Below are 72089 nucleotides of genomic sequence, written 5' to 3'. Positions count from 1 at the left end.
TTTGGAAGGACAAATGGATACCAGATGAGAATGGTAATCCTATATGCCTCGATGATACATGGGATGTGTCCAATTAAAATATGGTCAGTGAGTTGATGAATCAAACTGGATGGAATCTAGATTTATTAACTCTTCTCTTTGAATGGGAAACTATCACTAAAATCCTTACCATCACGCCTAACACTGAGAGTGATGACACTCTAAGATGGCTTGATGACCCTCGGGGGAAATTCACAAGTAAATCTCTGTATGATCTGTTGGATAAGAAACATCTGCAACTTAAAGACAATCTATCTTGCAAAATTTGGAGTCTAAATGCTATCCCTAGAATCCAATTCTTCATTTGGAAAATGAAAAACGATCTTCTTCCTTTTAGAGGTTACCTTGCTAGATATATTAGCTACATTGATCCTGTTTGCACTTTGTGTAATAACTCATCTGAAACAGAGGAACATTCTCTTATGCATTGTAACTTTACTAGAGGTGTCTGGTCTCTTTGCTCGCTCAATATGGACAACTCCTGCAATGGCTTTACCAATATGACTGACTGGTTTCAAAGTTGGTTCAATAGTGGCAATCCCCAAACTCCATGGGGATGATGGGCTCGTCTCTGCGGCACCATATGCTGGTTTATTTGGAAAACCCGTTGTGATAGAGTGTTTTGAAATGTTAAACCGTGCCCTAGGTTCACAAGTAACCAAATAATTGAGCACCTGACTACTGCTATGAGAGTGCAACACATAGATAGAACTAATATCCCTGACAGAAGGACTGTAGCTATGGAAACTTCTCTACCTCTGATTGTTTCCTTTGTTTTCACCTCAGCTTTTGACAAAATAACAGGTCTAACAAGAATTGGTTTTTGCATTCTAGGTCCCTCTGGATAAACAATTGGAAGGAGAACTAGAAGTATCAGAGCACATAGAAGAGAAGAAGCTGAATGCATCGCAGCCCAAGACGCTCTAGAATGGGCAGAAAATCTACAATGCAAGAAGCTAAACCTTTTGGGTTGTAACCAGAACACAATGAAAGATCTTCAAGGAAGGACAAGAACTAGCTGGAAAACAAATGCTAGAATGGATAGTTTAATTTTAAGTTTGAAATCTTTTGAAACAATACTTTGTAAGTCCGTTAAATATGGCGAATTTCCTGATCTCCAAAAGCGAGCTAGAGCTGGAGGAAGATCTCAAAGTCCTTAAATATGGGAGGCTCCTTCCCTTGTTACTATTTGTCAGTAACTCAACTTTCTTATTTATAAAAAAAAAATTACTTGATTGGCAAACGAACATCATTCCTGTAAATACAGACAGTTTGTCCCAAGTTAATTCTCGTTGGTGTGAATACCCTAGATGGCAGGATCACTTAATTAGATAGTTTTTTTTTCTTTTGAAAATTACTTATATTGAAAAGAAAAAAAACGAGTTACACACAATTTTCCAAAATGTTGGTTTTCTTTATTTCATCTAACTGAATTGAGATATTGGTGTCTACCAACATATTGTTAACCCTATCTTGAAAACTAGAAATTACAACTGAATTTGAAAAACTTAAATCCGATAATAAAGCAGATCCTAAGAAGCGAGGCATAATCTAACTCAATTAGATAGTTAGATTCGTATTATGTATAAATTTTGTATCTAATGAATGGAGAGTCCATTTTGAAATCGTCCTCCCTGCACCAGACTATTCTAACCTTGCAAGCCGATTATAAGGTTACTTGGTAAAAGCCATAACATGATATCGGAACTAGGACACAATGATGTCTGAACCTTTTTTAGGCTCATGAAAGGAATTTACGCATTCAGCTTTGCTTCTTGTAAATCTAGAACTTGGAACGTTTGGCCCTGTCTTGCCGTTGGGATGGGGAGGAATAGTCAACCCTTAAACCATAACAGCTCGTTCAGTTCGAGATTTTCAAATCCCAGGATTTGGATTATGGGGTTATCCAATTCCTAGAATTGAATTCCAGTGAATCAATTCGTTAATCATAAAAACTATGTGCGGTTGGATTAATCGGATTATACTATAATCCAAACCTATAATATTACTCAAGTACCCGATACACTCCTACAATATGTATGAATAATGAATCCAAGTCATAAACACCTTGTACACTTCAGATTAGGACAAGAAACAAAGCAAAACTGAACCAAAAATAGATCCAGAGATGAATAGGAAGTTCTAGTAATCAAACCAACCTATTTATGAAGATGTCGTTGGAAAATCGAGTAATTCTCTCATTTTTCTTCTTTTTTTCTCTCAATCAATTTCGAGAAGACGAAAAACGATAGAAACTAAACTCTAGACCTGCGTTTTGATTTTGAGGGACAGTTTAGGATTTTGACTCATATATAAGAGACACGTTAGTAATTTTGATTCAGTTCCCGTGTATTCCCACGGAATTGGATTCCATTGCATTCGTGAAGCGCTGGAATTGAAAAATGAATTTGGACGGAATCGGATTGCTTAGGAATTCAATTCCAACTTTTTCAGTCTGTTCGGTTTGTTTATAATTGGTGCAATTCCCTCGGAATCCAATTCCGTGACTCCCAAAAACTCGAACCGAACACGCTGTAAGCTAAAAGAAACTCCAAATCTAATTCAATTCTGCAAACAAAGTTTGTAAATTTAGAAAAATGGAGCAAAACCGCAAAACTTTGACCAACCTTACGTTCATGCTTAGGACAGGTGGTACTAGAAACTGGAATAGCAGCTTATCTTCTCTATTTTAATCATGATACCTCCACTGCTATCCTTAATATGCATATTCCTCCCACTGGTGAAGGTTATTTGATTTGGAAACCTGACAGAAAGGGTAATTTCACTGTTAAGAGTGCTTACAATACTCTTTGTGCTAGTTATGTTAATAATGCTACTGCAGGAGACATCATTCCTAAAGAGGTTTGGAAACATCTATGGAAATTTAAAGTACCTCATAGAGTACAACTTTTTGTCTGGAAAGTTTAAAAAACATTGTTCCTGTTAGAGTTAAGCTTGCTAGTTATAGCCCTGATATTGAACCACATTGTAAGTTCTGTAATCACAACCTTGAAATTGTTAATCATTTGTTGGTTGTGTTTGAATGTGAGTATGCTAGATCCATCTGGAATGCATTAGATGTAGATATCATTTCTGATACTCAACCATAACTCCTTTCAATCTTGGGTAGCTTCTTGGTTCATTGCAGATGGAGAATTACACTATGGTAACTATAATGAGGATTATGTGATTAAATTAATGTGCATTATATGGTATATTTGGAAGGACAGGTGCAATCTAATCTTTCAGGATATTACTCCTAATAAAAGTAGTATTATATACATGATACAAAATTTAATTCAGCTTTGTAACCATGTTGTTACTCCCATTTCTGTACAGGATCAGTGTAGTTCTATCATCAAGGAATGAATCCCTCCTGAGGAAGGATTTCTTAAGATAAATATAGATGCCTCTTACATTTCTGGAACTAAAAAAGGCAGCATTGGACTAATTGTACGTGACCATGCAGGAAATGCAGCAGGAGTGAAAGGCATCCAACTGGAGGAGGAAGTGGAAGCAGATGTGGGAGCTGAACATTTTGAGTGCAAAGCTCTAGTCAAGGCAGTGTGGATTGGATGAGAAACATGGCTATGACAAAGTTATCTTTGAAATGGATTGTGCAAATGTGGTAAACTTTATTAACAACGGAGAATCACAAGTGCACTGGTTTAATAGACACTTCATTTCGCTATCAAGAACAAGTTTTCAAATAATTCTTTTCGATTTTGCAAGTTAGTTAATAGGCTAGGTAACAGTTAGTTAATAGGCTTGAAGGGAATTACTGATCTTGCCCAAAAGATGGTCCAAACAAAGAAAAACATAGTTTATCCGCAGGTTTACTTATTGTTGACATTGGCGTTGATTTTACCGGTTACTACTGCGTCTGTAGAAAGACTTTTTTCTGCTACAAAGATAATCAAGACTATGTTGCGTAATAGAATAGGTGATGAGTGGTTGAACGACTGCTTACTTGCGTATGTTGAAAAAATAATTATGGATAGCATTGTCGATGACATTATAATGAAACATTTTCAGATAATGAAGCCACGCAAGGGACGGTTGTAGATTGACACTTGTGTTATAAAGCGAAGTGGAGAAAACATGACACACTATAGATTAACATCAGGTTTACTTATATGAATGACTTTTTTGCTCCATAGTTTTGGGATGACTATGGGTTTTTTTTTGTCGTTAATGTAATTACGAAGTCTTTCTCATGTCATGACTCAGCTGTAATATACCCTCTTTTTGTTAATATATATTTATATAAAGGTTTTTTTTGGAAATGGGTTAGATTGTCGCTCACTGTCAGATGTTGAGTATAATTCATGTTTTCTTATATCATTCCTGCTATGGTGGTTGCGAAAACTTCATCATGTTCTGCGAAAATGGTAAGCTTTTATGTTTTTTTATATTGGTAAGCTTTACACTTCACTATATTGCATTATAATTTTACACTTCTTTTAATTACAATGATGTGTCAATATATTGGTATATGAGCTGAACTTTACTTTAGTTTGTTTTTTGTTCGCAGGAGGTGACGAGAGGCTGGATTTCAAAACACTCCAAGTGCTGACACTAACATTGGAGTAGTTTTTGTGTCCACGGGTAAATACTCTAAATGATCTACGCATGGTTCAAAAAAAAATTTCCGATGAATGTTGTCACTGCCTCTGACCAAATGATAAACTTTTTTAAATCTGGGATTTTCTTTACCCCTCACATACCTAACAGCCTTGGTAGAGATATTATCAATATTCTTCAAGTAAAAAAAATTAGGCTTGATAACAAATATTTAGGAGGTCCTCTGTTTACTCATAAGTCTAAAATTAAGTGTTTTGATAATCTTTCTGATAAAATTGGGGGTAGGATAAAGGGATGGAAAAGCGATTCCATAAGGCTGTCCTAGAGTCTTTACCTGTCTACACTATATCTACGTTCATCCTCCCTAAAGCCATCATCAAAAGAGTTACTAGTACCATCAGAGATTTCTGGTGGGGTAAGCTTGAGCCTAGGAAAGGGTCTTATATCAAGGACTTGGGTGGTCTTTGGAAAAGTAAAGAAAAAGGCGGTAATGGTCTAAAAAAATGGATTTAATGAATCTCTCCCTAATAGCTAAGAATGGCTGGACGCTTTTCCACCAACCAAATTCCATCTTCTCTAAAACCATGAAAGGGAGGTACTTCACTAAAACTAACCCCTTTCATGCCACTTATAATGAGGGTACTTCCTGCGCTTGGAAGGGTGTCTATAAAGGCATTCAGATCATCAAAAACTTTAGTATCTGGCAAATAGGTAGTGGGAAAAATGTTCATATTTGGAAGGACAAATGGATACCAGATGAGAATGGTAATCCTATATGCCTCGATGATACATGGGATGTGTCCAATTAAAATATGGTCAGTGAGTTGATGAATCAAACTGGATGGAATCTAGATTTATTAACTCTTCTCTTTGAATGGGAAACTATCACTAAAATCCTTACCATCACGCCTAACACTGAGAGTGATGACACTCTAAGATGGCTTGATGACCCTCGGGGGAAATTCACAAGTAAATCTCTGTATGATCTGTTGGATAAGAAACATCTGCAACTTAAAGACAATCTATCTTGCAAAATTTGGAGTCTAAATGCTATCCCTAGAATCCAATTCTTCATTTGGAAAATGAAAAACGATCTTCTTCCTTTTAGAGGTTACCTTGCTAGATATATTAGCTACATTGATCCTGTTTGCACTTTGTGTAATAACTCATCTGAAACAGGAGAACATTCTCTTATGCATTGTAACTTTACTAGAGGTGTCTGGTCTCTTTGCTCGCTCAATATGGACAACTCCTGCAATGGCTTTACCAATATGACTGACTGGTTTCAAAGTTGGTTCAATAGTGGCAATCCCCAAACTCCATGGGGATGATGGGCTCGTCTCTGCGGCACCATATGCTGGTTTATTTGGAAAACCCGTTGTGATAGAGTGTTTTGAAATGTTAAACCGTGCCCTAGGTTCACAAGTAACCAAATAATTGAGCACCTGACTACTGCTATGAGAGTGCAACACATAGATAGAACTAATATCCCTGACAGAAGGACTGTAGCTATGGAAACTTCTCTACCTCTGATTGTTTCCTTTGTTTTCACCTCAGCTTTTGACAAAATAACAGGTCTAACAAGAATTGGTTTTTGCATTCTAGGTCCCTCTGGATAAACAATTGGAAGGAGAACTAGAAGTATCAGAGCACATAGAAGAGAAGAAGCTGAATGCATCGCAGCCCAAGACGCTCTAGAATGGGCAGAAAATCTACAATGCAAGAAGCTAAACCTTTTGGGTTGTAACCAGAACACAATGAAAGATCTTCAAGGAAGGACAAGAAGAACTAGCTGGAAAACAAATGCTAGAATGGATAGTTTAATTTTAAGTTTGAAATCTTTTGAAACAAACTTTGTAAGTCCGTTAAATATGGCGAATTTCCTGATCTCCAAAAGCGAGCTAGAGCTGGAGGAAGATCTCAAAGTCCTTAAATATGGGAGGCTCCTTCCCTTGTTACTATTTGTCAGTAACTCAACTTTCTTATTTATAAAAAAAAAATTACTTGATTGGCAAACGAACATCATTCCTGTAAATACAGACAGTTTGTCCCAAGTTAATTCTCGTTGGTGTGAATACCCTAGATGGCAGGATCACTTAATTAGATAGTTTTTTTTTTTTTTGAAAATTACTTTATTGAAAAGAAAAAAAACGAGTTACACACAATTTTCCAAAATGTTGGTTTTCTTTATTTCATCTAACTGAATTGAGATATTGGTGTCTACCAACATATTGTTAACCCTATCTTGAAAACTAGAAATTACAACTGAATTTGAAAAACTTAAATCCGATAATAAAGCAGATCCTAAGAAGCGAGGCATAATCTAACTCAATTAGATAGTTAGATTCGTATTATGTATAAATTTTGTATCTAATGAATGGAGAGTCCATTTTGAAATCGTCCTCCCTGCACCAGACTATTCTAACCTTGCAAGCCGATTATAAGGTTACTTGGTAAAAGCCATAACATGATATCGGAACTAGGACACAATGATGTCTGAACCTTTTTTAGGCTCATGAAAGGAATTTACGCATTCAGCTTTGCTTCTTGTAAATCTAGAACTTGGAACGTTTGGCCCTGTCTTGCCGTTGGGATGGGGAGGAATAGTCAACCCTTAAACCATAACAGCTCGTTCAGTTCGAGATTTTCAAATCCCAGGATTTGGATTATGGGGTTATCCAATTCCTAGAATTGAATTCCAGTGAATCAATTCGTTAATCATAAAAACTATGTGCGGTTGGATTAATCGGATTATACTATATCCAAACCTATAATATTACTCAAGTACCCGTATACACTCCTACAATATGTATGAATAATGAATCCAAGTCATAAACACCTTGTACACTTCAGATTAGGACAAGAAACAAAGCAAAACTGAACCAAAAATAGATCCAGAGATGAATAGGAAGTTCTAGTAATCAAACCAACCTATTTATGAAGATGTCGTTGGAAAATCGAGTAATCTCTCTCATTTTTCTTCTTTTTTCTCTCAATCAATTTCGAGAAGACGAAAAACGATAAAGAAACTAAAACTCTAGACCTGCGTTTTGATTTTGAGGGACAGTTTAGGATTTTGACTCATATATAAGAGACACGTTAGTAATTTTGATTCAGTTCCCGTGTATTCCCACGGAATTGGATTCCATTGCATTCGTGAAGCGCTGGAATTGAAATAATGAATTTGGACGGAATCGGATTGCTTAGGAATTCAATTCCAACTTTTTCAGTCTGTTCGGTTTGTTTATAATTGGTGCAATTCCCTCGGAATCCAATTCCGTGACTCCCAAAAACTCGAACCGAACACGCTGTAAGCTAAAAGAAACTCCAAATCTAATTCAATTCTGCAAACAAAGTTTGTAAATTTAGAAAAATGGAGCAAAACCGCAAAACTTTGACACAACCTTACGTTCATGCTTAGGACAGGTGGTACTAGAAACTGGAATGAGCAGCTTATCTTCTCTATTTTTAATCATGATACCTCCACTGCTATCCTTAATATGCATATTCCTCCCACTGGTGAAGGTTATTTGATTTGGAAACCTGACAGAAAGGGTAATTTCACTGTTAAGAGTGCTTACAATACTCTTTGTGCTAGTTATGTTAATAATGCTACTGCAGGAGACATCATTCCTAAAGAGGTTTGGAAACATCTATGGAAATTTAAAGTACCTCATAGAGTACAACTTTTTGTCTGGAAAGTTTAAAAAACATTGTTCCTGTTAGAGTTAAGCTTGCTAGTTATAGCCCTGATATTGAACCACATTGTAAGTTCTGTAATCACAACCTTGAAATTGTTAATCATTTGTTGGTTGAATGTGAGTATGCTAGATCCATCTGGAATGCATTAGATGTAGATATCATTTCTGATACTCAACACCATAACTCCTTTCAATCTTGGGTAGCTTCTTGGTTCATTGCAGATGGAGAATTACACTATGGTAACTATAATGAGGATTATGTGATTAAATTAATGTGCATTATATGGTATATTTGGAAGGACAGGTGCAATCTAATCTTTCAGGATATTACTCCTAATAAAAGTAGTATTATATACATGATACAAAATTTAATTCAGCTTTGTAACCATGTTGTTACTCCCATTTCTGTACAGGATCAGTGTAGTTCTATCATCAAGGAATGAATCCCTCCTGAGGAAGGATTTCTTAAGATAAATATAGATGCCTCTTACATTTCTGGAACTAAAAAAGGCAGCATTGGACTAATTGTACGTGACCATGCAGGAAATGCAGCAGGAGTGAAAGGCATCCAACTGGAGGAGGAAGTGGAAGCAGATGTGGGAGCTGAACATTTTGAGTGCAAAGCTCTAGTCAAGGCAGTGGATTGGATGGAGAAACATGGCTATGACAAAGTTATCTTTGAAATGGATTGTGCAAATGTGGTAAACTTTATTAACAACGGAGAATCACAAGTGCACTGGTTTAATAGACACTTCATTTCGCTATCAAGAACAAGTTTTCAAATAATTCTTTTCGATTTTGCAAGTTAGTTAATAGGCTAGGTAACAGTTAGTTAATAGGCTTGAAGGGAATTACTGATCTTGCCCAAAAGATGGTCCAAACAAAGAAAAACATAGTTTATCCGCAGGTTTACTTATTGTTGACATTGGCGTTGATTTACCGGTACTACTGCGTCTGTAGAAAGACTTTTTTCTGCTACAAAGATAATCAAGACTATGTTGCGTAATAGAATAGGTGATGAGTGGTTGAACGACTGCTTACTTGCGTATGTTGAAAAAATAATTATGGATAGCATTGTCGATGACATTATAATGAAACATTTTCAGATAATGAAGCCACGCAAGGGACGGTTGTAGATTGACACTTGTGTGTATAAAGCGAAGTGGAGAAAACATGACACACTATAGATTAACATCAGGTTTACTTATATGAATGACTTTTTGCTCCATAGTTTTGGGATGACTATGGGTTTTTTTTTGTCGTTAATGTAATTACGAAGTCTTTCTCATGACTCAGCTGTAATATACCCTCTTTTTGTTAATATATATTTATATAAAGGTTTTTTTTGGAAATGGGTTAGATTGTCGCTCACTGTCAGATGTTGAGTATAATTCATGTTTTCTTATATCATTCCTGCTATGGTGGTTGCGAAAACTTCATCATGTTCTGCGAAAATGGTAAGCTTTTATGTTTTTTTATATTGGTAAGCTTTACACTTCACTATATTGCATTATAATTTTACACTTCTTTTAATTACAATGATGTGTCAATATATTGGTATATGAGCTGAACTTTACTTTAGTTTGTTTTTTGTTCGCAGGAGGTGACGAGAGGCTGGATTTCAAAACACTCCAAGTGCTGACACTAACATTGGAGTAGTTTTTGTGTCCACGGGTAAATACTCTAAATGATCTACGCATGGTTCAAAAAAAAATTTCCGATGAATGTTGTCACTGCCTCTGACCAAATGATAAACTTTTTTAAATCTGGGATTTTCTTTACCCCTCACATACCTAACAGCCTTGGTAGAGATATTATCAATATTCTTCAAGTAAAAAAAATTAGGCTTGATAACAAATATTTAGGAGGTCCTCTGTTTACTCATAAGTCTAAAATTAAGTGTTTTGATAATCTTTCTGATAAAATTGGGGGTAGGATAAAGGGATGGAAAAGCGATTCCATAAGGCTGTCCTAGAGTCTTTACCTGTCTACACTATATCTACGTTCATCCTCCCTAAAGCCATCATCAAAAGAGTTACTAGTACCATCAGAGATTTCTGGTGGGGTAAGCTTGAGCCTAGGAAAGGGTCTTATATCAAGGACTTGGGTGGTCTTTGGAAAAGTAAAGAAAAAGGCGGTAATGGTCTAAAAAAAATGGATTTAATGAATCTCTCCCTAATAGCTAAGAATGGCTGGACGCTTTTCCACCAACCAAATTCCATCTTCTCTAAAACCATGAAAGGGAGGTACTTCACTAAAACTAACCCCTTTCATGCCACTTATAATGAGGGTACTTCCTGCGCTTGGAAGGGTGTCTATAAAGGCATTCAGATCATCAAAAACTTTAGTATCTGGCAAATAGGTAGTGGGAAAAATGTTCATATTTGGAAGGACAAATGGATACCAGATGAGAATGGTAATCCTATATGCCTCGATGATACATGGGATGTGTCCAATTAAAATATGGTCAGTGAGTTGATGAATCAAACTGGATGGAATCTAGATTTATTAACTCTTCTCTTTGAATGGGAAACTATCACTAAAATCCTTACCATCACGCCTAACACTGAGAGTGATGACACTCTAAGATGGCTTGATGACCCTCGGGGGAAATTCACAAGTAAATCTCTGTATGATCTGTTGGATAAGAAACATCTGCAACTTAAAGACAATCTATCTTGCAAAATTTGGAGTCTAAATGCTATCCCTAGAATCCAATTCTTCATTTGGAAAATGAAAAACGATCTTCTTCCTTTTAGAGGTTACCTTGCTAGATATATTAGCTACATTGATCCTGTTTGCACTTTGTGTAATAACTCATCTGAAACAGGAGAACATTCTCTTATGCATTGTAACTTTACTAGAGGTGTCTGGTCTCTTTGCTCGCTCAATATGGACAACTCCTGCAATGGCTTTACCAATATGACTGACTGGTTTCAAAGTTGGTTCAATAGTGGCAATCCCCAAACTCCATGGGGATGATGGGCTCGTCTCTGCGGCACCATATGCTGGTTTATTTGGAAAACCCGTTGTGATAGAGTGTTTTGAAATGTTAAACCGTGCCCTAGGTTCACAAGTAACCAAATAATTGAGCACCTGACTACTGCTATGAGAGTGCAACACATAGATAGAACTAATATCCCTGACAGAAGGACTGTAGCTATGGAAACTTCTCTACCTCTGATTGTTTCCTTTGTTTTCACCTCAGCTTTTGACAAAATAACAGGTCTAACAAGAATTGGTTTTTGCATTCTAGGTCCCTCTGGATAAACAATTGGAAGGAGAACTAGAAGTATCAGAGCACATAGAAGAGAAGAAGCTGAATGCATCGCAGCCCAAGACGCTCTAGAATGGGCAGAAAATCTACAATGCAAGAAGCTAAACCTTTTGGGTTGTAACCAGAACACAATGAAAGATCTTCAAGGAAGGACAAGAAGAACTAGCTGGAAAACAAATGCTAGAATGGATAGTTTAATTTTAAGTTTGAAATCTTTTGAAACAATACTTTGTAAGTCCGTTAAATATGGCGAATTTCCTGATCTCCAAAAGCGAGCTAGAGCTGGAGGAAGATCTCAAAGTCCTTAAATATGGGAGGCTCCTTCCCTTGTTACTATTTGTCAGTAACTCAACTTTCTTATTTATAAAAAAAAAATTACTTGATTGGCAAACGAACATCATTCCTGTAAATACAGACAGTTTGTCCCAAGTTAATTCTCGTTGGTGTGAATACCCTAGATGGCAGGATCACTTAATTAGATAGTTTTTTTTTCTTTTGAAAATTACTTATATTGAAAAGAAAAAAAACGAGTTACACACAATTTTCCAAAATGTTGGTTTTCTTTATTTCATCTAACTGAATTGAGATATTGGTGTCTACCAACATATTGTTAACCCTATCTTGAAAACTAGAAATTACAACTGAATTTGAAAAACTTAAATCCGATAATAAAGCAGATCCTAAGAAGCGAGGCATAATCTAACTCAATTAGATAGTTAGATTCGTATTATGTATAAATTTTGTATCTAATGAATGGAGAGTCCATTTTGAAATCGTCCTCCCTGCACCAGACTATTCTAACCTTGCAAGCCGATTATAAGGTTACTTGGTAAAAGCCATAACATGATATCGGAACTAGGACACAATGATGTCTGAACCTTTTTTAGGCTCATGAAAGGAATTTACGCATTCAGCTTTGCTTCTTGTAAATCTAGAACTTGGAACGTTTGGCCCTGTCTTGCCGTTGGGATGGGGAGGAATAGTCAACCCTTAAACCATAACAGCTCGTTCAGTTCGAGATTTTCAAATCCCAGGATTTGGATTATGGGGTTATCCAATTCCTAGAATTGAATTCCAGTGAATCAATTCGTTAATCATAAAAACTATGTGCGGTTGGATTAATCGGATTATACTATAATCCAAACCTATAATATTACTCAAGTACCCATATACACTCCTACAATATGTATGAATAATGAATCCAAGTCATAAACACCTTGTACACTTCAGATTAGGACAAGAAACAAAGCAAAACTGAACCAAAAATAGATCCAGAGATGAATAGGAAGTTCTAGTAATCAAACCAACCTATTTATGAAGATGTCGTTGGAAAATCGAGTAATCTCTCTCATTTTTCTTCTTTTTTTCTCTCAATCAATTTCGAGAAGACGAAAAACGATAAAGAAACTAAAACTCTAGACCTGCGTTTTGATTTTGAGGGACAGTTTAGGATTTTGACTCATATATAAGAGACACGTTAGTAATTTTGATTCAGTTCCCGTGTATTCCCACGGAATTGGATTCCATTGCATTCGTGAAGCGCTGGAATTGAAATAATGAATTTGGACGGAATCGGATTGCTTAGGAATTCAATTCCAACTTTTTCAGTCTGTTCGGTTTGTTTATAATTGGTGCAATTCCCTCGGAATCCAATTCCGTGACTCCCAAAAACTCGAACCGAACACGCTGTAAGCTAAAAGAAACTCCAAATCTAATTCAATTCTGCAAACAAAGTTTGTAAATTTAGAAAAATGGAGCAAAACCGCAAAACTTTGACACAACCTTACGTTCATGCTTAGGACAGGTGGTACTAGAAACTGGAATGAGCAGCTTATCTTCTCTATTTTTAATCATGATACCTCCACTGCTATCCTTAATATGCATATTCCTCCCACTGGTGAAGGTTATTTGATTTGGAAACCTGACAGAAAGGGTAATTTCACTGTTAAGAGTGCTTACAATACTCTTTGTGCTAGTTATGTTAATAATGCTACTGCAGGAGACATCATTCCTAAAGAGGTTTGGAAACATCTATGGAAATTTAAAGTACCTCATAGAGTACAACTTTTTGTCTGGAAAGTTTAAAAAACATTGTTCCTGTTAGAGTTAAGCTTGCTAGTTATAGCCCTGATATTGAACCACATTGTAAGTTCTGTAATCACAACCTTGAAATTGTTAATCATTTGTTGGTTGAATGTGAGTATGCTAGATCCATCTGGAATGCATTAGATGTAGATATCATTTCTGATACTCAACACCATAACTCCTTTCAATCTTGGGTAGCTTCTTGGTTCATTGCAGATGGAGAATTACACTATGGTAACTATAATGAGGATTATGTGATTAAATTAATGTGCATTATATGGTATATTTGGAAGGACAGGTGCAATCTAATCTTTCAGGATATTACTCCTAATAAAAGTAGTATTATATACATGATACAAAATTTAATTCAGCTTTGTAACCATGTTGTTACTCCCATTTCTGTACAGGATCAGTGTAGTTCTATCATCAAGGAATGAATCCCTCCTGAGGAAGGATTTCTTAAGATAAATATAGATGCCTCTTACATTTCTGGAACTAAAAAAGGCAGCATTGGACTAATTGTACGTGACCATGCAGGAAATGCAGCAGGAGTGAAAGGCATCCAACTGGAGGAGGAAGTGGAAGCAGATGTGGGAGCTGAACATTTTGAGTGCAAAGCTCTAGTCAAGGCAGTGGATTGGATGGAGAAACATGGCTATGACAAAGTTATCTTTGAAATGGATTGTGCAAATGTGGTAAACTTTATTAACAACGGAGAATCACAAGTGCACTGGTTTAATAGACACTTCATTTCGCTATCAAGAACAAGTTTTCAAATAATTCTTTTCGATTTTGCAAGTTAGTTAATAGGCTAGGTAACAGTTAGTTAATAGGCTTGAAGGGAATTACTGATCTTGCCCAAAAGATGGTCCAAACAAAGAAAAACATAGTTTATCCGCAGGTTTACTTATTGTTGACATTGGCGTTGATTTTACCGGTTACTACTGCGTCTGTAGAAAGACTTTTTTCTGCTACAAAGATAATCAAGACTATGTTGCGTAATAGAATAGGTGATGAGTGGTTGAACGACTGCTTACTTGCGTATGTTGAAAAAATAATTATGGATAGCATTGTCGATGACATTATAATGAAACATTTTCAGATAATGAAGCCACGCAAGGGACGGTTGTAGATTGACACTTGTGTGTATAAAGCGAAGTGGAGAAAACATGACACACTATAGATTAACATCAGGTTTACTTATATGAATGACTTTTTTGCTCCATAGTTTTGGGATGACTATGGGTTTTTTTTTTGTCGTTAATGTAATTACGAAGTCTTTCTCATGACTCAGCTGTAATATACCCTCTTTTTGTTAATATATATTTATATAAAGGTTTTTTTTGGAAATGGGTTAGATTGTCGCTCACTGTCAGATGTTGAGTATAATTCATGTTTTCTTATATCATTCCTGCTATGGTGGTTGCGAAAACTTCATCATGTTCTGCGAAAATGGTAAGCTTTTATGTTTTTTTATATTGGTAAGCTTTACACTTCACTATATTGCATTATAATTTTACACTTCTTTTAATTACAATGATGTGTCAATATATTGGTATATGAGCTGAACTTTACTTTAGTTTGTTTTTTGTTCGCAGGAGGTGACGAGAGGCTGGATTTCAAAACACTCCAAGTGCTGACACTAACATTGGAGTAGTTTTTGTGTCCACGGGTAAATACTCTAAATGATCTACGCATGGTTCAAAAAAAAATTTCCGATGAATGTTGTCACTGCCTCTGACCAAATGATAAACTTTTTTAAATCTGGGATTTTCTTTACCCCTCACATACCTAACAGCCTTGGTAGAGATATTATCAATATTCTTCAAGTAAAAAAAATTAGGCTTGATAACAAATATTTAGGAGGTCCTCTGTTTACTCATAAGTCTAAAATTAAGTGTTTTGATAATCTTTCTGATAAAATTGGGGGTAGGATAAAGGGATGGAAAAGCGATTCCATAAGGCTGTCCTAGAGTCTTTACCTGTCTACACTATATCTACGTTCATCCTCCCTAAAGCCATCATCAAAAGAGTTACTAGTACCATCAGAGATTTCTGGTGGGGTAAGCTTGAGCCTAGGAAAGGGTCTTATATCAAGGACTTGGGTGGTCTTTGGAAAAGTAAAGAAAAAGGCGGTAATGGTCTAAAAAAAATGGATTTAATGAATCTCTCCCTAATAGCTAAGAATGGCTGGACGCTTTTCCACCAACCAAATTCCATCTTCTCTAAAACCATGAAAGGGAGGTACTTCACTAAAACTAACCCCTTTCATGCCACTTATAATGAGGGTACTTCCTGCGCTTGGAAGGGTGTCTATAAAGGCATTCAGATCATCAAAAACTTTAGTATCTGGCAAATAGGTAGTGGGAAAAATGTTCATATTTGGAAGGACAAATGGATACCAGATGAGAATGGTAATCCTATATGCCTCTATGATACATGGGATGTGTCCAATTAAAATATGGTCAGTGAGTTGATGAATCAAACTGGATGGAATCTAGATTTATTAACTCTTCTCTTTGAATGGGAAACTATCACTAAAATCCTTACCATCACGCCTAACACTGAGAGTGATGACACTCTAAGATGGCTTGATGACCCTCGGGGGAAATTCACAAGTAAATCTCTGTATGATCTGTTGGATAAGAAACATCTGCAACTTAAAGACAATCTATCTTGCAAAATTTGGAGTCTAAATGCTATCCCTAGAATCCAATTCTTCATTTGGAAAATGAAAAACGATCTTCTTCCTTTTAGAGGTTACCTTGCTAGATATATTAGCTACATTGATCCTGTTTGCACTTTGTGTAATAACTCATCTGAAACAGGAGAACATTCTCTTATGCATTGTAACTTTACTAGAGGTGTCTGGTCTCTTTGCTCGCTCAATATGGACAACTCCTGCAATGGCTTTACCAATATGACTGACTGGTTTCAAAGTTGGTTCAATAGTGGCAATCCCCAAACTCCATGGGGATGATGGGCTCGTCTCTGCGGCACCATATGCTGGTTTATTTGGAAAACCCGTTGTGATAGAGTGTTTTGAAATGTTAAACCGTGCCCTAGGTTCACAAGTAACCAAATAATTGAGCACCTGACTACTGCTATGAGAGTGCAACACATAGATAGAACTAATATCCCTGACAGAAGGACTGTAGCTATGGAAACTTCTCTACCTCTGATTGTTTCCTTTGTTTTCACCTCAGCTTTTGACAAAATAACAGGTCTAACAAGAATTGGTTTTTGCATTCTAGGTCCCTCTGGATAAACAATTGGAAGGAGAACTAGAAGTATCAGAGCACATAGAAGAGAAGAAGCTGAATGCATCGCAGCCCAAGACGCTCTAGAATGGGCAGAAAATCTACAATGCAAGAAGCTAAACCTTTTGGGTTGTAACCAGAACACAATGAAAGATCTTCAAGGAAGGACAAGAAGAACTAGCTGGAAAACAAATGCTAGAATGGATAGTTTAATTTTAAGTTTGAAATCTTTTGAAACAATACTTTGTAAGTCCGTTAAATATGGCGAATTTCCTGATCTCCAAAAGCGAGCTAGAGCTGGAGGAAGATCTCAAAGTCCTTAAATATGGGAGGCTCCTTCCCTTGTTACTATTTGTCAGTAACTCAACTTTCTTATTTATAAAAAAAAAATTACTTGATTGGCAAACGAACATCATTCCTGTAAATACAGACAGTTTGTCCCAAGTTAATTCTCGTTGGTGTGAATACCCTAGATGGCAGGATCACTTAATTAGATAGTTTTTTTTTCTTTTGAAAATTACTTATATTGAAAAGAAAAAAAACGAGTTACACACAATTTTCCAAAATGTTGGTTTTCTTTATTTCATCTAACTGAATTGAGATATTGGTGTCTACCAACATATTGTTAACCCTATCTTGAAAACTAGAAATTACAACTGAATTTGAAAAACTTAAATCCGATAATAAAGCAGATCCTAAGAAGCGAGGCATAATCTAACTCAATTAGATAGTTAGATTCGTATTATGTATAAATTTTGTATCTAATGAATGGAGAGTCCATTTTGAAATCGTCCTCCCTGCACCAGACTATTCTAACCTTGCAAGCCGATTATAAGGTTACTTGGTAAAAGCCATAACATGATATCGGAACTAGGACACAATGATGTCTGAACCTTTTTTAGGCTCATGAAAGGAATTTACGCATTCAGCTTTGCTTCTTGTAAATCTAGAACTTGGAACGTTTGGCCCTGTCTTGCCGTTGGGATGGGGAGGAATAGTCAACCCTTAAACCATAACAGCTCGTTCAGTTCGAGATTTTCAAATCCCAGGATTTGGATTATGGGGTTATCCAATTCCTAGAATTGAATTCCAGTGAATCAATTCGTTAATCATAAAAACTATGTGCGGTTGGATTAATCGGATTATACTATAATCCAAACCTATAATATTACTCAAGTACCCGTATACACTCCTACAATATGTATGAATAATGAATCCAAGTCATAAACACCTTGTACACTTCAGATTAGGACAAGAAACAAAGCAAAACTGAACCAAAAATAGATCCAGAGATGAATAGGAAGTTCTAGTAATCAAACCAACCTATTTATGAAGATGTCGTTGGAAAATCGAGTAATCTCTCTCATTTTTCTTCTTTTTTTCTCTCAATCAATTTCGAGAAGACGAAAAACGATAAAGAAACTAAAACTCTAGACCTGCGTTTTGATTTTGAGGGACAGTTTAGGATTTTGACTCATATATAAGAGACACGTTAGTAATTTTGATTCAGTTCCCGTGTATTCCCACGGAATTGGATTCCATTGCATTCGTGAAGCGCTGGAATTGAAATAATGAATTTGGACGGAATCGGATTGCTTAGGAATTCAATTCCAACTTTTTCAGTCTGTTCGGTTTGTTTATAATTGGTGCAATTCCCTCGGAATCCAATTCCGTGACTCCCAAAAACTCGAACCGAACACGCTGTAAGCTAAAAGAAACTCCAAATCTAATTCAATTCTGCAAACAAAGTTTGTAAATTTAGAAAAATGGAGCAAAACCGCAAAACTTTGACACAACCTTACGTTCATGCTTAGGACAGGTGGTACTAGAAACTGGAATGAGCAGCTTATCTTCTCTATTTTTAATCATGATACCTCCACTGCTATCCTTAATATGCATATTCCTCCCACTGGTGAAGGTTATTTGATTTGGAAACCTGACAGAAAGGGTAATTTCACTGTTAAGAGTGCTTACAATACTCTTTGTGCTAGTTATGTTAATAATGCTACTGCAGGAGACATCATTCCTAAAGAGGTTTGGAAACATCTATGGAAATTTAAAGTACCTCATAGAGTACAACTTTTTGTCTGGAAAGTTTAAAAAACATTGTTCCTGTTAGAGTTAAGCTTGCTAGTTATAGCCCTGATATTGAACCACATTGTAAGTTCTGTAATCACAACCTTGAAATTGTTAATCATTTGTTGGTTGAATGTGAGTATGCTAGATCCATCTGGAATGCATTAGATGTAGATATCATTTCTGATACTCAACACCATAACTCCTTTCAATCTTGGGTAGCTTCTTGGTTCATTGCAGATGGAGAATTACACTATGGTAACTATAATGAGGATTATGTGATTAAATTAATGTGCATTATATGGTATATTTGGAAGGACAGGTGCAATCTAATCTTTCAGGATATTACTCCTAATAAAAGTAGTATTATATACATGATACAAAATTTAATTCAGCTTTGTAACCATGTTGTTACTCCCATTTCTGTACAGGATCAGTGTAGTTCTATCATCAAGGAATGAATCCCTCCTGAGGAAGGATTTCTTAAGATAAATATAGATGCCTCTTACATTTCTGGAACTAAAAAAGGCAGCATTGGACTAATTGTACGTGACCATGCAGGAAATGCAGCAGGAGTGAAAGGCATCCAACTGGAGGAGGAAGTGGAAGCAGATGTGGGAGCTGAACATTTTGAGTGCAAAGCTCTAGTCAAGGCAGTGGATTGGATGGAGAAACATGGCTATGACAAAGTTATCTTTGAAATGGATTGTGCAAATGTGGTAAACTTTATTAACAACGGAGAATCACAAGTGCACTGGTTTAATAGACACTTCATTTCGCTATCAAGAACAAGTTTTCAAATAATTCTTTTCGATTTTGCAAGTTAGTTAATAGGCTAGGTAACAGTTTAGCTCATGAGCTAGCAAGAAAAGCTAGACTTGAAACTCAAAAAATTTCTTATATTTCAAACTTTTTTCCCGATATCTCTAAACTCATCGAGGATGATTATGTTTTCTACAATAGCTAATCAATAAAAAGCCACTCTTTAGTATTTTTTCTTTAAAAAAAAACAAAAAAAAAACGTACATTTATGCTTCATGCATCTAAAACCGCCCCATGTGCATGAAAGCCTTTACCAAGATTCATTCTTTTTAAATAAGCTAAATGGTGATTTTATCTCGCAATGATTTACTATTTAAGCTGTTGGTTACTTGAAAGAACCAAAAGATTTCCAGATTAGGGGTGCACATACCCTACCCATACCCGCCAACCCTACCCTATCCTCCAGTAAACGGGTAGGGTGGCGGGTATAGGTCATATCCTACCCACCCTACCTAGGAATGCACATACCCTATCCATACCCGCCAACCCTATCCTACCCGCCAGTTTTTTAACCGTATCCTACCCTATCCATTATTTGGCGGGTAGGGTTGCGGGTAAACATTTTCTTAACCGCCAGTAAACGGATAGGGTGGCGGGTATAGGTCATATCCTACCCACCCTACCCGTTGTGCAGCCCTATTCCAGATCCATCAGCACAAAATTCCAGGCCAGGAATAATTTGGGCGTGTGGCTCGAGCGCACGTAAAACCCGACGTGCCATGTCCTTTAAGACTTTTTGCTCAGTCTCAATCTAAATTTCTAATGTATATAAAATTATACTAGAAAGGAAAAAAGATAATGGATAATTAGCAACAATCAAGGAAGAGGAAGTCATATTCTCATATACATCAGAATGAACTTGTTAATTGGGTGAGAAACTAACACAATAGATGATGTTAGTTACCTACTTTTTGTCCTAGATTAAACTCAATACTTTAGTGACATTTTTTAGGTAATTTTAATTAGCTCCAGTGTTTATCCAAAAATGTGACTTCATCCATGATCATGTGAATTTGTATAAATTAATCCCCACATAAACACCATTAACGCCAGTAGAGTGATTAGTGATTTAATTGTCGCACTAAACTATGGTCTAATTGGGTAGTCAAATAATGTGACCTTTGGAACCATGTAATAGTTCTACTTCTAATCCATTAACCCAAAAGTGTACCGGTATGTCAGTTTTACCCAAAAAGAAACATAAAGTGTTAATCTTAATTAGTTTTTATTTATTTTCGTGGGGTGAAAAAGGCACAAAATGTTAAATCCTAGTAGCTAATGGAACCTCTTACGGCTGCTTCCGTCCACCCACCAGCATTCGTGCAATGCCTTTTTTCCACTCGCACACTGCAGGTCGCTCTCTGCGGAGAATGTGACGTCGCGGATGCAGATTGGGCCGCTTGGTGCGGTATTATGCGTTATTATTGACGAGCCTTTAGCTCATGCAATTAACGCTTATGCTAATTTTTTGAAATATTTGAAAGTTGAAAGGGCGAGGCCAAAAGATTTTGCCAGTTGTTTAAATGTAAGGAAATTGCGTACGATTCATATCTAAGACTACGATTCAGTCATTTGTATGGAATTGCTTACCCTGGTGTTTTTGGAATACGGCCGAACAACTTTAAAATTTTAAAGGCAAATTTGCGATGCTGTAGTGCTGGCCCTTATACTCAGTGTTAAAGCCCTTCAAATTTTGAGGAGTGTACTTTCACAACTTGGTGGTTAGGTGGGAGATGAATAAACCACCTCATGCGCACCTGTTTGAACTACCTCATGCCGTCATGCGCACCTGATTTTAGGCTTCTTGCAAGTTGCAAATCTTGGGAGCTTTTTATGTCGAACTCGAACTAAATTAGTGGAATCAAATGAACTTATATCTGATTTGAAATGATCTTGATGAGTCGTCACATGATATACGAGAAATCCTACCATAAAAACTAAGCAAATTAAAAGAATTGATAAAGACAAGTGGCTTCTATTCTCAATCTAATTACGAGTCTTCAAGAAACAAGATCATCTCTAATAATACACAATACTAGTATATCAAACTGAATTAGTGTACAAAATTTCCACGAAAATACCATTAGTTTACCTCCCATAGACAAACATTATCAAGTAGTTTACATATGTAGACATTAGACAGGACTAGATTTATTAATGTATACACACGTACATCATCATTTGAGATGAAAAGACTGATACGAAATTAGATAATCCCAAATTTCTAATAAAACATCATCATTTGTGATGAAAGGACCAATTCGAAACCAGATAATCCTATAAATTTTCTAACAGATATTAGTTCATATTTTATATATAGTCTTATGCATGCATGTATGAAACCAATTTAGTTCCAAAGGGTTGTCCTATGTAGAAGAAGAGGAATGATATCATTTTGTCTGCATGGCTAGGTTTTTTGGTGTTTTTTTTAAGTAGTGATGATGATGTTCGATGAAAATGCTAATCCAAAGAATCATTCACCTCTCCAAAAATATACAAAAATATGACTAAAATGATGATTTTCCTGATTTCTTAGACCAATTACTGTACGTGTCTTTTAATTAGTGACAAAACAAATCATAGTTCTAGGTAAAGGAGAGGCAAACGTAAAGAGAAGGGCCATTTAGCAAGAAACAAAAAGCAAGGAAAGGGGTCACCCAAACTACAAGAGGTGTCGGTTGTCACTTGAGTTCTCTCTAATTTGATATTACATGGTTCTTTTCTTTTTTGGTGTTGCATGAACCTAACTCATCTCAGCAGCTGAATCTTTCAAAACACTGACAATAGCTATTGTAATTCAAATTTTTGTACTCATTGATAATGTACATGCATATGCAAATAAGAATTGAACGCCCAAAAATGCATAGAGGAAGAGAATATCTAAATGTACGTACGCATTTTTAAACAGCCCGATTCTTTTGTAACTGATGTGAAATCTAACGATTTAAAAATGCATTCATTGTGTTTTTGTACACTCAGAATAACATGATAACATGACTATGGATGTAAGTCATTATCATAAAAAATTAGGTAAGAGACCAAATGATGTAAACCGAACCCCCTTCTCTAATACACCCCTCCTTATCTAATCCATATTCCAGAGGATGATAGGAATAGGATCAATCCCAATCCAAGTCCCATATATAGAATGATAATAGCCTGATAGCATATGTACAGTTATGGATATAAACCAAAAACACTTCGCATAACGACCGTCCCCTGTTGTGGAAACCTAGCTAAAAGTAACAAAATACAAGTACACAACACATGTCATTGACTCATTGACAGCAATCAAATTTATGTATTTCTGGGAAAACTAGTAGTACCCCATCAACTGGTTTAAACTTTAAACTCCATTAATTAATTCTCTCTTTTTTTCATCCGTGACTAAGTTTGTCTCTTTACACGTCCTTCCACCATGATATCACTACAAAAATGCATCACAAGTACCTTACCATTTCTCGTCTATATATGGCTTCATTGCATCAGTTTTTCTTCTTAACTTCACCATCTTCAAAAAATTAAGAAAAATATCTTCAGTCTCAAATATCTTCCTCAAAAACAAGAACGTCTTTCTGTTTTGATACAATATGTCGAAAATACATCCGAACTACGAAAACCCATTGAAGGAGATCATTTATTCTGATGATAAACAAGCTGATAGTCCAATAAATTTGACGGTGTGGAAGAAATCGAGCATGTCGTTTCAAGGTATGGATGGGTTTACGGTATTTAATCAACAAGGAAAATTAGTGTATCGAGTCGATAATTACTCAAGGAAAAACCGGTGTTTGATCGGTGGACTTGTTCTTATGGATGGTATTGGAAGAGCCCTCATGACTCTTAGACCTCGGGTATGTGTTATAAATTACGTTGATCAATCTATAATCTGATTAGTTATTGCGATCTTTTCTTGAATTATCATAGTTATTAACATTTCTCTTCTCAACTTGGATGAATCAGTTGTTAAGCATGCAATATCAATGGAATGGGTACGAAGGAGGAGAAGATACATGTAAAAATGCTCCCAACACGCCAATATTTTCAATGAGAAGAAGATCCATTCGCCGGAAAAGCAATGAAGAAGCTGAAATCTTCTTTAGTAATACCGACTCTGTCAAGTCTATATTGCCGGATTTGCGAATCGAAGGTTCATTTAGAAAGCGAAAGTGCAGTATCGTCACCCACGACGGCAAGAAAGTAGCGGAAATGTCAAGGAAGAAAGTAAATAACACGACAGTTGTTTTAAATGATGATGTTTTCAGTCTTGTTGTTGAACCCGGTTTTAATTGTGATATAGTTATGGCTTTTGTGGTTATCATGGATCGTATATGCCAAAAACCATTCATGCCCGTCTTATGCAGCAGCAGTTCTTGAAAGAAACCTTAGAGTCCACAGTTGATTATCGTCGGAGAAAAATACAGGAGGGAAGGATAATCAGTGGGTGGGTTTCACGTTCACAATTTTCTTTTCCGGTTTTGTATAGTCTAGTGGGAGGGAATAGGACAATAATGATGAGTATACGTTATTGGATCCTCAGAGAGAATGTAAATATTTAAAAATATATATACACACTTTTGATCAATGGATGTCTCTTTATCCGGATGAGATTCAAGTTCGCTTTACTAATTAAGATTTCTCATTGGTAAGAGTTCGGCTAGAGCCAACACATATTGACTGGCGTTGAAACCGACCAGTGAATAGTAATAAGGAGAGTTTGATTTTACACGAAATTAGTTAAAAAGACCAAAACCAATAATTCATGGGTGAAACAGACTGATAAGTTTTGATATTATTTATATGGATAGGAATCAAAAAGATACTATTCAAATATCCTGTTTGGTTATTTCACCCAGATTTTTATTTATTAATTAACTGGAATGGACCAATATATCCTTGTCTTCTTTAATTTTGGGTGAATAACCTTCTCCCACCACCACTACCAACTTAACAAAACCAGAGTTTGACTTGTAGAAACGTTGGATTGAAATTATGATTTTAATTTTGTGAAATAACTTGTGGATCAAATTATGACTTCATTAATATTTGGAAATGATGAATCTGGGTATGTTAAGAAATCAACTATGTCGTTTTTGTTTTGATCTGATGGGTTTGCAAGCTATTTGATTTCAAAATTGTTTAGAAGAGAATGCTGTTAAAACTTGGAGATGAATTTTAATGTTAGGCTATCAGTGTTGGTTAATTTTATTGTGTATGGGGTGTTATATACATTGAAGACAACTGATTTAGTCAATGAGTTTTTACTTGCACAGAAATTGTTTGGTCGAAGGTCTGAAAGGCATATACATTGGAATCTGGTCATCGTTTATGCTATTTGATCATTTCTGGAACATATGACTGGTTTTTTCTTACTTTTTCATGTTATTTAATGGATGATGAAGAACTGTCGCTGCCATGAAGATAGAGATGAATTGGAAGAGAGGAAATGGACCAAGCGCTTATTGATTCAATGTAAGATGTGGTTGTTGATGTGAGCTAATGGGTATTGTGGTTGACCTCACCAATGCCTGAACATGAATGAAATTGATTATGACTGAATAAGTTGGTGATTGTGATTGTTTGTGTTAGATATGAATTAAAATAATTGCAGGGAAGGTGTTCTGTTGAGCATAAAAATCTGCAGAGAAGTTGTCTCACCATCGCTAGAGTAGCACCCTTCTAGTGATTGAGAAAATTCCTGAATTAATAGGGAAAATGTAGTTGAGTGCACCATATGTTGTGGCTAATTATGTATGTGGTGTTTGAACAACTAAAAAGGTTTAGACCTTGGGATTGCGAGGTATTTTGACAGCAAAATAAGTTGGGTATGTGAGGTTTTGGTCGAGTTCAAGAAGAAAAACAATATGGACAGTTGCAGCTTCTCGACTGCACCATAACCATGGTTGAATGGTTGAGTATGAAGTGTATTTGGCATTCGCATGGGAATTTTTTTGAAGTTTATTAGTACATTAATTTGTATGTCAATATTGCAACTAGTATTTATTTTGACACATTCAAAAGAGTGTATCTTAATGAGTTTTATTAGTTGCTTAAATATAGATGCCTTTCAATTTTTCTGGTAAAAGCTTGAATGAATTCAGGGTATAAGAAAGATTAGACTTGGATGAAACCAGTTTCATCCTGCATGTTTTGAAAAAACAGATTTTTTGGCCAGGGTGAAACTGATTTCATCTTGTATATTCTCAAGAAAAAAAAACATATTCATCATGCAAAAACTCACAAAAACATGTTTTTGCCAGGATGAAACCAGTTTCATCATGTACATTCTGCAAAAAAAAGAAAAAAAATCTGCTAGGATGTACCTAGTTTCATCCTGCATATTCTAAAACAAGAATACAAAAATTACTGACGACTCAAAGTACATGCCGTAAAAAAATTTCATATTTAATTGACTTGCAATTAAGATATATGGATTCATATACCTATGCAAAGAAAGTTTTACAAACAAAAAAGTTAAGCTTAAACTACATCAATAGGCTTTTGTAACGACCTATTTGCTAATTAACCTAATGCCATCACAATTTTAGTTATCATTCAATTTCCAGCAACTGAATATGTTATAAACTTCATGTAGTTTATTTTTTCTCCAACTTTTTTCATCCATTTTTCCAACCACGTTCACATCATGCATACTCCTTGTGCTTGATTCACTATCAACGTTCACGTCATTCCTATTATTGGCTCTTAATTCAGCACTCCTCTTGTTATTGCGTCCTGCAAAAATTATATAGAAACTAGTTACATCCTTTTTTTAAATCTATATGAAAACAAGTTACAACCTATATTGAAGCTAGATGAAAACCAATTTCCGCATGTCAGCTTTGGAGACACTATATGAATCACACTACCCGATTACGTAATGCAAAAACAAACAAGCACATAAGATAGGTTTATGCCCCTGCATCCACATACACTATAATATCTCGTCACATTCTAAGGCCATAAAAACTCAGTAACATTCCAAGTACAAGCAAGTTGCTACTTGCTAGTCTTAGTGATATATGAATGACCTAATTGTAGAGATGTTATATGGATCACATTTAGCTAACTAGGTAATGCTATATGGATTACATTTAGCTGTAGAGTGTATACATATATATATATATATACATATCATCCAAAGAAACTCACTCAGGCATTCTTCTAAACATGCTATGAAAAAGTTTTACCATCAACATATTTTTGGCCAGGGTGAAACTAGTTTCGTCCTGCATATTCTAAAAAATACAGATTTTTTGGCCAGGGTGAAACTGGTTTCATCCTTCATCTTATGACAAAAAATAGATTTCTGGCCAGGGTGAAACTGATTTCATTCTTCATATTATGACAAAAAAAACATATCCAACACGCACATTCTGATGAAAATAATTTTGGACATGATGAAACCAGTTTCATCTTCTACCTATTTTGACATCCTTACAAACATAGCATGGCTTCGATAATGGAGAATTTCTTAGCCCATACAATACATATAACCAGATGCAAACAAGTTTCATTCAACATATGTAACTATTAAGTTCATTACTTGTTCATCCCGATGCAATGAAGATGAAACCGGTTTAAGTAGCATGACCAACATTAATTAAATTCATTACAATCAATTAATTTCAACCTAAGTAAAGTTAAATTAAAATCACCAGATACTGCAACATATCATTCACACCAATTTGTGCTAAAATAAAGAAAATCAATCCATTCATTTCTGAAATTGAATTAAAAAACAAAATTAGGGTTTCCAAACCTGCGTGTTTTAGTATAATCATGAGTGATTTTCTGAAATTGGCTGATTCAAACCCTAATTAGGCATCTGCTAATGTTGATATCGATGATGGTGGAGACGATATAGAAGGATAATGATGGTGCAAACGGTGTGGAAACATAATGGCGGTAGTTACTGTGTTGATGATGGAGAAAGGTGACGATGAAGAACAAGAGATGGTGGTGATTTTTTTGGATCTGTTTTTATTTGATGATTTTGAAGATGACGGAAGAAACTAGAAGATATGTCAGTATAATGGAAAGAGTATTTGAGTCACTTTCGATCTTAATTTGTTGTTGTCCATCTCACCCAACCCATATTGTTACACGTCCATCTGAACCAGATATTAAATCTTTTTAACCAAATGATCCATTTTCTGTTGATTTTACTGTTTTCAAAAAGTAAGAATATAAAAATGACCATCTTTTGGCTTTGTAAGTTTGTAACGTTTCCGATGAGCCTACTTCCAAAATATGATGCAGTAATTCTACGGTACACCACTTGAGGAAAACTGTGAACTGCCTGTTGAAATTAATTTGAACGGTTTGTGAAATCGGTTTGCGCTATTGCTGCTTGAAAATGGAGCAAGGGACTGAGGGTTCTCTATACGTCAAGATTGATAATAGGGGTATTGATTTTGCTTGGGGGTGTACCTGAACACTAATAAGACAAAATAATATTTGCCCTGGGGTTGGTACACCCCTTAGCAGCCTTGCTATATGTGATGGCCAAGTTTTAAAATATAGATAAATGGGTTCACTCATTATCTTGGTTATTGTGTCGGTAAAGATGGGGAATGACTTATGTTAAAAGCCGTAGCTGGCAAGTTATGATTCATCCATTGATGGACAACGTGTTAATCAGCCTCACGTTATAGCCACCAGGCAGACATGTGGAGCCATTTGGCAGGCCATCTCTTCAGTGCCTTGATTACCTTCATACATGGCTATTAAGCAAACATGTGGACTCACTTGGCTGGCCACCACTGCATATCAAAAACAGTGGGTCTACGGTAAATCCAACAAGAGTGTATGTGGACAACAAGAAGAAGCCATGGAACATTTATTATTTGAATGTAGCAATGCAAGAGCAGTCTGGAGACTGGAGAGGACTTAATATTGGTATTAATTCTTTGAAGGTAAATTGCAGAAGTATTTTCGATTGGATTCTTAACTGGTTCAGTAACTATAACAATAATACCGATGAAAAATGGCTCTACAGTGTAATGATACATAGGTTCATGGGTCATGTGAAAAGATAGATGCGACGTAGTTTTTCAGGGAGTCACTCTAAACCACCTTTCTATTGTGTAAATAAATTACCAGTCGGTATCCCGTTTGCATGAAACATATAGTACCAACTTATACATGAGTGTTAACAGATTCTCTAGATGGATACTTCCATTAGAAGGTATACATAAATTGAATGTAGATGCATCATTTCATTCCGATACTAACCAATTGGGCACTGATATTGTCCTACGTGATTCATACAGGTGACTGTCAAGGGATCAGAGGAATATACACTAACGGAGTACTGAGTGCAGAAGAAGGAGAATGTTGTGTTGTGGGTGAAGCTTTGCGGTGGGAAAAAATCAAGCAACTCACAAAAACTCAAGTGAAAGCGGTTGCTAATAATGTCATTCAGTCCATAACTTGTGATACTCTACTCATTTAGTGGGAGAATAGAAACATTATTAAGGAAATCAAACAATTAACTTTGAACTTTATGTATTGTAGTTTTTCTTTTATTAGTAGATAGGATAATCAAGTTGCAGACCATATCTCTAAAACAGTTAGAGAGTCTACTAATGCGGTAGAAGTTGATAACAATTTTTCAGCTGCTATTTGTGGTCTTTTAGCAAAAGACACAAACTTTTTATCCTCTTGAAATCAATAAAACTCTTGCTTTATCAAAAGAAAAATATTATTTCGGTTTTTGAAAAAAGAGAAAATTATCATCACTTTTACATTTTAATCTAAAAATAAGCCAATTGAAAACATCTTTTTTTAGGAAACAGAGGGAGATTATGAAACTATAAACACATCGCTTAATAAATAGATTTTTCTTTCTTTTCTTTGAAAATAAATGACTACTATGCACACAAAAAAAAACACGATATTATAAAGCACTGAAAAAGAAAAGAAAAAAAATACAACTAAAAGGACAACAAAAAACCTAAAACGAAGGAAACAACTCATTTATGAAAATGAAAATACCTGTCAAAAGGTTATTTTAATAAAGTAACGTAATCAGGTCTAGCCCGCTACATGTCTTTGAAGCAAATTTGAATCCCTTTACACAAAAATGTTGGAAAAAAAGTTTCTCTCCTTGAAACCATGTTTGAACTGTAAAACTTGAAGTTTATTCACAATGCATCTCTGTCTAGCCTGCACGGACCATGGAAAATCTCCGGATTTTAAAATCTTGGTAACTGCAACTGAATCTGACTGAATCATAAGATAACAAACCAATTTGAACAACACATTCAATAGATTTTAAGGTAACCAATATCTCAGTAACAAAGTTAGTTGCATGCCCCAGACCACCAGAATCCGCATGAACAAAATTTCTTCGAAAATCCCTGCACAAGAAGCCATATCCTGTCATTCATGGATTACCTTCACAACAAAGGAAATAAACAAGAGAAGCAATCAACTTTAAGAAACATTCCACAATATTTTTAGCCTTCATTTTGCTTTATTGTATTCTAAAATGAATAATGATTTCAATTTTTTTATCATATCCATAATTCCACATGCATCTTAATGTTCTTATTCTTCTTTTCTAAACTTTTTTTTGTTTGATGGTTTGAAACAGTGGTCTTGGGATACATTCCTTAACTCCTTATAAGGAGTTATTCCAGGCAATTACAGGGTTCGAACCCCTACCTCCCCAGTGGGAGGGAGCATGCCAACCATCAGACCACTTGATGGTTGACTTTCCTTCCGAAACTAACTGCGCAACTCTTCTCTTTATTCTGTCAAAAGAAGTTAAATATTATCAAACAAAACTTTATCCCTGAAAAACCAAATTTTCACTAGTAAAATAAAAGCAACTACTCTCCAAACTTGTTTGATAATAGATCTTTGAAGTTACATATTTCGCAGTAATAAAAATATTTGGAAATGTGGCTTATCAAAATACTGATAATTCCGGAGAATATGACTAAAGTCGCAAAACCAAATAATATGATAAGTTTATTGATTTTCGCCATAGAAATAGCACTTAGAAGCCATATTTATACCATTTTTTTAGGTTGTCAATATTTGTGGCACAAACACTTCTGGAAATTTTCCAAGCATAACTAGATATAGATGGATGAATTCATTTTTTTCTAAAACTGTTTAAATCAATTAACAAGAGGATCTTTTATTCTAACTTTATTCAAAGCATCTATCGTAGTAATGTTACCAGAAATATTCTCATTCCAGATTCTTTTATCTTTTCCTCCAAATATAGTAGGAAAATCAACAACATTTATCGATAGCTTTGTGGAGTTGGGAATAACCCAAGTATCATTAGGAATCAGCTCCTTGACCTTCAACCCTGAATACTGATTAGGGAAGTAGTATAGCATCCTAAAGATCAATAAGGGTGGAATGCAACAAATTTATTAAACCCACACATAAATAGACCCACCATCACCAACAATACACCTAAAATCTTTTCTCAAATCTTCTAAAACCCAACATTAGCCCAGGCTGATAGTAAATTCTTATAATTGATAATCCATAGGAATGTTAATAGGTCCGGGTCCCAGGTACCACTAGACCCGGAACTGGATCCTATTTATAAAAGTCGGATCCAGTTCTTAAATTTGTGGACTCATAACCAAACTCGTTAAAAATTTTGGGTACCCGTTGGATATTAAGAAAACTATAAAAAAGGAATAATTTAAAGTACTTAATATTTTATCTTTTTGGCTTAAATATTAATTATTGTTTTCTAAAAATTATTATTATTTTTTTATTAATGTATTAAATAAAGATTAAATGTAAGAAATAAATGAAAAAAAATCAAAGCCAAAACTAGCGAAAGTTTTCTAATTTTTCTAAAAAGATGAATAAAAGTATGAATAATCGGGTACCCGACGGGTTACCCGTTTGGACCTCTAAGATACGGGTCAAAATTGTTGATGGATTTAACTTTAGACCCAGGAATCGGACCCAAATCTACCAGGAGGACCAACACCGTTCCTGCTAATTATAGCCTAGATATTACCTTGCATTACTAACTGAGAAAATCTTCTGCTAAGGACATCTTCAGCAATGACAAATAAAACAAGTGATAACTAGGGGATCGCAATAATTAAAGATGAGATAACGACGGTACCAAGTACACCATAACTTTTCGATATCAACTTATTCGAGTCACACCTTGTGTGATTTAATATAGACAAGAACTGTCAAGATGGTTATAACCACAAGATGTACACTTACTATATGGCGTAAGTTCGAAATCAAACCAAACTATGGAATCAAACCAAGTGTTTGATTAACGCACAAGAGTAGTTACTTTAATTTTAGAGACAAAGCTATATAACGCGGAAGTAAAGTAAATAACACGACACAAGATTTTTTTTTAGTGAGGAAACTGCAAATGCAAATGCAAAAAAAACAAACCTAGACCAAATCCAGTTTTGAATACTCTAAGAATTAAGCCGCTACACAAATACTACCTACAACTTCGTATAGTTGAGACCAAGTAAACTAACTCCAAGTTACTCAGTTTCTTCAATATATCTGCGTCGACTGCCAATCTGGTCTATGCACGTGAATCCTACAACAGAGTCCACCATCTTAAGTCGCTACACCTGATGTGAAGACTTTTATCACTCAACTCCTTTGGATCGTATTCCGGAACAGTAAAGGACTAATCTGTTTCAATAACTGCTCTGTAAATCTCCCGGACCAACAATTCAGAGATGTTTGTTGAGTCAAACTCCTTTTTATCAGTTAGATTAACTAAGATCAAGATTGCCTAAATAATCAATCTTATTTTACAAAACTATCTAAGTAGATCTCAAAGGAAAATAACCAAAGATAGATTGTCGATCTATACAACAAGTTATAAAAGGTCTATACGAGATAAACGAACTTGTCATATCCCAACCAATCAAGTGTGCATGCGGAAACAACTTGATTTCACTAATGATCGATCATGTACAAAACGAAGTCTCTTAACAATGGATGATCAAAGCCATATCTTCAGATCCAGATTCGATTAAGAAGATAATAAATCGTTTATCCTTTAACTAGTAAGAGTGACCTTTATAAAATGAGAATGATCACATAATAAACAAACTAGATCTATCAAGGTTCAACATACCTTTATTCAATCAAATCAATAATCGACAACGAGATCTACTAGAAGATTCTTGATCCCAAATAAAACTTTAAATGACGCGTACGTAAGAGATTTCACCTATTTATGATACCCTTCTCTTCAGTGAGTATTATGAGAATACTGATAGCGGGATTCTTCACACAAAAATGAAGTTCCATGTGTTTCAGGATAAGTTTGCAAGAATGAAAAACTTCACTATTTATAATGACCAAGGTAGTTTTGAAAACAAGGAATTACCAAACCCGAAAGTACAAAAGATATGCAATAAATGCTTATTTTCGTTTTTGTAAATATTCCAAATGTAATACAACTAATATACCGAAATCTCTCTTGGATGACAACTACATATTAGCTAGCATAAATAATATATTTAACTAACATAGCAACCAAAGATGTGCTTATCCACTGGGATATGAATGACACGTAAACTCTTGAACATTATGTAATAATTGTTTAGCACATGTTCAAATACTATGTCAACATCATGTGAACTTTCTATATTAACCAAACCATACTTCCGACAGCTATCAAAACCCTAAGTTAATAGCCAAAATATAAATACATCTTATTTGGTTAATCATTAAGGATCGGTCCATCTAGAGATCCTTTTACGTTAAAAACATAATTTAGGATCTGTCTTAGTATCCTTGGTAAGGGATCCATCCTACTAGATATCCTTTGGACCGGTCATACTGGAAATCCTTGTTTAAGGGATATTTTCTACTAAACATCCTATTGAATCACTTTTCAACTATGAAACAATTTCCGCAAGTATACTTCCTTAAACTATATTTAAACATAACTCAAAGGTATTGATTCAACCGAAAGTTCAACACACTAACTAGTAACAAATAACCAATAGTGTTATGTTGAATTTACGAAGTTCAAAAGATAAATTTTATACTTCGTAATCCAATATACCAAAGTTGTGTAAAATATCTAGTGATAATTCCTTGACACTTTGATCATAATGGAATGATCAAGTTATTAATACTAGAGATACATGAATATACTTCATATGTTATGTTTTCAATCTAAACAATCTGAAAGAAGAAACATAGACAGAAATGGAAAAAATCAAGTCTATATTACTAACCTCGAACAGAAGGATGATGGGTTCGTTGATGCTGATACATCTTCAGGTTCTTCAGATTAAGTCTCAACATTTCTATAGTTCCTAGTCTAACCTAACGAAGTTGACTCTAGTAATCAATCAACCTCAAGTTTTGGAGGTAAAATATGACAACCAAACTTGACATACCAACGCTTGGCGGGTTGAACCAAGCAATGCTCTAACAAAGACCTCTGTCTATCTCTAACTACCCTACTGGTCCTCCATTCAATAATTGTAGCAGATTTAAAGATCACTAACATACAGTCACATAAAGCTGCTGAGAAACCATATCTTGTTATAAAATCTAGAATGAGTTTTCATATAATTGTATCAAATTCGTAGTAATATCTAGTAGTAAACCTACATTACCACCCCTTCATTTTATAGTCATCCATTCACTAACTCATACTCAAGAAATATATTTTCATGAATACATCTATCTTTAACAAATACTCATCGTTGAGGAAAAATCGACTTATTCATCAAGGTACTAAATATAGAAGTAAGAATTTTAGTAATTACATTGAAATTGAAATTGCTAAGTTCAATTGGTCTGAACTGAGAGGCTCTTTTTGCTTCTTGGACTTTTACAGAAGCATCAAAAAATATAAATTAAGTTGTTACTCCAACATAGTTGTATCCCATTATATGGAAAGTGGCTCTTCAGAAAATCCCTGTATAAATATCTGGTCCAAGTGCACTATTGGTAATAAGCCCAAAGACATCATCTTCAGAAGGAATATCATTTTTCTCAAAAGAAATGATAAAAGGAATAACACTCAACAATCCCTTATCAAAATGCACTTCATGGGATTTAAATTCAATACTGAAATGATGAACAAGTAAGTTTCCTATATCTTTTTGATTGGTGATAATGGATCCATCATTATTTTCTAGCTCATCAATGGAGTTTTGAGCCCTTCTAATTTTTAAGTTAGCATAAAAAAAAACAGTATTTGCAGTATCCTTATTCAACCTAGGAATTCTTACATTTTTTTGACTGAGAAAAGTAAAACAATTTTGATCCATAACCATGTGCATACCTCTACAAGTCGCTAAATCATATAAAACACTAATCTTACTGGATCTGTATAAGATTTAAGCATGGTCTCCATAACCTTATCTTAAGCTTCTTTACGCTTGAATTTAGCATCACCAAAAACCTCGTAATTCCACTCTTTAAGAATCAATTTTAATCTCTTCAGCTTGTGCATAAAAATGAAAACAAAGTTACCATAAACATTCAACTCAGAGTCCCAAGAATCACTGAAAACTTTCATACAACCTTCATAACTTAGATTTCACTAGCCCAATCAAGAATACACATAATTCTCCTCCTACTAACTTGACAATTACACCAAAAGAATTCAACTTCACTTTTAAGATGCTTAAAGAAGATTACAAATATCAATTGATTCCTTAAATTCCCTCACATATATTCTAAGATGACATCTTCCACATTTCTTCTCATCACCAGAAAAAAATAAATTAAAGTTACCTACAACTATCCAAGGTTTGTTGAGAGAGTGAATGAATTCAAATTATTCCAAAGATCCTTTTTATTAATGGTGAGTACATCATCATGCACAAGAGTAATGAATTTAAATTCTTCCAAAGATCCCTTCTCACCAAACTTTTGGTTCAGTAATACAAACTAAAATGGGGTTATTTTATTTAACTGAAGATTTATGTGTATCTTTTGCTTGGAATCTTCGCAATCCTCGGACAATACAAAACTTAACTTTAGTTTTAAATTTCTCATTCATACTCGTATTGCTATTTTTTTTACTTTACTTTCGAGATTGAGGAACGGATTCGGGAAAACCTCTCTTACTATCCGTCGTAAGGTTAGCACAGTTTCGGTCTTTTACATGCAGTCTAACCTCGTCAAATGAATAAATTTCTTCAGTCCCAACTTGGGCAAATGGGATAAATGAATAACCTTGCCAAATGCTTTAATGAATACGTTTTCTTGACTCCATAAAGGTCCTATGAGAATACAAGTGAATAATTACTAAATCTTCAGACAGAAAATGAATATAAATAAACCAAAATACTTTTATCCAATCAACAATGTTCGTATAAGAAGTCATTTGTTTTCAAAAAGTGCATTTAAAGTTTATAATTTTCCTTCCACCTAAAGAACAATATGTCCTATACTTAATTAATTTTTTATAATGCACTCACAACATATTAAATATTTTGCGCATGTTTTAGCAAGTTATTTTTTATAGTGATTACATCTCGAAATACCTCTTTTGACGATACATTTGGTATGTCACTGTTATCACCTGGTACATGATAATTCTAATCATTTACTACTGACTCGATAACTTTTTTGTCCGTGGGTGATTATATAATTGCGTCATTCTCATTAGTATTGTTCAAAAGATATTCGGCATCTATCACATTTTTATAATTTAAGTTAGAAACACGAAATAATTCTTGAGTATTTTTACTAATTGTCTGATTCAGAAGCATCAAACTCATATTTATAGAAAACCAAAAAATACTCTCTAAATAAATATTCGGTAAATGAATATATTATACATTTATCGATAAATAAATAACATCGCTAAATAAATATTTTTTTCCCGGTTCCAAGGATATTCATTTATCGAGGTTAGACTATGTTTGTTTTCACGGGCCTTTCACTCATGATTTATTAATGGATTTTCATTTTTCTTTTTGTTAATTGTGTTAAAGGAGATCGAGTTTTTCAAATAATTGGATGATGTTCGACATGGTAACTTTAGTTAGTACGATATTTCTAGTGGAAAAGCTCGTGAATTTCTTGGCTTCAAAGGACCTAGCTCACATGATATCATGTCAGATATCAACGGTTTAAACAGTTCATCAAATAAAGAACTGATTTATGAGATTATCGGATCGATACACAACGATGTGCGGTGGTCTACGATAACAAGAAAATACTTGTAGATGAAATTCAAAGGAAAGAAGCTAAATAAGGTGTTTCATTTGGTGGTGATGTATTTAAGTTGACAATACAACCTGCAGTTTGTCAGACAATCGTGATGGCTCTTGTTATATTAAAGGAACAAATGTTTGGATTGAGAAGATCAATCAGTTTATAGTAATCAATGAAGCATTGGATGATGAACGGTTTGATAAACTAGAAGAAACCTGGAACGGTGGAACCCCAAAAAGAGTCCAAGTTATACTATTGTGCGCTGGCGGGATGTATACCGAGATCTTTACAGAATTGTGTCGTGTCCCAACCCCACTGGAAGCTAAACACGCTGCACGCAAGATCAGCTGCAATTATGAAGTTATTGCTCCTAAATCGCCAACTTGAAAAGGCTCAAAATGCGAAAGCGATCGCTTATGGACATGGATAGGGATAATAATATGCATTAAGCAGCTTGAATGCTAATTCACTAGGCATAACTGACAACACAAGCTAAACAAAATCTCTGAGTCATCGAGCACCAAAACATTTGATATATACTTATTAAAATATAATATGCATACAATAAAAATTAAACAAGTTAATAACCTTGGGACTGCTGAATTTTATTATTTTAGCGAACTATTAATTTATCGATGAATTAATGAGTTTTTAACGTATAGAAACATACCCGACTTAAGTTCTATAGATAAGTGTGTAGATTACTTTCCTATGATAACAAATATATGGAGATTTTAATTTCAATTCAAACTACTTTATGGCATAATATCTGATATAATATACTGCATATTATGTGTGTAAATATATATACTTTGATGTTATAATTAAATCAATAAGAAAAACAACACAACAAAAGCACTCTTGAACTTTTTAAGAGACTACAACATATTTGAGATGAAGCCATTATTATATAAATGTGAATAAGAAATAAACATTTTTGGATTCCTATTTTAACAAGGCATCATTATTTAGTGTTATCACACTGCTTATTAACTTATATATTAGTTGGGCCCTAATGGAAGTTTAAATTTTTTATCATCTTAAAATTTAGCGGGTTTATTAATTTTTCACACTGGACCAAATTGGGACTGGAAAAAAATATTGTTTTAACAAAGTTATAATTTATCACGGATTAATTTAATGAAGTTCTACTATATATCATCGTCTTGGCACTAAAAGGTAGATAGTGCCAACAACCAATGTATGTACCTTGTAAGTATTGTCTATGCTGAAGTAATAAGAGTTCACCGAATTTAAATTCTCTAATACTCCATCCGTCCCTAAATAAATGACCTATTTATTTTTAAATTTTATCTCATTATCAGATGACCTTATCATTAAACAAGCGGATATTTACAAAACTATCATTTTAATTGGTTATAGCTAGCATAAAAATATGTATAATTTGATATTCATGATTATATTCGTTACATAGGCGTTTTAAAATGCTTTTCAATGATATAAAGTTTACGAATATCGGTGGTATAACTTGAGAGATAAATCATTTCTAAATTTTACTAATTATTATCCACAAGGATATAATTATATAAAAATCTTAAAAATGCTCTTATTTCCTCTACGCCTTAAGAACCGTGTAAACTTGGACTAGGTCATCTATTTAGAGACGGAGGGAGTATATTTTAATCTTGTGCCATTAGATTATATATAAACATTTTATTTTATGTTTACACGATTAATGTTGGTGCATCATGCCTTTCTTTTTCTTTTTTATAAATGGTAACGAATTTGGTGTTGATGAGTTTCAAACCCGTAACAAAGTTTGTATCTGGTTCTCATATGATCAATATGGGAAAAGCATTTCTTAAAGGAAAGGAGTTTGGTCATACCTTCGAGCTTTAAATCTAAACCGATTTTTCACTAGGGTCCTGTATCATGTCTAGCTTGCTCATAAGTTGGTTGTAGTCTTTGTTGAAGCCTAGCTCATCTTAGGTGTACATTTTTTCTCTATCAATATAGTTGAAAACTTGATATTTGAAACCAACATTTTTTTTCTTTCTCAATGTTACAGAAAATATCAGAAATTACATGAAATAGCAATCATTATTTTACTAGTGCAAAACAAAACAAGTTGGCAAGTTTCATAACACTAGCCTGAAATTTGTTTTATTGTCAGTAACTAGTATTTGGCCGAAATAAATCAGGCACACTCTCAAATTCCTTTTTTAAATGGAATGTGATTTCTCCTTTACAAGTTGGAACAAGTTGAGCAAAATTTTTGATTATATGAAACAAGAAGAAGAAGTTGAGAGGAAAATATCATAATATCTTGCTCCTACTTAGAAGTATTATCATCTTCTTCATTTTCGCTCTTTACAAGGGCATGGTATTTGCTTCTAGAAGTAAGATTACTCAGAATAATGAAAATTACTCGAAATAACAAAAAAATTCTCCAGGAAGAGTCTCATGGACAATGTTCTCATAACCAATTTCACAAGTAATTATTTGCATTCATTTGAGAATCATTCATATTTGAGCCAGAAGTCACAGTTGTGGGTTCATTTATTTCTTTAATATTATTTCTGTTTTTTCTCTTGGTATGCTTCACAGCAGGATTAACAATATCATTTCCATACTGAATCGTGATCTACACTTAAGAACAACGTGGACAATTCATCTGGCAATGACTAAAAAAAAATTGAACCTTTCGCAATTTCTACAAATGGATAAAACCCTCCAAATTTAGTTTTCACCCAAATTTCTCAAGAATTGGCTTAGCATAATCCACTTCAACTGGAGCAGTAGCATAATAACTAACAGCCTTGTTAAAAGTTGTTTCATCAACTCTAATAGGCTTACCCATTGCTTTTTGTAAAGCAAGAACAATTTCTTCCTTCTAATACTCAATACAAAGCCTTGGGAATTTTACCCAGGCAATATCAGAGGTAACCTTCAAATTTTCTAATATAAAATTGAGTTCCCAATCCCCGATTCTTACAAGCTGGTTCCCACCACCAATTTTTTTCTCTGCAAACACGATTCTTATCTATTTCATTGTTCAATTTGATGATAAAGAACCCTTTTTCCAGAGGAATCAAATGAAATCACAAGTAAGATTACAATTTGATCTCAAAGAAATGACCCTTCATTAAGTTCCAATTTTCCAGTTAAACTAAAATTCCATTCTTTTAAACTAATTTCATTACATTATCAGACAATTCAATAGAAGGATCGTCACCTTTTAATCCAACTTCCATGAAAGAAAAAAAAACTATATTTTTTTTATGGTTTCCATGATTCGAAGAAACATCATGGATTCCACAATCTTCTAATATGATGTAAATCAAGAAAGTAAAACCAAGATTCGATCAACACCAATCATGAAAGCAGAAATTGGAACAAAGAAAACATGGAATGCAAAACAAAGTAACCTGAATTGATGAAAAGAACTCAAAAATCTTGACTAAATTCAATGACGCCAAAAAATCATCTGAGTTAATCCACTAGAATGATCTTTGACTACATAAGCACTTTTATCTCGTTTTAATTTTTTTTATCTGTAATATTGTTGTCATGTTATTTGATAATTTTTTTTTATTTATTCGTGTTGTTTTCTATTTTTAATTTACTTTTGTTTAGTTTTAATACTTGTCAGTACTCCCTCTGTTTCAAAAAAAAAATTGGGTTTCCTTATTTGAGTATGTCAAAAAAATAGGCCGGTTTTCATAAATAGAAAGTCAAATATTGTTACTTTACTATTTTGCTCACATTAGGGACCACACTCTCTTTTACAAATTTGGGGACATTTCTCTCTCTTGTTTTTTTTCTTTTTAGAATTTGGAAACACTCCTGCATTGTCTTTTTGTTAAACAAGTTTGGGCCCTCAACCTTAATACGGTTCAACTTGATTTTAATTAATGATCGGTCACATTGCTTGATATCTGTAAAGATTGTATGGACTCGCCAATTAATCCAATCTCTTGAGAACTAATTTTGACAAAGATAAGATTTATTTGGAAGTAAAGATGCAAAATAAGTTTTCAAGTAAAGCAAAAATTTCCTTTACAACTATCTCTTGAAATACAGAGACATGCCCAGTTCTGGTTCAATAATGGCAGTAAAACTAAGAAGAACACCATATCTAAGAAGACAAATGTTGAAGAAATATGAAAATTTCCTGTTAAGAATAACCGTAAAATAAATGTGTATGCAGCTTGGATAACACATGATAAGCAATCTGGCTATGCACCAATCTTAAGAGATGATGTAAGTGAATTTAGAAATGGAAGAGCAGGACTATCCTCAGCAACAGGACCAGAATAAGCTGAGGTAATAGGAGTTCTGCAAGCAGCAACATGGGCAAAAGAGAAGAACTTATCTAATTGCAAGAACCTTTTTGACTATCTGCAAGGAAAAAACTCTACTATTTCTTGGTAGACTCAAGCAACTTTGAATGAGGCAAATATGATTGCTAAATCCTGCCTTAACTTCGTCGATTTTTATTTGTTCCTAGAACTGCTAATAGGACAGCCGACATTTTAGCCAAGAAGGCAAAATCTTTTGATTGTACGGTTAATTGGGATGGTATCCCACCACATGTATTGTTTTTCAAATTTCAGTAGATAAATCTAATGCTAGGGAAGACCTCTCACATCCCACATTAGATGCCTCTACTTCTATTGTACCGCAGGATTCTAACACCTTAAGTTAGTCTTTGAAATGAATCAACACTTTACAAGAAAAAAAAGAATATAAGGGACCACTTTTTTCTCAAGGATAAATTAGGAAATACACGAAAAGAAAGAGTTCAAATGATTATTTTTCTTAATTCTTGTGCAAAACCAAATAAGCCTATATTTTTTGAAACAAAGGTAGTTAAGGGTGGACTTGGGTTGGGTAACACGAACGGTGTGCGGGCATGGGCAATATATTCAAAACTTTGGGCATGTTTGTGCGCAAATTTTATAAATCCAAATTAAATTTGGGCAAGCATGAGCATGAATATCTCTAACCCGAACAAGTATAATATAATTATGTAAAACTATTTTTGTAATTGGTGTTGTTATCTATCTTGAGTAATTTTAGCTATTATCTTCAAATCTAATCATGAAAATATAAGTTTTATCTACCACATTAATAATTCAATACGGAAATTTTTATAATATCGTAAGTAACTTAAGTTATTTGGAGGTTAAGGAGTAATTAAAATATTATTATTAATAAAATCTTTTATTATCACATTAAATTAAAATAAATTTTAAGGTTAAATTGGAACAATTCCGGTCTTTGTGTATGTCTATTTAAATTGAGAGATTTCCTGTTTAGTCCACTAAACCCGATCCGGATTAGTGGCTAGTCCAGCGGGAAACAACATTTACTCCCTAGTCCAAAAAAGATTTGAAAAGAGTAAAATTACTCTACTAACCCTAACATATAATATACTATGTATGTTAGTAACATATGTAATATGTAGTAACATATATACTAGTATTAATACTTGTTTACTAGTATACTAGTATACATATGTAATATGTAGTAATATATGTAACTAGTATACATATGTAATATGTAGTAACATATGTAACATTATTAGTAATATTACATATGTAGTAACTAGTAACATATGTAATATGTAGTAACTAATAACTAATAGTATACTAGTAACTACTAGTATACTAGTATTAATATGTAGTATGTAGTAACATTACTAGTATACTAGTAACTACTAACATTACTAGTAATATGTAGTAACTAGTAACATATGTAATATGTAATAACTAATAACTAGTAGTATACTAGTATACTAGTAACTACTAGTATACTAGTATTAATATGTAGTATGTAGTAAAATATGTAGTAACATATATAGAACAAATGTAGTATGTAGTAACATATGTTACTAGTATCAATATGTTATATACTGATACTACATATTAATATGTAGTATGTTATACATTGGCACTACATATTAATATGTAGTAACATTATTAATATGTGGTATGTTATATATTGATATTACATATTAATATTGATACTACATATTAATATGTAGTATGTTATATATTGACACTACATATTAATATGTAGTGTCATATTAGTATGTAGTATGTTATATATTGATATTACATTAATATGTTACTAGTATACTGGTTTACTAGTATAATATTAATTACTATTAGTACTACTAGTATAGTATTAGTTACTACTAGTAAACTAGTCTACTAGTACACATGTTACTACTAGTATAGTAGAGTAGTTACTTAATACTAGTTTACTAGTATACTAGTATACATATGTAATATGTAGTAACATATGTAACTAGTAATATGTAGTAACATATGTAATATGTAGTGTCATAATAATATGTAGTGTCATATTAGTATGTAGTATGTTATATATTGATATTACATATTAATATGTTACTAGTATAATACTAGTTACTATTTGTACTACTAGTATACTAGTATAGTACTAGTTACTACTAGTAAACTAGTCTACTAGTACACATGTTACTACTAGTATAGTAGAGTAGTTACTTAATTTACGAGTAACATATTCTTTTTACTATTAATATAGTACATATTGATATGTAGTATGACCATATTGATACTATTAGTATGTAGTAACATATTACTAGTAATATTAAATGTGTTGATACTAATTAGATCTGTAAGGGTGTTTTAGGCATTTAGAAAATACATTTTATAATCTCCACAAAGTTTTTTGGACTAGCGAGTAAATAATCTAGTCCAAAAACATGTTTTTGGACTAACGAGTAAATGTTTTTCGTGGGTGAACTAGCCATTAACTGGGTCATGAAAAATTGGACTAAATAGTAATTTCTACATTTAAATTTGGGTAAACTCGAAAAACCCAAGGAATAAAACCTGAGCAAATTTAGGCAGCACCTCCATGAGTTTAACAAATTCGATGGACAATCTGGCAAACGATTTCTTTACCGGATCTAGCTCGGCCAAGCCTTCTAGTCCTACTAACCAGCTCAATCCCAATCCTGAGGAGGATTACGTTTTTTCATGTTTCCGCACTGCACTTGTATATTAATCTTGTTTACTTTTTTTTGATAAACTAATCTTGTTTACTTCAATAACCAAAAATAAAATAAAATCAGTCTTGTTTACAAATTTCCACTACGTAAAGTTATTACGTACTGGTATGACCTGATATAACTGCAGGTCGAAATAACATCTCCAGATTCCAATACCCCAATCTACTAAAGAAACAGATAAAAGAGTTTCTAGTTATGCAAATTTTCTAGGTTTTCATTTTGTTTCTAAAATCGAAACAAAAATACATACATCTAAATCTAACCACATTCTATTTCACCAGCATCAATGCCGAAATCCAACGATTCTTGTTGCAACAGTATCAACAAATCTCCAATATCGTAACCACCATTTTTCTTTCTTTATAAGCAGAACAAAAAACAGACCCCAAAAGCCAATTATATACCCCAACGCAACATCACCACAAAACAACACATTCTCTTTTGCAAAGTTGTATGGGGGTGGAAGAGGCTGTGCTTCACGAAAGTCCATCGTTCGCCCATTGAAACCGGTTGGCATTTTTGAATTCAAAGATGCAAGAAGGTATATGTCCTGTTAGCATATTATTAGACAAATCCAATTCCTTAAGATGAGTTAAACTACAAATGAGAGGAGGAATTACTCCTTTCAAGTTGCATGATCGCAAGTTTAGCGTCTCTAGTTCAAATTTTGATGGAACTAAGTGTCGGTCTATAACAACAGTTAGCCTATTTGAGCTCAGGTCTAGGAATGTTAAGTTTAGTTTGTTAACCAAAGAGATCAGTGAAACCTTGCCCTTTATAGAGTTACTTCTAACATCAAACAAATTAAGGTTCTCAAGATCAGTAATGCAACTTGGAATACTTCCTGTAAATTTGTTATGGTTTAAACTTATTTTTTGAAGAGAAGAAATCTTGCAAATTGATTTTGGGATAGAACCTTGAATATAACAATATGGGGCATTAAGATTAACCAATCTTGGGGCATTTGACACAAAATTCCGAAATGATCCGGTGACTTTGGTTTGTGATATAGAAAATGTTTGTAGTTTAGGCCATGAATGTTTAAACATTTTAGTTAGATCAACATGAAGATCATAGTTCCAACTCATATAGAGCTCCTTAAGTTGAGAAAGCTGAGGAAATGAACCTCTTAAATCACAACCAGATAACTCAAGAATAGATAGTGAAGTTAGATTAGTCAGATATTGAGGGACTGCAGAATTCAGGCCGTGATTTCGACTCATTTTGAGTGAGGATAGACGAGAAAAATTGTGAAACTTATGGATGGGGAAAACTGAGCCTGATATATTGCAAGAAGTGAGATCAAGATCCCTAAGATCGGCGAGATGTGATATATCTTCAGCGAAATTATTTTCTGAAGATGTAGCCACGGAAAGATCAACATGACTCAAACTTAATACCTTTAAATTTACCAACTGCCTCACCCATTTCATAGATGGCAATTCTAAGCAGACGTATGGGTCTGACTCGCATGATAAATCAAGGTACTGCAAAGAAGATAGATTGGTGAACTGTGTTGTAATTGAGCCTGAAATCCTTGAGTTGGAGAGATCAAGATGAATGAGTTTTGTTAAATTAGTTAACTGAAGAGTAAGTTCATCAGACTCCTGAAAATCGTTCCAGGCAAGGTCAAGATACTCGAGATGGGTAATGTTGAAAATGGAAGGAGAGATTTTACCTCGTAGACCAGTATATGGCGGCGAAGTTTTGGTGAACTCAGTTTTATACATTTCACTGGCTATGTTTCGAAGGTCGATTGAAATGACATGGAAAGATTCACTGGAACACACCTTGCCAATTACAGCAGTTGTAATGTTGTCTGCCTTCTTGCCATGACGATCCGCAGGGTCTGTCATCAAGGATTTAAAGTTTAATAGAGCTCTTCTTTCCTCTTCATGACAGCCATGAGAGGCAAGTGGGAATTCAGTGACGCCTATAACTAATCTGAACAGTAAATGAAAATTAGCTAGATGAAGAAGATATGATTTTATTCGAGTATTCTTCTTGAATGAATTCATGTCTAGGTTTTGCTTGAACAACGGATTTGCAGAATGCCTTGGTATTTATAGACTTATGTTAATAATCACACTGAACTACAATACTTCGAAATCCAACTTGTTTAATAATGTCAAATGAATGCTCATTGCCAAACTAGATGAAATATAACGAATTATTGACTTGACTCGGTCAGGAAACATCTTTTACTCGTTTTCTTTGCTATGCAGGTCCAACGTTCAAAGTGGACTTTTTCTTACCAAAGTTGCTCCTACAGTCGGTCACCAGGAATTACAGGCTCAGTATGCATGCAACTTAGTTTCAATTTTACCTTTGAAAAGAAAACCCCAGTGATTTTGTTGGTGTCTCTAGTTAGCCGTTCTTTCTGTCTTATAAAAGGTGGTTTTGGAGATGACAAAATAACGTCAGCTGGGAACACCATAGGAGAAAGGAGCTTTGTAATGTCAAAAGATCAATAAAAGACCTCAAAACAGAATGATACTGAATAGTGGATATAAACCTGAAAAAGCACAAAGTCAAAATCCTGATAAACTAATACAAAATAAAGCCATTTATATTGAGCAGTTTGAGGTTGTAAATGATGAGTTCATTACCAGTTCAAAACAATGTTGCACTGGAACTTACTTCCAAAATGAGTCGTACTTTTAGACTTTAATCACATCCAGAAAATTGTTGCCAAATTAATATAAGAATTATGTTGCACCACATGTTATAGTTAATGTCCCTAGGAGAAAAGTTTTCGATATTCAGCAGCCTCTTGAGCCATTTCCTCATAGCTCCTATCTTTCCTTTCCTTATCCAAGTCAAGCTTCTGTTTCAATTCCTTCTCTTTCTCGTCTAACTGCAAAAACTCAGGAAAAAAAATTCATAAGCCAACAAAATCCATGTACTCTCTTGTCTAACAAGACGGGAAAATAACTGAACCAGAAAATAAACTTTTTTACTTACAGCGTCATAAATCTCATCATTCTTCTCAAAGTCACCCGCCGCTCTTGGGAGAATATGAATGTGTACATGAGGTACTGTCTGTCCTGCATGAGGTCCATCCTGAAGGCAAAGAGAAAATTACAGTTTTTTCATTGGCGTTTGCTAGTGATGCGGAAAGAGCCCCAACAGTAAGCCACTGTGATGGGAACTCCCCCATGAAAAAAATCAATTTAAAATCGTGTGAGCCGATTGCTCAGATATCAGAATCTTAAACTGATAAGAACAGAAACTACACTATTTCTTAGCCAAAAGGCCACAGAAAGGTATTCCCCATGTCAAGTTACTAATTTAATTTCAAGCTTCATCAATGCAAATTATGCCATTTGTTAGAAAACAAAAATAAAAAAGATTCTTGATGCAGATTTTATGTTAATTTTTACAAAAGGTTTTCTAAAGGTTATCTAAATTCGACCATGTGTATGGTGGTTGCAGGAGAGAAAGCGGTAGCGAGAAACTGCAAAAGCTCAATACCCCAAGCTTAACAGGACAATGTTTATTACTGCCAGAGGGCAAAAAGAAGACTAGGTGTAGAACTTCTTAACAGAAATACAAATGTAATTTCTATCATTTGATCCTTACCATTTATTAAGTCTTACACTTGCAAGATAGCTTACTAGCTCGATTGCTCGAGGGGATGATCGGATAATTTATTTGTATAAACTCTATCTGGTTTAGCCACAAGGAAAACGACACTGCCATAAATTTACAAAACTAAAGTTCCATTATTCATCAAAAGTGACTTCCCTTTAGAGCTGGAATTGATTTTCCTTGACCTCTGACACTAAGCATAAACGGATCCTTGAAAAAATCTTAGGAGAAAGGAAGCACTAGATTGCCCAAAGAACTAATACAACTCTTTGACTTTGTGAGTTGTGTTTGCGTGTCCTCAATGGTATGAAAAGTAAAGATAATGAGCCACAAAGCCAATATGCCGACACATGTGACACTTCATCCTATGAGAAAGAACATACTCATAAATGCAAAAAAAAAATAAAAAAATACTGCAAATTAATTAACATTTAGTGGAATGGTGAGATGACATACTCTTGAATGTGGTATGGCATTGCTTGCTCAACGCAGAAAATTCTTAGATAAACGTTATGGTTTATAATACTCCGTGTACTATATTCTATTATTCTTCTATGGTTCTAACTAACCTTGAGTATAACATAGCTTGTTAATGCAGCAAACTGTTTATAATATAAGGTAGTATAGAACTACTTCTGTGGAAATGCAGAATGTAACAAATGGTGAATCATGAGAAATTGGAGCCGAAATGAAAGATAAATAGATACAAACACAATTTGCTTATGAGGGAGGGAGGGAGAAGTTTTACCTGGATCGTGAAAGTAAGCGAAGATGCTTTGTGATGATGTTCTAGTGTACCACCTATTTTTTGTGCTGTGAGCCACAAGTCACTAGTCTCATCAGAAGTGAGGTCAACAAAGCGCTTCACTTCACGTCTTGGACAGACAAGCACATGTACTTGCAATGTCAAGTTGATCAAATGAAATGCTTGCAGAAATTCACACAATTATAAGAAAATAACAACAAATCATTTTACAAAAACATGTTAACATGCACCACATGCTACAAAAAGGATATGACCTGCACAAAAAGAAAAAATAAATGAAGTTTCATTAGAAAGAAGTTTCTCGTAATTGACTTATGGTAAGCAAAGCAAGGATACCAAAGTAACTCGTATATTAAGTTATAAACTCAAGAAAAAATGGGAGCTTTGTTTATGCTTTATATGAAAAATGTTACTCGGGTACGAAGTTGATTACCCTATGTATCACCCCAAGTTGATTACCTTTGTTTATACTTTCGAAATTCAATGTTGTCTTAAAATTAAACTCAGAAATGGGAAACACTACAAGTCCTTAACTAACCAGCATCCTTATGTATCATCCCAAGCTTTTGATACCACTCACTTCAACAGTGACTAATTTTTCCGTTTATTTAAGACTCACATTTTGGCAAGAAACGTTATTGCCAGTTTTAATCAAAAGACACCCATAGGCGTATAAAGATTCTGAAGAAAGATTTGTGTAATGCGAGTTATCCGTTTTAGAAACACTAGACGTGCTTTTGAAAATGAACTAATCATATAACTAAATTGAATGGCTAAAACCCATAACCCTGGTGAAACTCTAACCATTTTGGAGAATTCACATAAAGCAAATTTTATTATGCACTACTAAAAACGAAAGCGAACATGAAAGCTTAGTCTCATCTCACTATGGTATAATATCACGAACCTCAATTGATTACTATGCAAATTCAAATCAGAAATAACCAAAAATGGGTGTTGTACAAGCTGAATTTGTAATCACTAAGAAACCCTAGTTTCATCTCCGAATAAAAAAGAGTTAAAAGAACGAACCAGGAAGAAGAGGTCTGAGATTAACCATAGCAAAAGAGAGCTTTGTAGAATAGAACACTTCATTCAGATGTATCTTGTATGGACCAAACATATAATTCTCCTCATCAGATGCCATTGCCTGTAAAATTAACAACTGAGTTACAAAAGTAACAAAAATATCAAATCACGAAGCTGAATAGTTTATTATACCTTTGGGAGCTTCACAGAACTTGATGACGACGATGATGAAGATGATCTGATAATTCTGCTGCAGGTATGAAGCTTAGGTCTAGGGTTTCGATTATTGAACAGAGACTTGGTTGTAACGAGCCCTTTCCCAATATTACCCAATAATTGCAGTTTTAACATTTCATTCTAGGTCTCTACCAACTTTAAAGAAGAAAAGATGCTCCTCTGAAGAGTTCCTTTGAAGGCAAATATTCTGCTAAAATGAGCCGCTGAATGTGTGGCTTTGGCCTTTGTGCAATTTTGTCAAAGCCTCAAGTAGGCCTCTGAGGCAGCGGCCGTTCTTGGCACACTACAGTAGTGGTGCTATGATGCTAAAGTATCATCAAGCTAAGAATTCAAAATTCTGTTTCGGTGAAGTCATTGGGTAATGATCCTGAGCTCCGAAGTAGTCGCACCACCAATTTCGTTTTTACGAATCAATCTTAGGGCTGTGGCGTGGACCATGGTGAATTTTTGATTTCTTTTCACTACATTTGGCTTTGGTAAGATTTGTTTCAATCATATGGTAGTGGTAGTGGATTTTCTATTTCTTGCAGAGCATATGGCTTTGGTAACATTTGTTTAATTTGACCGGATGTTAAGTCATTACTATGGTTGGATCCCAGTTTGGTGTTGTCATGGTTTTCCATAAAGTGGTGTTCTCGAAAACAAGAGCAAAAGAAGTTTATATCCAAGTTGGTCCCAACCGGAACAGGATCAAATTTGGGGTATTGTTATTGGCCTTAACAAGCGCTTTATGTATGGCAGTAGGCTAGTCTATTGGCCAGTTAACCCACCAGCGGCATTGCACCATAGCAGATCATAAACCAAGGTGCATTTACAACATTTTGGGTTTAATCTTTTTGTATCGATGAAAAGAAATTTTATTCATGAGCCATACTTGAATACACAAAGATTTGCAACTCTATTTATTTAGAACTTTTCAGATTTTTGAGCTAAAAACATAAGCTTCCCATACTCATCGGTCGCAACTCCCAGCAAGTGTATCTTGGCATAGCCTATCTATGGGAAAAGCTTTCGAAATACATGAGCTTCTTGAGTCCTTTCCTCCCAGCTCCTGTCCTTCCCCACGATATCCAAGTCAAAACCTTGTTTTAATTCCTTCTCCTTCTCATCTATCTGTTCAAAACTAGCATTGCATCAGATTCCAGGAGCTGAATGATGAGATTAATTACTAAAAGCTAAATGTAAATAGCAGAACTTACAGCATCATAGAGACGGTCATTTTTCCCATTTCTTCTCATAAAGTCGCCAGCTTTTCGGGGAAGAATATGGATGTGCACATGAGGTACCGTCTGTCCTGCCTCCGGCCCGTCCTGGTATTGGCAAAAAAACAAGAAAGACTTCCCAATCAAATTAAGTTTCAGACCCTATTGAGCAAGCAAAAAAGAAACTTAGTCTAGCTACTTTATTGTGCGAATCAAAGCAAAGTTATAACATCCAAGTTGGCATTCATTTTTCAAAAGTTCCGACAACACGCTATATATCTGAGTCTCACTCGGCTGAACAATTCCTCACAAGGGAGTTCATATTCATGTATGTCTGAACTCAGTCCTAAACAAAGCACTCCACAAGATGAAAAGAAAATTAAGATTCAAATTATACAGATTACAAAGTTATACCTGTATGGTAAAGGTGAGTGAGGATGCTTGGTAGTGATCCTACCTTATGTGCAGTGAGCCACAGATCAGTTGCCTCTTCTGAAGTTAAGTCAGTAAAACGCTTTACTACGCGCTTTGGACAGATTAGAACATGTAAACTGGTATATGTTAAGGGTAGTCATCATCCTGAAATCAATTAGTAGGTAACCAAAATAACAAAATAGTTCTAACGAAGAAATAAATTTAAAGATCAATTAGTGAAAAGGATATGACCTGCAAAACAAAAAATAACAATCAATTACTACTCCAAATAATGTTATCTACTGCAAACATGAATTGGAGAACGGAAATGGAAACGGAAACGAACCAGGAAGAAGAGGTCTAAGATTAACCATAGCAAAGGTGAGCTGAGTTGTATGAAATACTTCTTTGTGGTATACTTTGTATGGACCAAACATATAATACTCTTCCTCAGATGAAGGTCCTGATGCTGATGTTGAGAATGCCATTACTACTAGCTAAAATTCAAGATTGAGAAGAAGATGAAAGATCAATGGAATCAAATTGAACGTTATGTATAAACTTCCTAATCTCATTTCACTTTTTAAATCTTACTTCACTGAATAATTCCAAGAATAATTTCAGTTGGAGTTGTTGGTATCCCATTATTTTTCATTTTTAATTATTTTACTTGACTTGTATTTCATTGACCACAGAAGTCAAGAACATCTTGACCTTGAGTATGGGCTTGGACGTAACTTATTCAGAAAATTAAAATAAGCCCAATAAGATATTTGCAAACATCATCGGACGGTTTATAATGCAGGAGATACATCATCCAAAGGATAACAGCAACAGTGTCTTATCCTAAAACCTCATCTGAGCAAAGAGGAAGAAGAGAAGAAGTTCAATTTCACAATTGAAGCAGCAGAAGCTGTGAAGGAAAAATAAGAAGATGGCAACAGCAACAGCATCATCAACATGGAATATGACCTCACTTAGGTCTGCATTACCAACTACTCTTCCATCTCCATCTCCATCTCCTTCTTTATCAATCCCTTCTCTTCACTTCCCCATTTCATCATCATACACTTCTTCATCTCTCAAATTCTCATCTTCTACTCAAAAACCCAAAATGATGATTCCTACTTTTAATGGTCTTTCTTCTCTAAACCCACTTCTCTCCTTTGGCACCCAAGGTAAAATCCTTAATCTAGAAATCCAATTACCCAAAAATGACCTTAATTTCTGTATTTCTAACATACCCAATTTTATTTTTTTTTTTTGTTGCAGATATGGGATTTACATTAACAATTATTGATAATGGTGGGAGGGTGTATGCAATGAGGCATGGACGGAAAGTACCAAAGCTCAATCGACCACCTGATCAGAGAAAGGCTTTGCTCAGAGGTTTAACTACTCAACTCCTGAAACATGGTAGAATTAAGACTACTAGAGCTAGGGCAAGTGCAATGAGAAAGTTCGTTGATAAGATGATTACATTAGCAAAAGATGGGTCACTTCACAAACGTAGACAGGCTTTAGGATATATTTATGAGAAACAAATTGTTCATGCGTTGTTTGCTGAAGTGCCTGAGAGATACGGAGAAAGAAATGGTGGGTATACTAGGATTATCAGAACCTTGCCTAGGCGTGGTGATAATGCACCAATGGCTTACATTGAGCTTGTTTAGAGGTACAAAGATAACAATTTTAAATTGTTGGTGTTGTTAATTTGGTAAAACAGTTTATGTTTTGAAGTTAGATGAAATGATTGTGCAACAATTTGTTAAGATTTTGTTATTCAGCTTTTTTGTTATAATGCTAGCGCAACGTAGATAATTGCAATTGAATGCTAAGTTATATTTGAGATGTATATTGTGGAATCAAGGATGTTTTTGGAATGAATTTGTGCTGTTGATGTATGCTTATGGTATGTGTGATAGTTAGTTATAGTTTTAATAGGGAGGAAAGTATTAGCGATTCACTTAGTGTTGAAGCTAGAACTGTGACTTGTGAGTGAACCCACATTCTCAATCACATGACACATAATTGGTTGAATCATATTTATCAGAAGTACCATATTGATGAATCGAAGGTAAATGACTCTCACAGTAATATCATCTTACGGACCTCCCAACAAGTTATTTCTCACCTATTGCTTAGAACGTTTTGTTTATTTGAGAATCACTTACAGTAGAAACATGTACTACTAGAGAGAGAGAAAGAGAGGAATATGTATGCAAAAATGTTTTATGTGCAGAAAGAGTCGTAAAGAATTTCTCATTACCTAAATACTGTGTTATACAACAATGACTGAAAGCGCTAGTTATGAGACACTATAACAGAGAACAACCACTTAAGCTATGTTCCCCAGGTATTAGATAGTAACAGAGAATGGGAATGTGTATATGACGATGAGTCTGGCACGAAGTTGACACCTGAAATTACTTCATCTTCCAGCAGCGATTCTGCTTTGAGCAGTTTAAAGTTATATTGAATTATGCTTTTCTTTGGCTAGGATAGCTATGATAAGTAACTCTTTCTAAGTATGTCTGTCACTTTTGCAACTTCTCTATTGGTATGTCGCCATTCATTTTCTGGATCAATTGTTTCAATGGTTGCCTATTTTGCCAATATGGTACAGCATTCTAGTCCACTGCTTTTATCATATTTCACAATGATAGCTTCATTTTCCAGCTGCAGTTCTGTTTTGTGCATTTTATAATTTTGCTGAATTATCGTTTTCGTTCTCTATAGATTGCTCCAGTAAGTAATTCTAGTTTTTTTTTCATGTGGTAGCAAATAAAGGCTAAATATGAAAAGTTAAAATGACAACATTTTGTTTGTTCTTTTTTTTTTTTTGCTGAGAAGGGACGATGCATTAACTAAGAAGAGAACTACAAACATCCACAATGGGTTCTTTTCTTACATAGCTGTCCAAAAAAGAAGGAACCCTAATGTCTTTAACACAGTACTTTCTAGCCCGACATGCAAGCCGGATCGCTAGTTTGTTCTTAAGACGCTTAATATATACAATATTAAAGTTGCTACAACCAGAAAAGGAACACCGACAGTCATCCAAAATATTACTGCATCCAATATCACCATTGCCTCCATTAACAAAATCCACCAATTGAAGGCAATCACTAACAAAAAGAACTTTGGACAGATTCATCTCCTTCGCCCAGGAGATAGCCAAAATTAGAGCAGTCGCCTCAACCCCAACTGCATCTGAAATCATCCGAAAGTCCGATCTAGATTTCTTTATCCTTCCTGCATTATCACACAAAATTATTCTCAAACCCATGTTAAAATCCTTAAATGAGCATTCTATAAGCATAAAATGTTCTACTTCAACCCTATGAATTTTAATATCCATTCCGATAAATTTAGCAGGAGAAGGGGGACTATATAAGTACTGATTAATCTTCTGGTATCCAAAATAACTCTGTCAAGTTTTATAGAAACACTTCTGAAAACTACATCACACCTTAACTTCCATATACACCACATAACAATTGCGCCAATAGTTGCCCAATTAACGACATAAGGAGACTGCCCCAAGTCTTTATTAAACCAACCCAGAAAAATACCTTCAATCCAAACAAAATCAGTATAAACTAAGTGTTGTAGAGACAAAGCAAACCAAATATGAGAAGCTATAGGATACTTAAAGAATAAATGCAGCACTGATTCTGTCTCATTCTTACCTTAGGGGCAATAATCATCAATTGAGGGATTATAAAACTTAAGAATAGAATTAACAGGAAGCATATAAGCAAAACTTTCCACATAAAGAATTTAATTTTCGGAAGATAATCTAAGGACCAAACTTTTTTTTCCAGAAAGAAGCCTCCTCAAAATATCTAGTTTCATTCATATAAACATTATAAGCCGTCTTAATTAGGGCTGCACATGGTTCGGTTTTCATCGGTTTTTGGAAAAAACTAAACCGAAACCAAACTACTCGGTTTTCCAATAATGAAAACCAATGAAACCATTAAGGTAGTTCGGTTTTGCTTGGTTCGGTTCCAACTCGGTTTTGTATAAAACCATTCAGTTTTTGGTTAACCAGCTAAGTCACTGAAATTTTTTATATCTGTCAGTCTCACAAAAATGACGGGAAAATTTTTCTGAACCTGTCACTCAAGTTTCAAATACATCAAATGTTCCAACTTCCAATACATATTGATAGAAACATTAAATTTTAAAGAGTCTAGTTTCTCCTTAATAACAAAAACGAAAAAACATCAAAAAATCATAATCATAACTGACTACACATCTTTAGATGGAAAATCAACATAGAGATCTCATTCCTAAAAGGGTCGGCAGGAAATAGTTTGTTACGGTGAATACACTTTGCATGTGTAGAAATTGGGTATTCCACAGGAGGTTTTAATGGTAACCTGCACGTACACAAACTCGAGTTAAATATGAATTTCTCAATCATGATCAGTGCAATGGTACATAATGTAACTAAGAACATCAAGATTAGCAACCGCTATGGTAGAGAAGCACTAGACAATAAGCATTCGTTTAGCTGGAATTGAGGATGATCCTTTTACTGTAATATGCATTTCTAATGTGAATGTTACATTATCACCTCAACCAATGAAACTACAATGGAATTGTACTGATATTGAAGAAGTTACAAGTAAAGTAAGCCCTGAACATTCATAACAGTTGACTAAGATGATCTACCTTCAAAGGCAATGGCATGAGTTTAAGCTATTTTGGCGTAAAGGAGAGTACTCACATTATTGACAGTTCATTGTTTCAACTTGGCTATGCATATGCTTAAACAAATCTAAGTTTTGTTCTAAAAAAATATCAACTGCTAAAACTACAAACTAGAGAAACTTACCGCTAACCCGTTAAATCATTTATAATCAACTTCACGATAACAAAGTTGAATCTTCTTCTTCATCATCATCTATGTCAATGCGGATGAACTTAGAAGTTGCAAGAGAACCTAAAAATTCTGCAAGAAATTACATCAATAAGTGACAAACAATGAGTAGAGAAAATAACAAATCAGAATTTTACAAAAGTGAGTAGAGAAAATACCTGAAACATCTTCAGCATCATCAGTTCCTAAGGTGTTTGGATCAAGATCAACCGGTATCCGTAACCAGCTTTGCGTGCAAATCAACGCCTCAACTGTCTTAGGCAGCAGTGAACTTCGACATGAATCAATAACTCGCCTTCTAGTACTAAAGGCAGATTCCGAGGCAACAGAAGAGACTGGTATGGCTAGTATATCTCTCTCCATGTGTGATAATACAGGATACCTTGTACTATTAGTCCTCCACCAACCTAAAATTTCAAACTGAACACCGGTAGGGCTAATTCTCGGTTCACGTTTCTCCTCTAAATATAACTCCAATTCAGTTTTCCCCTCAACATTGTCATCCTCCTCATCTTCTCTTGCTCTCTCTGCTATTAGACTAGCATACGCATAATCTTCATCATCATTAACCCCAGAAGATTGAGTAACATTATTACAATCACTTGTGGCACTAGACATGTTTTCATCATTTGCATAGAGATACTTGTACTCTTTGAAAAGTTCTTGAAAATCAGTTTTCACATAAGTCAATAAGTGTTTACGTAATGACGGACCCGTGATATCTAAAGTATCAAGAATAAAATTTAAACCTTTCATTTTCTCACGTGGATCAAGCAAAACAACAATGAACATGAGAGTGTTCATTTTCTCATATTCTCCCCAATACTTATTAAACTTGTCTAGCATTTTAGTGCCCATACCAGAGAGAAATGGATCTGAACTTTTTACCCATGTGTTCATTGTTCTATGAATGACACTTACGTTAAACAAGAACTCATGTGAAGTAACACGAGTACAGTAAGAAAACTTGACAGTCAAATCATAGAATACCTTTAAAAATTTTCCAAATGATCTTGCATTGTCCCAATCTTCCATATATGGAGCATGTATAGGAGGCGGAGGAGGGGCCTTCTTCTTGCCTTTGTTATGAGCAATAGTACAAGCTTCTTCCATGTCAACATCATCACTAGCACCGGTAGAAGTAGAAAATACAGGAGGGATGGATCTTTCGTTGAAACAAAACTTCTTTTTGAAAGCCTTATCTTCCCGTGCTATCCTTTCAAAATCTTTCTGATATCTACAAGCAGCTTCAAACATCATGTAAGTGGAATTCCATCTTGTATCCACATCTAAAACTAAACCTTTTCTGCAATCTATCTTTTCTTGTTTAGCACAATCCATAAACTTACTCAACCTAGCAGGAGAACTCATCACATGCTTCACCACTGCCCTTACTCTCTTAATAGCCATGTGATACTCTCCCAAGCCAGCATTCACAACAAGTGCAAGCACATGAGCAACACATCTAACTTGCATAAACTTAGTATTCAGTACACCATTTGAACTAATCACTTTCTCCTTTAAATGACCATCCTCCCTTAGATAATCAATAGCTAAATCATTAGCACTAACATCGTCAAGCGTAATAGTAAAAACCCCAGGAAGTTCCCAATCTAACAAAAATTCCTCTAACATCTTCCCAATTACCTCACCTGAATGACCTAAAATTTGGAAAAAGTTGATTACCAGTTTGTGCAGCTTCCAATCTTTATCAATAAAATGCGCAGTTATAACCATGTAGCTTTTATTTTGGGCATTTGAGGTCCATGTGTCAGTGGTGATACAAACTCTCACATTGTTTTCCTTGAAGTAGTTCTTCATCTTCTCCTTTTCAGCTTCGTACAAATTTAATACACCCCGCGAAATGGTCATACGAGAAGGGATCTTGAATATGGATTCAAGTACCCTACAAAGTTCCTTGAACCCTTTTCCTTCAACCACTCTAAACGGCTGCTCATCTAAAATCACAAATAAAATCACTGCCTTTGTACATGCATCTTGATTAAAAGTTGCCGCAACCAATTTTCCTTCTTCTCCTAGCCTAGCCGGTTGAAAATCAAGAGTTTGCTGTCCTTTTTCCTCCTTGGGCTTCTTTTTACATATCTTCAAATGATTATTCATACCACCTGTCCCATACTTGGTACCCTGAGCTGCAATCTTTGTCTTACAGTGGCGACATTTTGCATATTTCGAAGGCTTGGGGTCCATATCAAAGTGGTTCCACACATCAGAACGTTTCTTTCCCTTTGGTTCTGTCACTTCTGTGTCATCTTCAGTTGCATCTTCAGGGGTTTTACGCTTATTGCTATGTGTTTTTGTCACTTTTATGCCAGCTTCAGTTGCATCTCCATCTGCACTAGCATCTCCAGCAACACTAGCATCTTTAGCAGCACTTGCACCTCCAGCTGAATTTGCACCTCCATCTGAACTTGCATTAGGTGGAGGTCGAGGTGGACGCTTATTAGAAGAAACAGAGGCAGTAGGTGTTGAACTGGATCCTCGCATTGTCAAAAGGCAAGTCTGCAATGTGATAAACCATACATTTAATCTGAATTAACTTGTAAAATTTATTAAAAATTAAGCAAAACCCACTGTGTAAATCAACCTAAATGACCTTAATTTGAAATCCCCAATTTTTTTCAATTTTACAAACCCTAATATCATAATTAAAATCATAATATCAAAATCATTTCAAATGATACACACAAATACACAATCACAATACCTTTATCAAAATCAGTTCAAATAAAACCCCAAATTCCCACAAAATCTGTACATAAACATGACAACAATCACAACCAAACTACTTGCAGAGATCCCTGTAAATCAAGAATAAAGGTACAAAAATCAAACAAAACAAAAAATTAAAAAAAAAACTTAATCAGTAATTTCAATAGCAGATTCAAAACCCCCAAATCTCCATTTCTAGTAAAAAATTTTTAAAGGAATCTGAAACAAAACCCAGATCTACAAAGTTTCAAAAAGAAATCAAACCTGGAAGACACCAGAAGTAGGAGTAATCAAAGAGAAGTTGGATTGAACAGCACCATAAGAATCACGAGAAAGAGATTCCTGAACCAATTTCCTCTCCAAATCATAAGTACAGTCGGCTGATTTGGAAGTGGAAGAGCTTTCTGATATCTACGAAAGAGGAGAAGACTCAGTCGAGTGATGTAAGTTATTAGGGTTAAATATCCCCATCCACGGCGTAAAATCATTTAATCCTATGGTCACTATTAATCGGTTAACCAATTGGTTATTGGTTCGATTTTATCTCAAAACCTAAACCGAAACCGATATTGTCGGTTATCTGAAACTGACAACCATTAATGAACCATAGGAATATGGTTATGGTTCGGTTCCGGTTTCGGTTTTCGGTTATGGTTCGGTTTTGTGCAGCCCTAGTCTTAATAGAGTAATTATTATTTTTAGTACGAGCCCACGTAATTTTATCTTTTTGATGAAGATTTATCCTAATTGACCTGATTTTAATAACATCATCAGGAGAAAACAATAAACTTAACAACCCAATATTCCAGGAACCATTCTGCACATCTATAAGCTCACTGACAAAAGTATAATCATTAAAGTTAGGACAAAGTGAAACAGGTGGAGAATTACTTGCCGGTAACCAATTCGATAACCAAATTTTTGCAGAAGTACCATCATTGATTTTACTAACAATATTTGACCTTGAGAAAACAAAACTATTAAATATACCTTTCCAAATCCAAAAATAAGTATCCGCAGCTTTATTTATTTCCAACAAATTATGATTAGGAAAATACTTTGTCTTTTAAAAACCTTGAACACAGATGATCAGGATTTTGACAAATTTTCCAACCAAGTTTTGCTATGAAGACCCTATTAGTAGCATGAGAACTTCTGATCCCTAAACCAGCGCTCAGTTTTGACTTACCAATATCATTCCAAGAACGAAATAAGTTGCACGTCTAGGATTCTTTTTCAACCACCAAAATGTTCTTTGAATAGAGTCAATTTTAGAAGTATTATTTTTAGGGAAAGGAAAACGCGACATATGATAAAAAAAAATTAGACTAGAAAGGACATGTTTAGTCACTACAGTTCTACAAGCACCATTAAGATTTGTTTTTTTTTTTTTTTTTACAGTTGCCCAATCTAGAATTGAACTTATCAATCAAAATCGAAAAGATTTTGTTATATCCCTGTTTATAAAAAGCGGAGTACCAAAATATTTTTCAGAACTACTCTAAAATTTTATTCCAAGAGTTTTAGACAATAATTTTATGTGCTTATGATGCATTTTTGCACTAGTGAAAAAACCAGATTTATCAAAATTTATGGCCTGACCAGAGGCCAAATGTATTTATAATCTTCATAAGATTTCTAGCATAAGATAAAGAAGTCGTAGAAAATAGCATACAATTGTCAGCAAAGAAAAAGTGTGAAAACGAAGGACTATTTTTCTTAAGTCTGAAGCCTTGAATCAAATTGTCAGATTCTCCTTTTAGCAAGAGTTGCGATAAAATCTCCATACAAATAATAAAAATATAGGGTGATAGACAATTTCCCAGTCTAATACTCCTAGTAGGATAAAAAACTTCTCCCGGTGAACTATTTACTAGAATTGAGTAAGACACCGTGCTAATACTTGAAAAACCAACTGGCACCAATCTTCCGAGAAACCCAATTTTTTAAAAACGGATATAATGAATCATTCTAATCTATCAAAAGCTTTAGATAGATCAAGCTTGATAGCCATAAATCCGTTTTTATTAGTTTTTTTGTTTTTATTTTTGAAAGAATGCAAAATTTCATGACTAATGATAATGTTATCCTGAATTTCTCTATTTGCTATAAATGCAGACTGATAAGGAGAAATAATAGAGTCAAAACGAGGCTTTAAACGATCATTTAGAATTTTTGAAATAACTTTATAAACACTGTTAGATAAACTAATAGGTCTAAAATCATTGGGAGTGGAAGGATTATTAACTTTTGGAATCAAAGTAATGAATTAATTGTTTAAGAAGAAACTTACTACGGAAGAAGTTTTGAACATGATTAATAACCTCATCAGAGATCTCCTGCCAATTATCCCTAAAGTAACCCGCCAGAAAACCACCAGGTCCCTGGGATTTCCAAGGGGGATATTCTTAACAATAGAATGAATTTATTCGATGGTAGGAATCGCTACCAAAGCATTGTTCATATCTGCTATAATAATTGGTTGCACATCTTTCAGAACTTCATCAATTAATGTCAGTATTACAAGGCTTAGAAGAAGTATAAATTCCATTGAAATGATTTGTAAAAGAGAAACAACTTGTTCTCTATTTTCCAACCAATTACCCTGACCATCTCTAATAGTAAGAATAGTGTTGTACATATTCCTAAGTTTTGCTATGTTATGAAAATATTGAGTGTTTTTATCATATTGAGTAAAGTAGTCAATCCTAGCCTTCTGTTTATAGAAAGAGTTTTCAATTTCATGCCAATAATCAAGCTGCATAGAGTAATTCAGTATGTAATTGCCTATGGCAGGAGAATATGGTAAAGATTGCAACTTTTCAGTTTCAGAATTCATTTTAGCAATTGTAGGTTTAATATGACCAAAGGAATTAATATTCCAATTAATGAGTTCATACTTAAGATTTTTAAGCTTGCCAACACAACTATAAAACTTAGAGACCCATAGACTCGCTTAACCCAAGAGTTAGAGAGAACATTCTTGAAATCAGGATGCAGTTGGCAAATTTGAAAAATTTATAAGGTATATTGAGTTTTTGCTCTTGATGAAAACATTTCAAGAGAATTGGACTATGATCAGAAAAAAAAAACTCTTACTAGGTTTGTGACACGAGTGTGAGGTAAAACCGATAACCATTTATCATTCATAAATCCCCTATCCAACTTTTAAAAAATCAATTATGAAGGGTTCTTGAATCTCCTATTACACCAAGTAAAAGGATTACCAAAAGAAAAAATTCCATTCATTCTCATCTGAACCAAACTGCTTCTAACAAAATCTGGAGGAAAACAGTTATCAGGGTTACCCCCCTGTTTTTCAGAAGCATGCAGAATAAAGTAAAGATCACCTGATAACATCCAAGGACGATTTTTGTCTTCATTCATATGACTCATAAGGTTGCATTGGTTTCGCATACCTATAATATTCAAAGAACCATAAATGAAAGAAACAATACAGTTTTTAAGTACTGGTGTTATATCACAAACAATGTGGATCATGTTAATCGAACTACTTATTAATTCAATGTTAGAATTTGCAAAGTATCCTAAGGCTAAACCACCAGATTTACCAACATAAGGCACCACATACCATGTATCAAAAGGGAGGTGATGATTATACTTATTCTCAGTCTCAGAATCTACCATAGTTTCCAAAAACACATATTTCAAAGGATGTCCTAGACATTTTTCCTTTCCTATCATGCAAAAGTGTAGCAGCATCAAAAGGAAATCTTTCATCTTGAGTAGGAGGGGCGAAAGAAGTCATTGGAACATGATTAGGATTAACTAGAGGTACAGGTTCTCTAATTGTTAAAGATGAAACAGCAGGCACAACTGAGGAAGCAATAGAAAAAGAAAGAGATGAACCAGAAGCTCTAGAAGGTCCCGAAGGTTGAAGATTGTCTGAGAAAGCTGAAGGTTGAGAAGCTTGACTGCTCTTTGCATCAGCATCACAACTCTTAGCAGATCCTGAACTTTCACCCCTTTCCAGCACTGTAACCAACTTTGTAAAACAACATGAGTGGCCGTAGGAGTAGGTGCTGGCAAAGCCCTGACATAAATTTTCATCTGAATGTCCTTGCATTTAACTTCATCATGATAGAGTACAAAACATTTCTTGCAAGCATGAAAAGGAAGTTTGGGATAAAAAATAGACATATAATAGGTCTTTCTTGCAGTATTATAAACAACCTTTTTTGTCAGAAGGGAATTCAAGGGGACCATAACTTTAGCTTCATTAAAGTTTCCTAACGGTGTTTCTACAGTTTCAATAGATCCAACCTTCTCAATAACTTCTCTAGAGTTACCCTTATTCACAAGACCCAATGGGATTGTAATCTGATCTGGCATCAAAGTTGTATTTCAGACCAAATCAAAACCGACTCTAAATCTCCTAGGGTTTGAACAACAAATAACTGACCAAAAAGGAGAGATAGCCTTGCTGGATAATCTAGATTCATATCCCCCTTCTTCTTAAACATAACAACAAAAAGATTTTGGATCCCCTGCATTCCTTGCACATAAGGCTTCGCTAGTTTGAAATCAAAAGAATTTATAGTCCAGATTCTGTTAATATTATGCTTGACAGAGGTTTTATGATATAAACAATACTTATCACAAAGAAGGGACGCAAATATGAACAATTCTTCAACATGTTCATCCAAATCTAAAACTCTCACTTGATCAGCAGGAATATCCATAACACTCAGGATAACAAGAAACAAAAAACTCACAGAGAGAAAGGTAGAAAAAACTTCAAAACCCAAAATTAAATATATATAAGGAAACTGTAAAAGAAAAAACAACCATCTAATTATGTTTTCTAAGAGATGACTTGAATAACTAGTCTTAACTGAAATAGATTGCACATTCTTTAACAAATAGCATAAGAGAGAAAGAAACCCAACAGACAAATGAACTCTTTCACTGATATAATACAAAGAGAATGCATAGAAGAATAGTGGTAGGTGTAGAATCATATCTGAGAAAAAATCCCACTGACCCAAAGAGATCTTATAAAAAGTAATTTTTAAAACTTTTCCTTTAAAAGATTATCAAAACCTAATCTTCAGAAAAAGAGCATAGTAATATTAAATTACTAAGAATCAACTTTTTAAGAAGAGAACACGACTTTTTAGCAGTAACAAAGAAAAATACTCTAAAAAGTAACCCCAAATATTAAAACATATCCTTCCAACTAATCCTACTGCTATAAGATCATGAAAAAAGATAAAAAAAACCATTCAACCAAACCATACCCATATCCCGGATTTATTAGACCAAACTAAGGAAAAAGATATCGATAAAGAACTTTATAGGAATCAAATACCTACTCAAGGTAGGATCTCACTACGCAATAAACATAACATAAAAAACTATTCTTCACAAATAACACTGACCCCCAAATCCAGATTTTATATAAATTAGAAGATACAAAGAACCATACCCAGAAACCGAATCTAAAACAAATTCTTCAAATCTCTTTCTTGCTCAATAATATCTCGTGATGACGTCTTAATAACCCTATGTATGTACCTCCTTTAGCTCATGACCAAATCTGACAAGTCAATAAAGAGAAATTAACAAACAGTGGAAGAAAATCAAAAAGACTAAAAAATGAAAACAATCAGTATAATCGAAAAGACATGATAATACTGAAGATGACTAAAACAAGGTATAAATTGATTTTGAATCAAGAAGAAAAGAAAAAACTACAGAGGAAAGCTAAAAAACTAGGATACCCCGAATATTACACAATCAATAAAATAGGTAAAAACAACTAATTCATAATATGTTAAAGATTGAAACAGGTTTACTAATAATATTAATAAGAAATTGAAAGAAAACATATGAGAATCGATCGAGGAAGAAGAAGGAATTCACAACATCACCCGACTTTTCGCCCCAAATTGCCAGTGCCTCCTTTCAGTGGTCATCCTACTAAATGACAACATGATATACCAAAAATAAACTTCACAATTGTATTGATATTATGAGTTATTTCTCATTATGGGTCAAAAATTAATAGCCCACAAGACGGGGGAATATGGATACAAGTTCCAAACCTGACAACAAATAAAACCTAGTTGAGAACTAGCTTGTAGACGATGTGCTAGACCTGAATTGTTGTTGCACATGCTGCTGACTTGCATCCATGACTAGAACTTCCATCTAGCCCAAAACAACACAACCCCTTCCTTGTTAACCCTTCAACTCTTCCCCGCCCTAAACAACAAAACCCCTTGTTAATCCTTCAACTTTTCCCAGCTCCCCTTTCCCTTCGAACCTAATTGTTGCTTGACAGCATTGAATATGAAATACAACTCCAACACAATCAAATACATATTTTCATCCGGTAAGCTCACATTGCTCCATTGTGAAGATCGTATCTTGTTGTGGGAGTCCAACTTCTTGGACAAGCACTTGATTTTAACTTTGATGAAATATCAGAATCAACACGGACAAGCGAGTCCAAATCATCATAATATTTGAAATAACTTTTTTTTTTGATAAAAAGAAGAGATATATTTAAATAAGGAGAAAGTAGACGAACTTCTTGCAAGGAGTAAGAAGAACAAAAGAAACTGGAAATACAGAAGAAATAAAAAATTACGTTGTTAAATAAAAATGAGATCCCAATTGAACAAGATGCTACTAAAATTCCCTTTATGCTAGGTTTGAAGAGTGCAACCCATGATAGCAAAAGCGCCCTAGCATCCTGACACAGTTGATCAACACTCATGCTTTTTTCTTCAAATATCCTGGCGTTTCTTTCGTTCCATATCACCCAAAGTGCAGCAGCGGGGATTAAGGGTCAGATTTCTTTGTCCACTTCTTGAGGTTTGAGAGATCCCCATTGTTGCAAGAGTAACAAGATAGATGAAGGCCACAACCCATTAATGCCATAGGAAGGTCAGAGACAGTTCCAAATTCTAATAGCAAGCAGACAATCAAAGAACATGTGTTTGACACATTCTTTGCCATTATTACATATAACGCACTTATTAACATGGTGATAGCCCCAATTCAAAAACTTATCTATCGTGATAATTCTATCATGTGCAGCGATCCATAAGAAGAAATAAATTTTTGTAGGTATTCTCTTGTTCCATATTGATTTATGTGGCAAAAGCGAAAATTCATCACCTGGATATTTCTCATAATATTTATACCATGATAATATTTGAAATTACCACCCATCTCAAAGTTGTATTTGTCTCTCATATCTCATTAATCTTTCCTCTTGACATATTTATACCAGAAAATTTGATGTCTTGATCTAGTAACATAGCCTTGATCAAATCAAGTATTTCACGGGGAATTGAAGTAATATTACTCTAAATATCATGCACCTATTACCATGATAGAAATTAAAGAAATAACCTTCACTGATCGGTTTAAAAGAAAATCCAAACATGTTAGGATTACCTTTCTTTGCATTAATACCCATGGAAACTTGTTTCTTCCATTCCCGAAATATAATCTCATCGGAGGTTACTGTCACTTGAATGGTTGAGCGTTATTCAAGAAGAAAAATATCGAACTCGTACTTGCAATATAAATCTCTGGGACAATGTGATTCAGAAATAATACTCATCTTACAGGCCTCTGCCAAGATCATTTTTTTTCTTCTTCTCTTTTCATGATCATCTTCTCTTCTTTCCTCAGTACATCACATTCATTCTTACGATTGATTGTTGTTTTCATCCTCGACATTGTGTAGGGAATGAATTTCTTAGCTTTCTTTAGTTAAAAAAAAGTATAAAACCTAATAACCTAGAAAAATGGGAAAGAAACAATCCTGAAATGTATTTTCTTGAACCAGAAACAGATAGAGAGAGTTTGATGGAAAATTGTACTTACTGTTGTAATTGCAACTCTAATGATACCGCGTTATATATAAAACAGAGGTTTCAGCCATCCAGGTTTTCGAGATAAGGGGTAACTTTATTTCAACCTGAACATGACCAACCTACCCTCCTTATAACCGCACAAAGTCTTACCCTGACTGGCGCCTCAATATAAATTTTATCATTTTAATACCCTCCCCTGGTGCACAAGCGCAAGGCTAAATCTGAGGTACATACAAAGGTGTTGCTACAGAGGTTGAAGGTGCATCTGAGAGCCCTTATGCAAAGGACCACGACCAAGAGTACTTATTTACCCAAGTTCCTCTGCTTATCTCTTCCTTAGCTCCCGCTCATTGACGGTTTGCCTTTATCTCTGAAACTATATATGTTGTATTTTTCCTTTTTCCAAACATGTTTATGGTTGAGAAAAATCAATTGTGATTTAAGTTTCACAACTCGTCCGATTTATGGTTTCTATGAAATAGGTACAAGTGTGATTTATACCTCGGTCCTTGGGCGTATTAGACCTTTGATCTATCAAATTAGGTAGCTGGATTTCAATTTCTCCTATATCGAGTTCAAATTCATCAAGAAGAGTGGCAATGAGATTTCTCTTAACTTGGCTATTCATGCTAAGTCCAACTGTTCTAGTCAGAGTTGGTTGATGTCTCCTTATGACTCCATTACTTCTCTGTTGGAAGCTGGAGTAATTTCTAGTGTGCTTTCTTTGTTTCTTTGCCTATAAACAAAATCAAAATAAGGGTAGCTTTAAATTTATATTCCATAATCTATCATCTGATTTTTATAATATCTCGGTTTACCGAAGGACATTTTCTTTTTTGATTGGTCAAAGGAAAAGATTCATTGAGAAAGAGATACTTAAAGGGGTACCTCAACCCAATAAATACAATCAACACAAAAAATGGAAGCCGAGTTTGGAATTGATAACCCAAATAAAAGATCAAAAAAAAAGTCAAGTGAGATTAATAAAAAAACAAACACCAAACATCTCATATCCAAATAAAAGCGGCCGATAGAAATACGAGTCCCATAAAGCTATCACCAGTTAGCCTTCAAACCCAACATTCTAGTGTTTGACTCCGCCTAAAAATAAACTTGAATCTTAATATCTCTAATTACACTTTCCAAATTTCTCTTTTTGAATTGAAGATTCTAGAATTCATTTCTTTCCAAATGCACCACCATATTGAAACCACTAAGTTGTTACATATACGGTGGAGTCTTTCATCACTCAATTCATGACTCCAAGCTTTTATAGTTGTGTAAATATTAATACCGTAATTCCAATTGAAGTTGCATCCTTTGTTAAAATAATCTCAAGTTCTCATTGTTTCCCAACAATCATAGAATACATGGGCACTTGTATCATCTTCTTCTTCACAAAACCAACACACCTTATCCACATCCATACCTCTTAAAAGCTTGTCCATCGTCATCAATCTTTAATGCTATAGAACCCATAGAAAAAAGTTTACTTTGTACAGATAATGTCGACTTCAAATAATATCATTTGGGAAGTTAATATCTCCTTGGTCACAAAGAGAATCAAACCCCAACTTAAACGTCTAAGCATCAATCATATTGTTTCTATCCACCATCCACAATCTAGAGTGTACGATCCCTTCTTGAATATTCACCACTTCTATTAATGAGTTTATGGAAGCAATCTCCCTCATTATGTCTTGAGAATATCTACTTCGGGACATGAACTTTCATTTGGTGCCGTTACTCGAAATCTTATATAACCTAGCCATCAGTTTCCCTTTTGTTCTCGAACCTTCAAATGCCAATAGAAATCTATTGCATAAAACGACATCTCTAATCCAAAAATCTTCCCAGAATCTAATTTCATTTCCCACACTGATCATAAATTTCACATGTTTGTTAAAATCCTCGAGCTCATTATAAATATTATGTCACAAACTAGACCCATTTGGCCCTTTTAGTTGAAGAGTTTCCCAACCAGTTGATGATTCTCTAAATTTTTCCACGACTATTTTCTCCAAAAACCATTCTTTTCCGTTCTGAATATCCATTATTTTTGAGAAGCGCCGATTTCATGTATTTAGATTTTCGGATTCCAAGACCACCATCTTCTTTAGATTTTTCGATTATATATAGACTGCCCGACATTATGAATTCTTCTCTTATTAGAATCATCATCCCAAAGAAAATTTCTTCCTATCTTATCAATCTTATTTGTAATGGAGCATGGTGCAAGAAAGATTGATAAAAAATAAATGGCCAAACTAGCCAAAACACTTTTGATGAGAGTCAACTTTCTCGATGAACATGATTCAATAATCTTCTCCCACTTTTGTGTTCCACTAACATTATCACCAAAGGAAGACCGAGATAAATACTTGGAAAATTTGACCTTTTACACCCCAAAATGTTAGAAAATTCATCAATGTGTTCAACGAGAGATACTCCAAAAAAACAAGTTTTAGCGAAGTTGATTTTTAAGCCCGAGGTTAACTTAACACATAGAAGTAAATACCAAAGAGAATCTATTTGGTCACGCTTCACATCAAGAAAAACAATGATATCATCGGCAAGTTAGAGATGGTTAACTTTGGTTCTCATTTTCACAGAGAAACCCGAAATTTTACCAACTTCTTGTGTCTTAATCTATATATGACTCAAAACCTCTTCAACAATGGTAAAAATAAAGGAGAAAGAGGATCACCTTCACAACCAAAAAACCCATGAGTTGGTACCATTCACAAGGACCGTAAATTTTGAATAAGATAAGCAATTTCGTATCGAAGCACGCCAAACACCTCCAATTCCATTTTAAATGATACTTCTTTCTAAGAAGTTATGCCTTCTCAAAACCTAATTTGCACACTAATCCCGGTATTTTTTGGCGGAGTCCAGAGTTTACACATTCATTCGCTATCAAAACTCCATCTAAAATTTGACGCCCTTTAATAAAGCTAGATTGAGAAGGAGAGATTAATATAGGAAGATATACTTTTAATCGCTCTGCTAGTACTTTGGAAATAATTTTGTATATGCTTCCTATGAGCTAATAGGCCGAAAGTTCTTTACCTCCTCTACACCAATCTTCTTAGGAATTAGCGCTATACAGTTGTTCTTTAGAGAAGTGTCCAGAATGTTTTTATCATGTAAATCTTTAAACACCTTCATCAATTCTTCTTTAAACACCTTCATATAAATCTATAAATTTCACATGGAACCCACGGATACGGAGCTATATCCACACCCAAATCATTGATCATTTTTTTCACCTATTTTTCACTAAAAGGCGTCTCTAACCAAACTCTAGCATTCTCATCAACACTCTTTAACCACATATTCTTAGTTCTTGGTCTATGATTATATACTCCCTTAAATGTTACCTCAAAGTGATTCGCAATGCCTTCTTTTATCTCATCTTTGTTCTCGATCCATACACCATTAATGCGGGGGTTATTGATGTTGTTCTTGATATATATTCCTTCTTAACATATGATGAAAATGCTTGGTATTTCTATCACCATCACGAATGACGTTAACTCTAGATTTTGACGAATGAAAATTTCGTTACGTCTATGAGCCTTTTCAAAACTCCACTTTTGCCATCATGAGCTATCCTCTTCCACCTCGGTTAGAATTATATCATCACCAATATCTTCCAAAACTTGCATCTTTTCAAGAGCTGCATCAAAAGCCCGATCTACACTCACAAAAACCTCTTTATTCCATATTTCCAATTTCTTTAAAGGAAATTAACTTAAGGGCAATCCTTATGTGCCACATTACACGCTCATCATAGAGTGATGAGAACTAATCCTATTTTTCTTTAGAGGTTCAAATATATCTCAAAATTATGAGCAACAATAGGGTTATTGATAATTTTTCCTTAATCATTACTACATTTAACCCGACTGATAATCTTCTGATAATTGATCCTTCAGTAAAACAACGGTGTTTGAGTGTGGAATTTCTTGAAATGTGTCGCAGTTTGTTCCCCCAATAACAAGAAAATTAATTTTTTTTTTTCCTTAGGATCATAACAAAAAAGATCTGCTTTATTGTACCACAACAAAATTTCTCCACTCTTTGTAAAGGCGAAAGGTTCGTAGATATTATCTTTGCTGGTACCTTCTTCCCATTTTATGTTAAATTCCTTATTCCAACTCCAAGACTGGAAACCTGCTTCATAACTGCTACCATTCTGTTGTTGGGAATTTTAAATAAAACATATGTCCAGATGTTCACCAAATACTTGATCAACCTGTTAGAGCACTGCTCAGTCGAATTCGCAAGCGTTGCTATCTCAAGCTTGTTTCTCAAGTATAGTTGTCAAAACTATAAGTCTTGATTTATAGTCTACTTATAACTATGTCTCGAATTAGGATAGAATATGTAGTTCAGCTTTAGAATTCATACGTTCATCGATTAAAGACGAAGAACTACTAAGGGGAACTTGTGGAACTTCATCAACAAATGGTATGTGGAGACTTGAACTCATATATCACTCAGAAGTCTATTTTATTCTATCTCCTATTGAGACAAAGTCGTATAGCTATATAGACTTTACGCTATACATGTTTGATATTTCGAGCTGAGTTTAAGTCGCTTATATCTTTCTCGAAATATGTGTTGGAAAGATTTTTGCTTTAATTACGTTCATCATTATTCTTGACGAAAGTCAAAAGATGATCATGTGAAAATCACATGGTAACATCTTACATGATTTGTGCGAGATAGTCATTTGATGTAGGCTCGGAATATTTCGTATTGATCATTCGATCATTTGAAAATTGCTTATAAGCTAATAGTTTGTGTGAGACAGTTGTTGTCGCCTTCTAAAAATGTTTCAATGATTGAAATGGGAGTTAATAGATAAAACCCATGTCTGGATACAAACTGTTTTGACGGAATTCAGGACCAGAAGTTTGCATACCCGCTCGCGAACTTATTCAACTGTTTAAGTCAGGGTACTTAAGTTTGCATACCATTTTGCAAACTGATTTAACTGTTGAAGTCCGGGAACCAAGTTTGCATACCCGTTCGCAAACGGTTTCAACTGAGTTCAGTCCGGAGCTAAAGTTTCCATACCCGTTTGCAAACTGTCGGCTTGTGATCAATGTCCGGAACTTAAGTCCGCGTACCCGTTTGCAAAGGGAATCAAGTGCATACAGTCGTGCTGGGATTTAGAGGCGTAAGGAACACGACTGTACCTTAATTAGTGTGAGATAGGTTAGAGCTCAATTACATTCCAGTCTGAAGTTAACTTGTAGTAGGCTAGAGTCTGTAGCGGCTTAATATAGTGTGGTGTTTAAATCTGGACGAGGTCCCGGGGT

The 72089-nt window shown here is 34.6% G+C and overlaps 4 protein-coding genes and 2 pseudogenes across 4 annotated transcripts; 2 read left to right on the top strand and 4 right to left on the bottom strand.

Moving 5' to 3' along the window:
* The first annotated feature begins 23232 nt into the window (after window positions 1-23232).
* LOC113325375 (protein LURP-one-related 5-like) lies at window positions 23233-24429 on the top strand. Its single transcript, XM_026573567.1, has 2 exons — window positions 23233-23698; window positions 23808-24429. The coding sequence occupies exons 1-2, from the start codon at window positions 23435-23437 to the stop codon at window positions 24219-24221; spliced, it is 678 nt and encodes a 225-aa protein (XP_026429352.1). The 5' UTR covers window positions 23233-23434; the 3' UTR covers window positions 24222-24429.
* Window positions 24430-44112: 19683 nt separating this feature from the next.
* LOC113323814 (MDIS1-interacting receptor like kinase 1-like) lies at window positions 44113-46551 on the bottom strand. The gene is made up of 2 exons (XM_026572164.1): window positions 46367-46551; window positions 44113-45889 (listed from the first exon to the last, which is right to left on the bottom strand). Exon 2 carries the CDS (start codon window positions 45768-45770, stop codon window positions 44517-44519), a length of 1254 nt encoding a protein of 417 aa, XP_026427949.1. The 5' UTR covers window positions 45771-45889; window positions 46367-46551; the 3' UTR covers window positions 44113-44516.
* Window positions 46552-46577: 26 nt separating this feature from the next.
* Window positions 46578-49885, bottom strand: LOC113323815 (bifunctional bis(5'-adenosyl)-triphosphatase/adenylylsulfatase FHIT-like). Its single transcript, XM_026572165.1, has 5 exons — window positions 49619-49885; window positions 49428-49547; window positions 48380-48526; window positions 47005-47103; window positions 46578-46897 (listed from the first exon to the last, which is right to left on the bottom strand). The coding sequence occupies exons 1-5, from the start codon at window positions 49775-49777 to the stop codon at window positions 46781-46783; spliced, it is 642 nt and encodes a 213-aa protein (XP_026427950.1). The 5' UTR covers window positions 49778-49885; the 3' UTR covers window positions 46578-46780.
* On the bottom strand, window positions 47092-47310 carry LOC113325645 (annotated as a pseudogene).
* Window positions 49886-50496: 611 nt separating the features above from the next.
* LOC113320573 lies at window positions 50497-51848 on the bottom strand (annotated as a pseudogene).
* Window positions 51849-52130: 282 nt separating this feature from the next.
* LOC113320511 (50S ribosomal protein L17, chloroplastic-like) lies at window positions 52131-53121 on the top strand. The gene is made up of 2 exons (XM_026568418.1): window positions 52131-52457; window positions 52552-53121. The coding sequence occupies exons 1-2, from the start codon at window positions 52214-52216 to the stop codon at window positions 52950-52952; spliced, it is 645 nt and encodes a 214-aa protein (XP_026424203.1). The 5' UTR covers window positions 52131-52213; the 3' UTR covers window positions 52953-53121.
* Window positions 53122-72089: the final 18968 nt, after the last annotated feature.

The sequence above is a fragment of the Papaver somniferum genome, chromosome 11 (assembly GCF_003573695.1).
Source record: "Papaver somniferum cultivar HN1 chromosome 11, ASM357369v1, whole genome shotgun sequence".
In the NCBI taxonomy this organism is placed as follows: Eukaryota; Viridiplantae; Streptophyta; class Magnoliopsida; order Ranunculales; family Papaveraceae; genus Papaver; species Papaver somniferum.
Note: the sequence above shows the minus strand (reverse complement) of the source record. Positions and strands in the feature narration are given on the sequence as shown.

What these genes read in the sequence shown, in the direction of transcription:
- LOC113323815 (XM_026572165.1), bottom strand. Translation starts at nt 49,777, where the DNA reads ATGTTAAAACTGCAATTATTGGGTAATATTGGGAAAGGGCTCGTTACA. An exon ending in GTTCTGTGAAGCTCCCAAAG is followed by an intron (nt 49,548 to 49,618) that starts GTATAATAAACT and finishes TTAATTTTACAG; the next exon opens with GCAATGGCATCTGATGAGGA. An exon ending in TCAGACCTCTTCTTCCTGGT is followed by an intron (nt 48,527 to 49,427) that starts TCGTTCTTTTAA and finishes ACATTGCAAGTA; the next exon opens with CATGTGCTTGTCTGTCCAAG.
- LOC113323814 (XM_026572164.1), bottom strand. Translation starts at nt 45,770, where the DNA reads ATGTATAAAACTGAGTTCACCAAAACTTCGCCGCCATATACTGGTCTA.
- LOC113325375 (XM_026573567.1), top strand. Translation starts at nt 23,435, where the DNA reads ATGTCGAAAATACATCCGAACTACGAAAACCCATTGAAGGAGATCATT. An exon ending in TCATGACTCTTAGACCTCGG is followed by an intron (nt 23,699 to 23,807) that starts GTATGTGTTATA and finishes TGGATGAATCAG; the next exon opens with TTGTTAAGCATGCAATATCA.
- LOC113320511 (XM_026568418.1), top strand. Translation starts at nt 52,214, where the DNA reads ATGGCAACAGCAACAGCATCATCAACATGGAATATGACCTCACTTAGG. An exon ending in TCTCTCCTTTGGCACCCAAG is followed by an intron (nt 52,458 to 52,551) that starts GTAAAATCCTTA and finishes TTTTTGTTGCAG; the next exon opens with ATATGGGATTTACATTAACA.